The sequence below is a fragment of the Microcebus murinus genome, chromosome 11 (genome assembly GCF_040939455.1).
Source record: "Microcebus murinus isolate Inina chromosome 11, M.murinus_Inina_mat1.0, whole genome shotgun sequence".
NCBI classification, from domain to species: domain Eukaryota; kingdom Metazoa; phylum Chordata; class Mammalia; order Primates; family Cheirogaleidae; genus Microcebus; species Microcebus murinus.
Genome location: NC_134114.1, coordinates 55,240,000 through 55,298,661, shown reverse-complemented (window position 1 = coordinate 55,298,661; position 58,662 = coordinate 55,240,000). Strand labels below are relative to the sequence as shown.

At 38.7% G+C, this 58,662-nt stretch overlaps 2 protein-coding genes, 2 non-coding genes and 1 pseudogene across 4 annotated transcripts; 3 read left to right on the top strand and 2 right to left on the bottom strand.

The window, feature by feature from the left end:
- The first annotated feature begins 1,065 nt into the window (after positions 1-1,065).
- ZBED3 (zinc finger BED-type containing 3) lies at positions 1,066-14,975 on the top strand. Its single transcript, XM_020290097.2, has 3 exons — positions 1,066-1,632; positions 8,871-9,006; positions 9,709-14,975. The coding sequence occupies exon 3, from the start codon at positions 9,745-9,747 to the stop codon at positions 10,372-10,374; it is 630 nt and encodes a 209-aa protein (XP_020145686.2). The 5' UTR covers positions 1,066-1,632; positions 8,871-9,006; positions 9,709-9,744; the 3' UTR covers positions 10,375-14,975.
- Positions 6,725-6,862, top strand: LOC142874234 (small nucleolar RNA SNORA47). The gene has a single exon (XR_012922044.1). It is a non-coding gene; the product is annotated as a small nucleolar RNA SNORA47 (small nucleolar RNA).
- Positions 13,867-13,970, top strand: LOC142874167 (U6 spliceosomal RNA). The gene has a single exon (XR_012921989.1). It is a non-coding gene; the product is annotated as a U6 spliceosomal RNA (small nuclear RNA).
- A 7,530-nt stretch (positions 14,976-22,505) lies between the features above and the next one.
- AGGF1 (angiogenic factor with G-patch and FHA domains 1) lies at positions 22,506-54,530 on the bottom strand. Its single transcript, XM_012738339.3, has 14 exons — positions 53,945-54,530; positions 52,042-52,144; positions 50,530-50,729; positions 49,199-49,363; positions 46,395-46,583; positions 42,059-42,389; positions 40,591-40,702; positions 40,130-40,181; positions 37,498-37,599; positions 36,643-36,808; positions 34,798-34,880; positions 29,488-29,615; positions 27,059-27,158; positions 22,506-24,822 (listed from the first exon to the last, which is right to left on the bottom strand). Exons 1-14 carry the CDS (start codon positions 54,164-54,166, stop codon positions 24,622-24,624), a joined length of 2,154 nt encoding a protein of 717 aa, XP_012593793.2. The 5' UTR covers positions 54,167-54,530; the 3' UTR covers positions 22,506-24,621.
- On the bottom strand, positions 29,626-32,598 carry LOC142873771 (major facilitator superfamily domain-containing protein 8 pseudogene; annotated as a pseudogene).
- Positions 54,531-58,662: the final 4,132 nt, after the last annotated feature.

The following is a 58,662-nucleotide window of genomic DNA, read 5'->3' as shown; positions in this document are numbered from 1 at the left end:
ATTTGCGCAATATAAGCCCTACCCCGAAAATAAGACCTAGTAATGGGCGTGGCTACACAGTGTATCTGCACAACCGGTGCATTTCGTTGCAGAGTGGTAAAGAAGACTAGCAGCCCTTCTCATCTGCCCCATCATGACAACTACTATCTCAGAGGTGACCAGAAAGGTGCGGGCAGCCCCACCAACAAGGTCAGCTTGCCCTGTCAGGTCCTGGCCATCCTGTGCGTGCTGCAAGCTGAGGCTTTGAGGGGAAAGTCTCCTGAGTGAAGTGAGGAGCAGGACGCTCTGCTTTAGGTATTGTGTGTCCCCACGGGGAAGAAGGAAAGCTGTGGCTGCCATTGTACTCAGCACTGTGGGCTTCTCTCAGCCCCCAAAACACCAGGGGGTAGGGGAAAAGCTTCAGCAAGCAGCCTCCTACTGAGCCTAGAGAGAGCATTTCTGCTCCACTGTGCAGACTGGACCCAGTGCTCACTGGATCTCTGATAAATAAGCCAGTCCTGCTCATTTAATGAGAGCTCTATTGCTAGACATGAGCGATTGGGGACAATGGTTCTAAAGGAAATAGAGTCGCAAGAAATTCAGGATGGAATTCGGCGTTTGGAGAGTTATGATGATGTTCCAGAAGACGACGACTTAACTATATTTGAATAAATGTAGATTGTTGTACCGTACTTAAAAAAAAATAACATATCCCCTGAAAATAAGCCCTAGTGTGTCTTCTTGAGGAAAAATAAACATAAGACCCTGTCTTATTTTCAGGGAAACACATTAGCTGTGGCACAAGACCTGACTGCTACATTTCCAGGAACTTGGCAAGCCACCTGTTAAGCGTTTGTAGCTTGAAAGCGGCAGTGGTGGGAGTATTTACACCACAGAAACAGCAAACACTACAAATGAGGACTTGCCCCTCCTCCCTCAAAGTTGGTTTACCAGCACACCAGAGAGCCTGTCCCAGAAAAGGTGATCTTTCCGTCTAGAGCCTGGAATAATGAAAGCTGGAGGAATAGTGCCAAAGCTACCTGCAGCTGACGTAATTGGCTCGAGAAACGGACCTTTGTTATTGCAAACCGCTGAGATGTTGAAGTTGTTTGTTACCTGGGCATCATCTAGCCAAAGCTGATACGCCACGCTGGTGACACCAGCGAGCGCTCCCTTTATCTGTCCAGACCTTGGCTGCGGGGATTTCTCCTAGCTTGTGACGTCACACGCCTGGAGCCCGAAAGGATCCACACCGCGCTCAGAGACTCCGGACGGGGAATCCAGGTCTTGGAAGGGTAACGCAAGCTTACGGAACAATAGTTACATTTTAAACAACACTAAACTGGTGCGTCATTGGAAACCCCTGCTAAACACAAGCCTGTCACTCGCGGACCTGGACGGTTTAAGAGCGACTGCCCCACCGCTTTCGCGTGAAGGCCACAAGCGTCGGTCCCCCTTTGCACCCCCAGATGCGTGAATTGAGCGCTGTGTCTTTAAGGGGGACGCGCGGAGGTTTCCCTCCGGGACAAAATGGAGCCGGGAGGGGCGGCCGCGATCCCGGGTTCCCGGCCCGCCGCGGCCCCAGCTGCGCTCGGCGGGGCCTGGGTGAGTGCGGGCCGCGACTCTCGCGCGGCCGGGACCGTGGGACCGCAGGTAAGCCGGAGACCGCCAGCGGGCTGCTCGCGGGTGCGTGTGCGCCGGGCGCGGGGCGTGCCCCTCGCGGCGGTCGCGATTACGTTAATAAAAGGGGCGCCTGGACCCGCTTCTGCGCCAAGGCCCTGCCTACGCGCTCTCAGCACCTCGTTTTTGCGCCCTCCCTCCAACCTCCCTTCAACAAGTTCCTCGGGGTGTCGGAAACCGTCGCCGCTCGCCTGCTCTCCCTTTGTTAAAGTTGCCTCCTTGCAGTCCGACTTTTAACCGTGCAGCTGCTGGGCGTCCCGTAGTGGGCTCTTTCTCTAATCGGGGATTTCTTAATGCTTCCCGTTTGCGGGGAAGAAACCGAATGCTAGTCAGAGGTGCAAACCAGATTCCTCACCTCACCCCACCCCTCAGGGTACTCGAACAAAAGAATGTTCTGGTCCCTTTGGAGCACACTGGCGCAGCTTGCTGTAATTTCTCACACTGACCCAATGCCCGAAGGTCACCAAGCGAAGTTATTTTGTTCTCCTTGAAAGCAAAAAATAAGTACTTGCCACTGGTTGGACTTCTAATTAGCCAACACTACAAAGATAAGGTGTTTAATAGGAACTGTTGTAGAAAAGCTTAATACATTGACATAATTAGGGTAATTATTTCCTGCTCTTATTATGAATTATTATTACACGTTTTTGGGGCCAAGAATAGCTTGAGGCAACCGACAACACAAAGTATACAACAATGTATAAAAAGACCAAGAGCCAAACCCAGGTAATTCTCAACTTGAAAGTCTTTTGAGTTATAAAAGCCTTCAGAGTAGGGCAGCTTTAAATCCCTTTAACTCATATTAAGTTAGACGTTTTTACAGGATAAAATGGATCACCACCTTTCTTTTTAGGACCATATGTATTAAGTGAAGTAATGCAGGCTTGAAGGTTCATTTGAGGGCAGAATACTTTACAATTTTCATTTTTAAAATGTGTTAATAGTGTGCTTCTCTGCCTTTTAGTTAATGGTAGAAATAACTAACAGTTTGGCTTATGACATTGAGGGAACATCTCTGATTTACCAAATAATTCTGTGTGGGTCCAGTACATTTTTTATGGTCCACGTATAACCTTTTTCTAAGATTTTTCACACTTATCCATTTATTCCCCAACTCAGGTATTCACATTTTATAGTTTGGAGGCATTGTTACTTGCCTTTTAATTTCATCTAAACCTTCAGCCTGGTGATTCCATACTAATTTTTCTAATTCTCTGTATCTGTTTATAAATAGATTAATGTGTGGCAGTAAATTAATACTTGAACAGAGATGAACAGACAACAGAAGAATGAATTGTGGTTTCCTTGACACTTCAGTTGTTTTAATTATTATGTTCCATTTTGATTAAAGTCATTGGTGGATGAAGTAAATAAAAATGTTTTTAGTGTTCCCACACACATCTGTGTGAATTTCACATTAGTGTGAATTTCTCATCTAAGATCCAGGTCCAACCAACAACATATTTGAAGTTATATTAATAACTCTGCCTGGTTAATCCAGCTATAGTGAGTGGCCTTGAGTATGGAAGGACCAGTAGAGCTGTAATTCATTTATTTCCTCCTGAGAACATTGTCTGGTTCTTTGGTCTTTAGCCTGCCTAATATTTTTAAGTGTATAAGAATAAAATAATAAAATTAACTTTTGTGGGTAGTTTATAGGATTAATCTCAATGTTACAGTCATACCTTGTGTATATACCTATATTTATGCAAATTATTATTCAGATTTTGATGTCTTTATTCCCTATATTGGTACTCAGAAAGATCATACTGCAGAATCTGGGTTTTAATCTGATAGGTTATTAGAAGAAAAGAACTTCTTCAGAAATGCACAGAAATGGTGAGATAATTAATGTGAATGTATTATCTTCCACAGTCTTAAAGTTCTTATCACTCCTTCTAAATAATGGATACTCAAATATATTAATAACTTGACCATAGGAGAGTTCAGTAGTATTATATTAACAATACTACTCTTTCCCCTTTCTTGAAATATCTAAAATATAAATTCGTTTTTTCCCTAAAATTTGTTAAATTCATTTCAATTAATTGTTAAATTCATTTCAATTAATGCTAGCGGTGTTTTTATTTAGTTTCAATGTGCCGTTCTAATAAACTTGAGGAGACTAAAAAAATGAAAAAAAATAATTGAAAAATTATATTAAAAAAAAAGTTTCAAGAAATCTTATTTTAAAATAGGAGCTTGGAAACCTAGTTATAAAACTGAAGAACTGGAACTTTATTTATTAGAGTCAGGTATTGAACTGGGCACAGTGGCTCAAACCTGTAGTCATAGCTACTCAGGAGGTTGAGGCCGGAGGATCACTTAAGCCTAGGAGTTTGAGGCTGCAGTGAACTATGATGGGACCACTGCACTCCAGCCTGGTGACATAGTAAGACCCTGTCTGGTTAAAAAAAAAAAAAAAATAGAGTCAAGTACTAAATTGATCATGGTGGCTCAGGCCTGTAATCCCAGCACCTTGGGAGGCCAAGGTGGAAGGATCGCTTGAGGCCAGGAGTTGGAGATCAGCCTGGGCAACATAGCAATATTCCATCTCTGCAAAAACTTTTTAGAAATTAGCCCAGTGTGGTGACACACACCTGTAGTCTGAGCTACTGGGGAGGCTGAGGTGGGAGGATCGCTTAAGCTCAGGGGTTCGAGGTTACAGTGAGCTGTGATCTTGCCACTGCACTGCAGCCTAGGCAACAGAGGGAGACACTGTCTCTTAAAAAAAAAAAAAAAAGGTAGAGTCAGATACTAATGGCAGTGGATTTTGGAGTGGAACCCTGTGGGGTTTTGGAAGGGAACGTTTGCTGAGTGGCATGAACTTTTGTGTTGGGGCCCCAAGGCCTCAACACCAAGGAGCTGTCCGCTGCCCATCCCTTACCTTCCCCAGTGTGGAGATCATGGGATGGAATTCACCCTAATGAGTGAACTCTGATCTGACTTTCACCACAGGTATTGGAATTACTGCTGGAAGCATCAGTTTCCCCACCAGGCAGTGAGCTCACTGAAGGCAGAGACTGTGTGGTGCCACTCTTGGCATGCTCAGCAACAAGCATGTGCCTGAGCAGGTGCACGATGAGCATTTGAATGAAAGAGTTAGCTGGAGTGAATGAATGTAAGAAAAATGATCACATTCATTGGCACCTTTCTGGAAGTTTAGGAAAATGTTTAAGGAAAAAGTTAAGGGAGTTCTTATTTTTTACTTTCTTCTTGTTAGCTAACCATACAATTAACGATGTGCATTTTTATTGCACACTTGGTAAAGAAGAAATGCATATCACAGGGATTCAGCTAACGAAACCTCCCCATTATCTTCTTTTACCTGTGTGGTAAGCAACCTATTTTGTATGAATATCAATTGAGGAAGTGAAAATAAATTTGAGGGGTTAGGGTCTTGAATCTGTTATTCTTTTTAATTTGCATTTTGTATTCAAAAATCCCCAAGGGGATCCTTCCAACTTAGACAACCTACTCTACTGAATAATAGAATGTCAAAGAGAAAAATAACACTGCCTTTTAGCACTAAAATCTTAACGTGAGTGTGTCTAAGTAGTAAATACTCATAGTTTCTTATTTGTTCATGCCTTGGCTTTATATAGCACTACAGAGTCCAAAACTGAGATCATTTGCATTATCTAAGTGCAGCCACCTGTTTATAGAGGCAAATATTCTTATCATTTCCCTTGACAGATGGGGAGATTTGAGACTCTGGTGATCAAGGGCTAAGAAATAGAGTTGAATTCATATCATTTAATGCAGTATCCCAAGTGTTTACCATGTGCCAGGGAGATGAACATGATGAGCTCCTCTCCCATCACATCTTCCATCTCCTGTGGATACAAAATCTCCTGCCTGTACAGGGCACAGCAAACCACCTGCCCCTGAGCAACCTCACACACTGGGTTTCCTTCAGAGCCAGATGGCAGCTTCTATGCATGTATATCTCTGAGCAGTCCAGCAGTGGGCTTCCCATGGGAGTGTTCCCTCCAGCTCCATAGTTAATTCTGGGCTGGCCCTGCCTGAGGAGCGAAGAGTTATTTTATAAAATTATTTTTTATGTATGTATAGATCCTGCAATATACACACTTTACCTAAATACATGCACATGACCACATGCATGCTTTTAGTACTTTTCTTTTGCGTTTACCTTTTCCTCTTCCTTCTTTCACATCAGCTACCATTGCCTCAAGCCATAGTATCTCCTTCTTTTTGTTCATCTGTATCAATTTCTATATATCTCCTATACAAATCGGTATAATATTTAATAATAGTGGGATCATCTTAAACACTCTCCCACATCTTGCTTTCTCCCTGAACAGTTTCTCCAGAAATCCCTCTGGGACAGCAGACAGCTTCATTCCTTCCTTTTTAATGACTACACAATATTTCATGGTGTGGACACATATTCAGCCATTCACCTGCTGGCAGGCATTCCCTTGTTTCCAGTTTTTGCCATTCTAAATGATGCTGTGATAAGTATCCTATGCATATGACATTTGTATTAGTGCTTTTAGCTCTACAGAAGAAATCCCCAGGAGTGGAATCTCAGATTACTCCTATTTTTAATTAATACAGAAATTACCAGATTTCTTTCCTTAAAGCTATCCCATCTTTACTAGTAATGCATGAAATGTGCCCTTCTCTCTGCTTTCCTTCTTGCTTTGGCTGTTAGACCTCTTCATTTTTGTTAGTATGATGGATGTAAAATGATATTTTGTTACTTTAATAGCATTTCCCTGAATATAAGTGATGTCTTGCATCTTTTCACAAATTTCCTGGTCATTTGAGTTTGTTCTTAGATCATTTGCCTACTCATATTTCTTGTCAGTTTTTAAGAGCTCCGTGTGTTATGGTTGTGGCTGAAGAGTCTGAAGAGACTGGCCTCAGACTCTTGCATCTTGCAAGCAAGATGATTGAATCTTCCCCTTTGCACAGGAGGGGCAGTGCAAATGAGCTCAGGGCTTGTTCAGCAGAGCTAGGCAGGTATTATGACCTGTGGCCATGCTTTAGATACTGACTCTGAACAGAAGACTGTATTGAGCCAGAATATAGCTGAGTGTGGAGGACTGAGAAGGTGAGGCAGTTCTGTACTGTGCTGCCTTCCACTGGTTAAGACCTCCAAAAGTGAAGAGCTGCCCAGGCAGAGGATGCCCCTCTGCCACCCTCAGAGGGGCAACGCTGTGCTGGCCGACATTTCTTTTGCTGCTTGTCCCTGGCTCAGGTGAGGCTTTGCACCAAGGGAAAAAGATTAAGACATCAAAATCAGTGCTTCTCATCCTTGTGCCCACCCTTACTCATAACAGATGGCATTCACCTGTGTGACATTCCTCTGGGTGTTGCAGATTTTAAAGAAACCCAGAGACAACTTTCAGGGAGGTAAAAAGTTGGACAGTGATGGGTCACCTCCAGCACTGTTAGGGGCACATCAGTAATAATGACTCTCAGACTTTGGCACAGGTAAGAGAATCTGCAGGTTATTTGGAATTTTCAACCCCAGCTCAACAAAGCATATCAGAATGCAAAGCAATAGTCTTTGATATTATAGGAAAAGTTTAAGTCTCTTTTGATTCAGAAAATCAATCATAAGAATTCATTATAGTAGTCACTCCACTTTTGTGTATGTCCAGTAATAAAAAGGGAACTCTGAGAAGATCACATTCACTGTAGAAGGAAATGGAATTCTAAAAACAGAAAAAAGTATAGGAAAAATTTTAGGTAAAGTTGGATTGAAAACATTTCTGGCTGGGTATGGTGGCTCACACCTGTAATCCTAACACTCTGGGAAGCCGAGGCTGGAGGATTGCTTGAGGTCAGGAGTTTGAGACCAGCCTGAGCAAAAGTGAGACTCCATCTCTACCAAAAATAGAAAAAAATTAGCTCGTCATGGTGGCATATACCTGTAGTCCCAGCTACTCAGGAGGCTGAGGCAGAAGGATTACTTGAGCCCAGGAGTTTGAGGTTGCTGTGAGCTGAGATGACACCACTATACTCTAGCCAGGACTACAGAGTGAGACTGTGTCTGAAAAAAACAAAAATGTTTTCTAAGACTAAAATCTCATTCTGTTTACTAACTATAATGTTACATAACCAAAATATTTACTAATCATAAAAATGTTCCTCTTGAAGGTGGTTTGTAACTCCTCATCTCACCTATCTCTACTTTTGGGACTTTAGCAACTTGATAAATCTCTTAAGGGGAAATGTAGCTTTTAATTTGTAAAGACTTTTTAAACTAATTAATCATAGTGAATACCCATTCTGATACATGCCTATGTGTCAGAAGACATGTAAATAGACCTTTTTTATTAGAAGAGGCAAGGTACTTGTCTTTTTGGGTGATTCTGGTAGATTTGTTATTTTTTAAAATGAAAAATATGTTAAATGTCATCCCTGATCCTGAGTGGACTTGCTTGGTGTCAAAAAGATTAGGTTTAGAAAATTACAGTACAGTTATAACAAGACTATTAACAATTGAATTAAATGCTTACACCAAATGCTAGTGTTGTTATAGCAGCTTATTTTTACTGTTCTCATCATTGTCTTGAGTCATTCCTAGTTGTTTTCAACAAGACAGATTCTGGAACTTTATCATTTTCACTTTTGCAGGTTCAAAACCTGACAGTACACACAGACATTGGCTATCTCACTGTGCCTGGTCTTGATTTTTGTCCCTGAGATAAGTTCTCAGAAGAGCTCAAGGAGTCTGTCTTGTGTTCTCTTCTTGTTTTTCACTTTGAAAGCAAATTTGTCTAGAATCACACATTGGGTCTTTTGTGAACTTATTTCCTGAAGAATAAACTTCACCTTTTGTTACACTCCTTGTTTTGGGATAGATTATTGCAGTAGTGAGTTGTTTTCCTAATAGAAAAGACTGCAATGATAGTCATCCTATTATGGTTTGGGTGCCTTTAACAAAAGATATTATGTTAGGGAAAAAAACACCATTTGTTTTATTTATTTTTCTTCCTTAGTTAAAAGTATCGAGCAAGCTTCGTATCTTGCAAATATGTAGAGGGGGATATTGAGTTCAGATGAGCAATAAAGCTAATTTTATTTGTTTTATGCCTCAGGTATCTATAAAGGGGCCAGGAAAAAACCAGAACACCAGAGAGACTTGGCACTAGTAGTATTTATAGTATCTATCTTTAAGGCTGTTTGAATGAATTTCTTTTACTCTGCTGCCTGTCCTCTGAATTTTCTCCTAGCTTCGTGGATGATCCGTCAGACCTCAGGAGTCATGCTGCATGGTTTCTGCTCCTGGCACTTGGGTTGGTTGGAAACCCTGAGGCAATGACAGGGACCCCCAAGGTCCTTGGGACATGCCCAACATCTAATTTAAAGGTAAAAGTTTAGTATGCTGCTTTGTCTATTGCTGTTTCCTAAATGTGCATATTTCTAAAACATTTTAATGGCTTTCAGTACAGCCAATTTTCTCATAAGTAGATTATTTTTATATTGATTAAAAACAGAGATATTTTATCTTTAATAAAGTATAGTCATTGAAAGCTTTTTAAAAGGCTGTTTACCACAGGCCCTTCTGCTCCTAAAGTTTTTAAGAAACAAAGTTTGCATTCTCAAAGCTTTATTTCTGCTCGTTTTGAAAGTGTGCTCTGCAACACTCAGAGAAGACTACAGAGCGAGCCTCGCTCCTACTCTGAAGGGAAGACAGTAACTTTTTTTTTTACAAGAAAGCAAAGGAGGCTAGTTAAAACGATTATATAGATACAGCACTTATTTAGCTAGTTCTTTTTGTTCCAGAAGCTTGGGGTCCCACTAATAGTATGAATACTTGTTAGCCTGGGAGCCACCTGATTTTGAAGAGAATTCCTAGTGTAGGAAGGGTTAGACATTTTTTACTTTTTTTTCCCTGAGGAATCAATACTGAATAATAAGAAGGAAACCAAGACATCTACCCAAACTAACTGTAGGATTTTTATCGGTAATAAAATCGAGGGAGGCATGGTTTCTTCCTAGGCTCACTCCCCGGGAGGAGTGTGGAGGAACTGTGATCATCATCTCGCCCTTCTCCCCGCGGGTACGCAGGCGCTGCAGCATGCGGAGTGAAGAGCTGGCGGGACCATGGAGGAGAGCCGCGGGCCGAGTCCGGGGCTGGCGCCGGCGCCTCCCGGCCGCCTGGGGGCGCCGTACTCCGAGGCCTGGGGGTACTTCCATCTGGCGCCCGCGCGCCCGGGACACGCGTCGGGCCACTGGGCCACGTGCCGCCTGTGCGGGCAGCAGGTGGGCCGCGGCCCGGGCTTCCACGCGGGGACCTCGGCGCTGTGGCGGCACCTGAGGAGCGCGCACCGGCGGGAGCTGGAGGGGAGCGCTGCCCGCTGCTCGCCGCCCGCCGCGCCCTGCCCGCCGCCCTGCCCCGCCGAGGGCGACTGGGCGCGCCTGCTGGAGCAGATGGGCGCGCTGGCCGTGCGCGGCAGCCGGCGCGAGCGGGAGCTGGAGCGGCGCGAGGCGGCCGTGGAGCAGGGCGAGCGCGCCCTGGAGCGGCGGCGGCGGGCGCTGCGGGAGGAGGAGCGCGCCGTGGCCCAGGCGCGCCGCGAGCTGCAGGCCGAGCGCGAGGCCCTACAGGCGCGGCTGCGGGAGCTGAGCCTCCGAGAGGGCGCAATGGGCTGGCCCGCTGCCTCGCCGCCCGCGCCCCTCAAAGAGGAGCCCGAGGGCGACAGGGACGGCTGCGTCATCACGAAGGTCCTCCTGTAGGGGTTTGGCTATTCCGCCACCCCACGCCTGAGCTCCGAGTGTGGGCCGCGAGGCCCAGGCACCTCTCAGCCTCCCCTGGCTGGCGCAGTATCCAGGCCCGCGGCCCTCTGCTGACTCGGAAGCTCCAAATGCGGGCCCGCCCGCCACCGACGCTGACCTTCAGTGCGAGATGCACTTTGGAAGCCAGAGCAGAGTCAAAAACCCCGTCCTCAGGGGGATTTTTGGTACCTGGGTGGCCTTTCGTGGGCAGGTGTGCAAGGGATGTGGTGGCACACGGGGGAAACCTGAGTGCTCCAGCAGTCCCATGACCGCAGATCACCCCGTGCCAAGGCCACTTAGGGCTGGGAACCTGAGCCTGGCGATTTTGAAAGGACAGAAGCTTCTTTCTACACCTAAGGCTTATCACCCCATGTGCCTATACACCAGGCGGCCCAAGGTGGAGGGTGCATGGCAGTGAGGATAAAGCTGTTTACCCAAAGGAGTCTCACTCATTTCCTAATGCATAATCTGCCCAGCACCACGTTCCGAAAAGGGGACCTTTAGTTTCTGTAACTGCTTTTTACCCCTCATCGCTAGAGCTTCGTGGGCAGTCCTGGAGAGCCCCGCGTTTTACTCCCCTCCTCCCACACTGCCCAGCCAATAGCCGGAGCCCGTCTTAGGCAGCCGTCTTACCTTCAGGTCAGACCCAGTGGCAGGTGTGGTACCTTTCTCCTCTTTCAGTCGTTCCATCTGCTTGCTTGCCAGCAAGACATCATCGCCTCATCCCCTAGTCACTGGGAAGGGTGGTTCCTTCCCCACCACGTCTTCACAGTGCTCACTTCTGGGCCAAAGGAGAAAGCATCCCTCCCACCTAAGGCCACATCTTCCTGTCATGTCTAAATCCATTCCTCTTCCTCATTTACTGGGTCTTTGCTGCGTTAGTATTCTCGCTCTGTCTCATTCCCTCCCTTTCCCCAGGCTCTTCTCCCTGAGCAATGCCCAAGTCTCCCTTGTACTGAAAAGAAAGATTCAGCCCAAAAAGGTCAGGTAGTCTTTGCTGCCTACACTTCCCAGTTTTGACTCCTTCACTCCTGGTCAGCTTTCCATGCTACATCGGAAACCTTTGAAGCCACCACAATCTCCTAATGACCAAATATGATGATTTTTTTTTCAGCCTTCATTTTGCTTGATCTTTCCTTTGAAATTCCTTTCTTGGGAAGTGGACCGTGCTTTTACTTCAAAGAATTCTGTTTCCTGATGTATACTAGTTCCCAGCTTTTCCTCCGTCCTCTTTGTTTCTCATTTTTTAAAATATCGATAAATTCCAAGTATCCAGAAAAAGTTGAAAGGCTAGTACAATGAATACCCAGATACATATCCTCTACCCAGATTGAACAACTTAAGGTTTTGCGATATTTACTTTTCCTTCACCCCCATGCATAGGTGTATATAATGACATTTCACCCTTAAGTATTTTAGCATATATTTCCTAAGAACAAAGACATTGTTCTACATGATTATAGTATGATTATCAGACCTGGGAATATAATCAAAAGCCTTTAATATAGCATCCTTAATCAAAATTCACTAATTGTCTCAAGAACATCATTTTGTCTTTTTTTTTTTAAACCAAGCCCAATCAAGGTTCATAAAGTACTTTTGGTTATGACTCTTCAGTCTCTTTTAGTCTAGAACAACCCCTTTATATTTTTCCCCCCATGATACTTACTTTTTGAAGTATCCAGGCCAGCTGTCTTATCAAATGTCCTATATTCTGGATTCGTCCGATTGTTTCTTTGGGCCAATTTCTACACTCTTGTCTCATCTCCCTGTAGAGCTATGGTAATTTTTTCTGTGCCAGGGAATCCTGAATATCTCTAGCCTTGAGTGTTCTCCCTGGTTCTGGATCTTCATGTCCAAACCCCTGCTGCATGTCTCCACCCCTATTTTCAAATATCCTGCCTCTGAAATGGAAGGGACAACTCTATTCAACCCTGCATCCTACCTCTCACCTGGTAATGTTCACTGGGCTCTCACAATATATTAGGTACATACCACACACTTTGCAGGTATTCTCTCACTTTACTCTCACAGCAGGTCCGTGGTAATACTGTTCCTGCTTTGCAGCTAAGGAAACTAAGCTAGAGAGGGATTAAGTAGCCTGTGTGAAATCACAGCTGGGGACTAGTAGAGGTAGGATCCAGATGCAGTCAGTCTACCCCTGATGACCTAGCTACCGTGCTGCTTCCGGAGAACTCTGCTTTCCTTATTACGGAGGCACCTCAGCTGTTTCCTTCTTAACTCCAGCTGAGCAATTCCAGCTAGTGGAATTAACTGCAATTAGTAACATTAGCATTTACTGTGTTCACTATATGTCAGAGCTGTGCTAAATGCTTTATAAGAATAATTACCTGCCACACAGCACAACCTCGTGACTTAGGTGCTGTGTCCACTTTGTAGATGAGACAGGTTCAGGGAGTTAAGAAATATCTTCAGAGACACAGCTGCACAGAGGCAGAGTGGGATTTGAACTCCAGTCTCTCTAAATCCTAGGCACCTGCTCTACTAAGCCTGTTGCTACAAAATACTGTACCTGCCTGCCTTCTGATGCCACCTACCAAGCTCAAGCCCCATTTATTATTTATCTGGGATTCATCTTCCCATCCTTATATCCCCTACTTGACACACAGCTTGTCTAAAGACAAGGAATTGTCCTGAGCCAGCTCTGATTACTTGTATCATTTTTCCTGCTCAAAAACCCCCAAGGTCACCTATCACCTATTTACTATAGTGCAAGCTTTGACTTTGTGGCCCAAAATTCAAGTTCCTCCCCCTCCCCAGCGCCAGTCTTGATGGCCTCTGCCCTACATACACTGTATGCCCCAGCCATATTGGACTCTTCTTCCTGACATGGTCTGGTGTTAGCATTTATGTGCCTCTTAAAAAAGCCCCTTTAATCTCCTTGAGTACAAAAATCCTACCCATTTTCTAAGAGCATGAAGCTTTCCTTGATTTCTCATTTCAAGGCATTTCCTTACTTCTCCGGACTCCTAGCGTTTTGTATCTCAAAACCCTCGAAGCAGGCCATCTAGCATATGGCTGTGTGGGTTTCTGTCTTATTTCCTGGCCAGACCCCGAGCCCTGGGAGGGTAACTGATTCATCCTTCCTGCCACAGTGCCTTGCATACAATAGGTGCTCAATAAATATTTGATGCAATGAACCCATTCAATGTGTTTAAGATTTTTACAAGTTTTTTCTGTAATTATATAATTCATTAATCTTTAATTCTCTGAGTGAAATTCATAACAAAAGCCTACAGAGAAATAACGAATAATTTTTTTTAACTGTTTCATCAATAAAGATTTAATAAGGTTCATTTTGGAGCTGTTCAGCCATTGTAGCATATAAAACTTTTTTTTTTAAATACAAGTAACACAAATGTATTGCCCCAATCTAGGAAGAAGAGCAGGAAAAAAAGCCAGCACTATGTAGCACACTATATGTGCTACATAGTGCTGGCTTTTGTAGCACATATAAAATTGGAACGACACAGAGATTATTAGCATGGCCCCAGCGCAAGGATAACACGCAAATTTGTGAAGCGTTTCATATTATTTTATCAAAAAGACGCTTGCCCTAGAGAGTTTATTGCAGCACAAGTCACAATCACAATGATGTGGAATCGTCCCAAGTGCCCATCAATTCATGAGTGAATTAAGAAAATAAAACGTGATTTATGTACACCATGGAGTACTACTCAGCCATAAAAAATGAATTAATACCTTTTGCAACAATCTGGATGTAGCTAGAGACCATCCTCCTAAGTGAAACATTGCAAGAATGGAAAAACAAACATCACACGTACTCACTATTAAATTGGAACTTAGCAACCAGCACTCATGTGCGCAGACGGAAGTAAAACTCAAACACAAATCACGCAGGTGGGAGCGGGGTAGAGGGGATGGGTGAAATCATACCTAACGAGTGCAGTGTATACTATCTGTGTGATGGGAACACTAATAACTTTGACTTAAGCAGTACAGAAGCAATCCATGTAACCAAAACATTTGTGCCCCGTAATAGTCTGGAATAAATAAAAAATTTAAAAAGAAAAAATAAATTCATAAAAACATTTTATTGTATTTTCTTTTGTCTTTTGCAGTTTTCATATTACTGTAATAATAAGTGATGTCTTCAGAGACATAACCTGTGAAGAAGCAGAGTGAGATTTGAATTCCACTCTTATTAAGTATTGACATTTAAAGTCTTTATGTGGATTTGTAAGTTGGGCTAAAAGATCTGAATTTGGACTTTTTAGAAGGAAGAAAAGACTACTATGAATGTTACTATTCTACTTCACCAATTGCTAGAACCATTAAAATAAAGCAAAGACTTAAGAGTCTTACTTAACCACTCTCAAGAAGGATGGCTTATGGGAGCCTGAGGCCAGTGCAGGGGACAGGAGGGGACAATTAGCCTGAGTGCTGACTGAGTGCCGGTCGTGGGAGTTAGGGGAAGAGGTTTCACCTTCTGCTTTATACACTTCTGCACTGTTGTAATTTTTTATACTAAACATGAATTATTTTTATAATAAAAAATAAAATTATCTTCCTTTTGCAAACGATCCTCTGTCAGCATTCAGCTTCTTTAGTTAAATAAAGTAAAACCTCCAACATAAGCATGGATATAATCCCCACTTCCAGAAAAGCCTAGAAAGAAATGTAGCCATTGTCCAATCCAAGGCCATTATTTGACAGATGAGGAGTCTTAAAGTGACTTGTCCACTCTCAGGAGACAGTGGCTGTGGCGAGCCACCCGACGCCAGCCTTCTCAACAGATATACTGCCTTTTTGGCCTTGAGGGCTCCTGCTTGCTCACCTGGCAACGCACAAAGACCATCAGCATCCTCATGTCAGCTAAGAGGCATGATTTGAGAGTGCAGAAGTGGGTTCAGGCGATTGAATTGGCCTCTCACAGAGAGCTGCCACTGCTAATTGGTGAGCATGACACACCTTGCCTATTATCAGCAGGGTTTCCCTGATTTAAGGGACTGGGCTTGCTGACAGCCACCCCATGCTGCCTTTGAGAGCCGTGCATGCAATGGTGAGGTGGATGGCTGGAACTGGGATGCAGACTGTAACCCTGCAACTCAACTCCTTAATGACTGCTATGATATAAAGTGACTGCCCACTTCCTGAGGTTGAAATTTGGCAGGAAGGGAGTGGTTAAAGCAGGGTAATGACAACCACACTTGAAATGCCCAGGGCCCTTCAAGCACCTAAGCTGTCATTTTGGAGGCTGGAGAGGAGTGTGGTATGGTGTGGGCTGAGTTTCCACTTTAAATAGTTTTCCGTGTCCTTAACCTCTCAGAAAGGATTCATAAACTGAGTCTTCTGTTTTGCTGCCATGGACTCATTCATGAAGTCTATATCTAAAGATTTGACCTTCTTACCTTTCAACAATCTGAATCTGCTTCTTTGCCTGTAAAAATGGATAAGGTGATCATTAAGACCCCTTTTGGCTCCAATATGCTATGATTACATGAAATATAGTAAAACATCAATCAACATTTTAGTTGCTAACCTTGGATTTTCTTGTTTACTGCAGATTTAGAAGAAAATGTTGAATGTCACATACATGTACTTACTATGAAAAATAATGGCAGTATATCGAATAAGAAACTCGATATACCACTTAATACAACAGTATTAAGGTCCTAATTCTATCAGATTCACTATCTAGAACTGCAAATGTGTGCAGCAGTAAGCAGCACACCCCTGTACGATATTTCTTTCTGCCCTCATAAACACCCAGCAGGCAGGGTATGTACAAATCCATGTTTTACAAATGAGGCCCCAGACTTCAAAAAGGTTGAGTGCCCTGCAGAAGGCCGCACAGCTGGTGAGTAGCAGACTGGAGCTAGAGCCCAATCCATGGATCCCTTCACATCTGTGGCCAAACGGCTGTGCTTCCTTGAAGGCCTCTCTCCCAGCCACCTCTTCAGCATCCCTCAGGCCTCTGGATCTTGGCCCGAGTGCTCTGCTAACACTTGGGTTGATGATGGCTACTTCCCACCACAAGCTCTGGTGTTGGGGACAGGCCAGCCAGCTTTCCCAGTAGCGAAGTTGGCTTTAAGAGTTTCCTGCTGCTGCTATACCAGATTGCCACTTCCTGCTGCTGCTATACCAGATTGCCACTTCCTGCTGCTGCTATACCAGATTGCCACAAACTTAGTAACGTAAAACAACACAAATGTATCTTATAGTTTGGCAGTCAGGAGTCCGAAAGGGATCTCAAAAGTGTTGGCAGCTGTGTTCCTGCCTGGGGGGCTCCAGGAGAGAATCTGGTTCTGCCTTTTCCAGCTTCTAGGGACTGTCCACGCTCCTTGGCTTGTGTCCCCCTTGCAAGGGGCCAGGCGTGTCTTTCTCACATTTCATTACTCTGCCTCCCTCTTCCACACTGAAAGGTCCCTCTCTTTAGATTAAGGTTACCTAGTTAGCAACCTAATTCTATCTACAGCTTTAATTCCCCCCTCCCCAACCCCACCATGTAACACTGACAGGTTCTGGGTTTTGGCAGGTCTGGGGGGTATGAGAAAGGGACCTGCTTGATGGGAGAACCCTCTTCCCCAGAAATGAACACCTCAGTAGGGGTTCACCTGTCTCTGCCCAGTGCAAGGAGTGCTCACAGACTTTTCTGGGACAGATTCCTGGAAGATGGGTGGGTGTCAGAGATGCCTGTGAAGGAAAATCAGAGGCCTCCACAGATCTGAGAATGTGTGTGCTAAGATCTGTTTGACTAGGAAGGCTGCATGGTGGTGTGTGAGGAGTTAGCTTACCAAGCCTTTGGAGTCAGATATGAATTAAAGTTCCCAACCACTTATGTTGTCACCTTGGCAACCACCCTAACCTTCCTGAAACCCAGTTTATTCATCTGTAAAATGGGGATAATACATGCCTTACAAGCAGCAGTCCTTTTTGGCACCAAAGACCAGTTTCATGCAAGACAATTTTCCCACAGTGGGGTGGGTTGGAGGAGCTCAGGCAGTCAGTCATGCACGTGATGGGGAGCGGCTGTAAATATGCTCGCTCAACCGCCACTCACCACCTGCCGTGCAGCCCCGCCCCCCATTCCTAAGTTTCATGGAAGACAATTTTTACAGGGGCGTTGGGGATACGGCAGAGTTCTGCAGCCAGGTCCCTAACATGCCATGGACCTGGGGGGTTGGGGCCAAGCCTTACAGGGTTGCCGTAAGGAGGAAGATATTTAGGGAAATTCGGACATATAGTTTGAACTCAGTAACTATGACTTGTTTCTCTTATCTGAATGGGAGCTGAAAACCGATCCTCAGAAAGCGCAGGTTCCTTGGGAGAATTCCTGAGAGCAGCTACATGTAAGCCAGAAAGATTTGCCAAGTCACTCTCCTTCACTATAGAACTATTTTTCTATCAAAACATAAATTTCACACTTTATTTGCCAAATGAGCTGTTTGAGTCAAGAATCAATATGACTTGTGACTACACAGTCATCTGATGACTCTCACAGTGAATATATAAAAACCTATCCATGTAAGTGGTTTTTTTCATCAAAGCAGTCACCTTGTACGTCTACAGTTATTCCAAAAATGCTTAAAACAGTGCTGGAAGTCCTCTGTGGCCATTGATATCTCTAGCACATTCTTTAAAATGTCTTTAAGTTGGCAAATATTCATCTTTCCAGGATAAATTTGGTTTTTAAAAAGAGCTGCCAATTACTCAGAGGCCAGACTGGTGAATATGGTAGATGATTAACCAGATTAACATTTCCAGTTAATAAGGTGAGCTTATAATAAAACAATGATAATTATTTTAATGTGACTCATAAATTGGTCTTGATAGTGTTGTATATTAAGGTTAAGTAAAGGCAGTATGGTCATGGTAGAGATTAAAGCCCATTTTAGTTGGTTTATGATGTGAATGAATTCAGGTAGCACTGGGAGTCATTATATATTTAAAAAGTACTAAATGTTTCTTTTTATGAAAATCCTAATTATGACATTCTCTGAAATCTGATTTCATAGTATTAAAATGAGGCTTTAAGGAAAAACATTAAATGATAATGAAAGCTTTATTCTTTCAGTATATATTCTCATGGGCTTTTGGTCAAGATAAGTAATGATCAGATGAATGAGTTGGCAACCTTCCTGCCCTCTGAAGTCTACTAGTAATTGGAAGCTAAGTAAAACCTTGTCAAATGTTTAAATACATTTAATAATATTCCACCAGCTTCTCCCTAACTAGCTTCTGTGTCTTGGGCAATGAAATACCACGGTATTTTAACAATGATGAAGAATTTCCAAAAAGCCATTCTGACTCGGACGGCAGAGACATTGTTTACCTTCCTTCATGTTAACTTTCCCAACTCTGCCTGCTCTTCATCCTCCAGGGACTTTTTGATTTGCATTTTCTCCATCAACTCCCGTTTCCAATGACCTGGTTCATGTTGCTTTTTTTCCCCCTGTACAGTCATGCACCACATAACAATGTTTCAGTCTATGACAGACTGGATATACAACAGTGGTCCCATGAGATTATTTCATATTTGGACTGTACCTTTTCTATGTTTAGACACAGACTTACCATTGTGTTACACTGTGAATTGCCTGTTCAGTGCAAACATGCTGAATTGCCTATTCAGTACAAACATGCTGTACAGGTTTGTAGCCTAGGAGCTACAGGTATACCATATAGCCTAGGTGTGTTGTAGGTTACATGGTCTACTCCATCTAGGTTTGTATGAGTACACTGATGTTTGCACAACAAAATTGCCTAACGATGCATTTCTTAGAACACATCCCAATTGTTAAGCAAAGCATGACTACTTCAATAATCTACCGCTCAGATTTAGATCTGTAAAACCCAAATGTCTGAGCAGGTACTCACTGTCACCCTCAGGTAATTAGAGGAGATACATAATTAAATAAGAGGCTGCAATCTCAGGTCTGTTATCTATATATCCAAAACTCTAAAAAATATGACTAAAACAATTTTGAAGGCAGTGTTCCCCTAAATAGGTCTGGTTTAGAGACATATCTGAAAAAAATTTTAAACTCCACATCTCTCCCTCACCTCACTATCCCAAGAATATTTAAAGTTCTGGAATGTACAGAAACTATTTTATCTTAATACTCTATTGGAAATATCAAGGTTTATATTTTATTACTTCATACTCTACCACATACTAAAATGAATGAAATACCTAAAATGAAATACCTAAAAATGAATGAAAGCTCCATGAAAGGAGGCAGAGAGTCCTGTTTTGTTCACTGCTGTATCTCTAGTGCCTAGAACACCTGGCCTGTACTAAGTGCTTCTTGGCTATTTGCTGAATTAATGTATGCTGTTGAAAGATTTTTATATACAAATATCTGAAATCTAGTTCTTAGAATTCTCCCTGTAGCTCTCTTGCTCCCACAGGGTATTGAGAGCCAAGGTTAGCCTGCTAGATCTCCCTATTGTTTTTCCAGATGGTTCCACATCCACTTCTCCTTTAAGGATGACAAGGGTCACATACAATACCTTCTATCCATTCTCACTACTTCTTACCAATCTCCTGCTCATTCCAATATTAAGAAATCCAGCTCCTGACTCAGTCTTCTTGCCCACACCTATCTCCTACTATCACACTGGGGAATGAAGATGACACGCCCACTTGCTAGCCTCATTGCTTATCCCCTCTGACTTCAGTGACACCATTTCCACTCCCAGGATTCTACTCCTATGACTGCACCATAGCATGAATAATGGTGCCAATAATCACTAATACTTTAAGACTTATTATGTGCCAGACACTGTTCTCAGTGCCACACACACCTTACCTCAATTTAATCTTCTCCATGAAGACACTTGGGTACAGAGGTTTTAAATAAATTTTTAAAGGTCACTCGGCTCAGAAGTGGTGGAATTTTAATTTGAACCCAGTCAGCCTGTGCTCTTAAACCATCCCACTGAGATGAAAAGAATCAAGATTGAAACCCCAGCCCTGCCACATCTATCACACTTTTTGACCTCGAGCAAAATAAAAACCTCTAGGACCTCAGTTTTCTAATTCATAAAATAGTGGCAATAATAAAGCATATATATTAAGAGCTTAGCAGTGTCTGACATACCACAAATGTGCATTCCATTCATTCCACCAGCAAATGCTTAAGGCCCTTCAGAGCTCCAACCCTGCACCAGGTGCTGAAGATACAGCAGTGAATAAGACAGGCAAGGTTCCTGCCTTTCAGTATCTGCACAGCACTTGTGGGTGCTCAATAAACTTTTGAACCAAACTCACAGGGAGGTCAAACCAAACCCTCAAAGAGGTCTCCAGCCTTCACTTTGCCTCTCTTCAATCAACCAGTTATTCTGCTCCAAAGTAATCTAATGAGGGCCCTTTACTGATTAAAATCCTTCAGTGGATTCCTCATTGCCTCAGAGATAAAATCCTTAATTTAATTTCTTAATTATGTAAATTTAACACAATAGGTGAGAATACCTAAAGGAAAGTGACTCAGTCCCCCCCTCCCTTTTTTGTGTAATGAAAGCTTTTCTTCATATGAAACCTATTTGGAAGCTTGAATTGCAAACCAGATCGGTGTAAACCAATTGTGGTTAACAGCATGAGAAATGGCGTCACCAGTTTGGCATCCTGACCCCTCCCCACTACCATCACGCACACACACCTGCAACACACACACACACCAGCAACACACACACACACAGCTGCAACTCCTAAGGCAATAATACTAAGGGTTTGTAAAAGTTTGAAAATCTAATTGTAGGACACAGCTGATTTATGGTTGCGAAATCAATTGCTTCACTATTTAACCAACTCCCTGGTCCCTACTGATAGATAATCTGGCATTACCTACCTGATCATTCAATATCCATTGTCTCCCTTCTGCTTTGTTCATGGCAACATGCTCAGCCCCAGGTGATGGTTCATAATTGCCTTAAGCCAACTGTGACCATCTTGTTGCCTACTTTTATAGCTTTCCTTCTTCACATGGGTAGCCATGCCACTTGTTTCTGGCTGATGACCTTAAGGGGAAGTCAACTGTGAAAGCTTCCCAGTAAGTTTTTGTTTTCCTAATAAGAGAACACTATGTGCTGCTCTTTCCCCTTTCTTCCTGTTTTAGACATGAATATGGTGTCTAGAGTTTCAAAAGTCATTTTGCAACTATGAGGCTATCAGTCAACACTAAGACTAGTGACGCAGAGAGGCAGAAGAGAAAGCCTGGCCCCTGAAACACAAAGACACATAGGTAAAAACTGCCTCATTTTTAAGAATCCTAATGTATTTCCACTTTAAAGTCTGAAAAAATAAAATGCAATGTTTTGAATTAAAGATTCAGGGCAGAGATATAAGTGATGCCCTACAAAAAGCAGCACACTTAGAACAAGATGTTGGGGAAAATACTTTCAACGGCTCCTGAGACCGTTTTTAGATGCTGGGTCCAGAAGTACTCTCTGGTCCCTTGCCAAGCACATCCCTCTGTCCTGCAACTTTACAGGACAGCCTTTGTACACAATCTCTGACACCTCCTGCTTTCCCTTGAGATTTCTATCTTCTTGTGCCTGCTCTTTGAATATATGACAAATTAATAAATAATCTTTTACATGAAAAGTCAGACGGCTTTTGATTTGGGTTAACAATAACTTTTCATAAGTTCATGACTAAAATAAAAGCACAAGAAGTAGGGGGTGGGTATATACATACATAATGAGTGAGATGTGCACCATCTGGGGGATGGTCATGCTGGAAACTTAGACTTGTGGGGGGAGGGGAGGAAAGGGCATTATTGAAACCTTAAAATCTGTACCCCCATAATATGCCAAAATAAAAAAAAAAAACGTAAAAAAACCACAAAAAACACAAGAAGTAAAAATTACTCCAAAGTTCCTCTCTTTGAGGATAAGAGCGCTTCCTCAAGCTCCTTAGTACTAGAAAACAATTTCTATTTTATTCTGATGTTGATGGTTTCTTCTGTTCTTCTCAGCTTCTCTCGTTCTGGCAAAAGTATGAGATATTAGATCTCTTAAAATTCAGCAACTTGTAGCTCCACTTATATATGTAAAAACTACTAAATTAGTAAATTTTTACTGTGTGAATAAAATAATATTTAAAATATGAGACACAAAACAATTTTATGCAGAATCCAAATTGTACATAATTCATTTATGCTTCTAAACAAGTAGAAGCTCACATCTGTATTACTTTTACAGTTTACAAAGTGCTTTTTATATACATTTTCTCATTTGCTATTCAAGACAAACATATGTGATATTCTTATTTTACAGATGGAAATAAACCCAGACGTTATTCAGCACTTTAACCACTATAATATTGTGTAGCCCTGAGACTTTAGATCTGCAAAAGGGTTTAATAATGAAAACACCACATATATTTCAATTTTTATCACCATTTTCAAGTTTCCTATTTTCTTAACAAAAGAAAACTATGAAAAAAGTTTTTCTCCATACAATAGTGGAAAATATTATAGTCAGTCTATATGAACCCAATGAGTAAGGTTCACCAGAAGCAAAATCTATTTGGGGGGTTCTATATTGTTACCTATACAAAGGGCAGCAGCACCAGAACCACATTAGACCAATACTTCTTCTATTTTAGAGAAAATAATGCAGGGCACTCCTGCTGCCTCGAAGACTAATGTTCATATGTGTGTTACACTGGGTAGGTGGCCAGGAAGGATACAGAAAAAATACTTCATCTAAATTTGGAGTTATAGAGCCTGATTATCCCAGTGTAAACCTCATAGGGACTTGACAATTTGTTCATATCTCTTTAGTCACAATTTCTTTCTTTTCCCTTTTCCCTTTCTCCTGAAGCACCTTATACCATTTAGACTGGAAATTCTAATAGGTAGCCTTTCTTTCTGAATTATCTTCACTACTGTATAATTTTTATTTTCAGAATTTTCCTTTCCTTATTTCTAAATCTCAAAGACATTTCCTTATAGGAGACGTGGGAGCTATAGCTTATATTCACTGCCAGAAAAGGGTGAGTTCCAGTGTTAATATCCCAGCAAACAGCTGGGAGAAAAGCTGAGCAGAAAGGAAAAGAACAGTGACATCTGGCAGAGCAGTGACACCTGCACCCAGAAAGCTGCACTACAGTTCAGTACTTGTGGCTCTCCTGTTACTGCTCTGCTGACTTAAAGAGGAAAATTCTGGCTGGCTGCAAATTCAAAGCATATTAGTATGTTTAAATCATTGGTTCAATAAATCACTTTTTAATGTTATAATGTTTTTATTGCATTTGGGGACATGTCTAATAAGTATCCTGAGCCTGAGGCCTTGGCTAAGGTATTCCTTTCACACTAGAAATCAGATTTCTCTGGCACAACTCCATTGCCCGCAATGGTATTTATCAAAACTACAAATGCCAGCATGTTGAATGTTTCAATACTGTACTTACTCAGTTGTTCATACCTAAATATCTCCATTAGCTATGAAACAAACCAAAGGTAAATGCTGAATATATAGTACAATCAACAGATTCTTCACAGAAGAAGCAATAAAAGACTAATTTACTACAACATGTCACCTGTTCATTAGTTCTTTGATAATATTACCTAGGCTATTTCAAGGATAATATAATTTATGCACAACCCATGTTTTGCCAACATTCTTTATCTAGCTTCTAAAGGGCTTAAACAAGGATGCATATAGTCAGAATTGTTTTTATAAACTTTTGATGTTTCTTTCTTTTGCTGTGCACTTTACAATAATGAATACATGGAGACGAGAACAAATATACAATTAAGTCAGTGATGGGTATATGACTTTCGCTTACATGGCTAGTTGCTTATATGGATGTTGTAAATGACAAGATAAAATAACAAAGTTTGATAAACTCTTCCAGAGGACAAATATACAAATAAGTCATTAGTGGTTATATGAATTTTACTTATATGGCTAGTTGCTTATATGCATGTTGTAAATCACAATATAAAATAACAAAATTTGATAAACTTTTCCATGTCCTGTGAACTTTAGTCCACTTACTGCATAATTTGATTCAGTCACTATTTATTAGTTTTAAAAAATGGTTTTTAAAAGCTACAAACCACACTTTATTACACATTTCTGAATCATGAGAGGGTAAACTGTGACACAGTTCCTTTGTGCCACTGAATCTTTTAGGGAGAAAAGTTCTGCAATAAAAGAAGAGTTTCCAAACTCTTTTTAGAAAAAGATTAAATATTGTCCTATGATTAACCATCATTCTACAGTCCCTTTTACCCAAGGCATAGTCCCTGGTGTATCTTTTTGAGGTTTAGTTTCTGGGAATTTTTCAGCAAACCTCTCTCGTGCTTTGTCCCAGTTTTTTTTGCTCTTGTTTTGGATAAGATGAACTTCTTCAATTGAGGATGGTTTGCCTGTCCCCAAGCCTGCATGCGTTCGCCGAAGCTGAAGCTGGATCTGTCACCAAAAGTTAGGCAGAGGACTTATTTTAGAGTCTAAACACATTGAAATCTGCTGTGTCCAACTTGGTACTCTAACTATAATTTTTTAATTTATTACAGATTGATGCAAAAGAAAAACCTGTTAAATGCATCAAATACATAGAAGCATATACACCATCAAAAATGGAACTTAAATTCATTTTTCTACATTGTCTTGCCTGTTAATAACAAGCAACTCTACAGAATATAGGGCACTCCTTAAACAGCAATCACCAAATTTCATTTATATGCTGAACAGTATGTCATCCCACTCTAACTAGAAATAAAGGCAATGGACACATTTAAACCTACTGTCCTCCCCTCTCCTAAGTAAGTGAACAAGTAGGCTAAACATTAAGAGTTTTAATGAGAATTTGATTATTTTCCTAACAGGAGGGGAGGCCTTCCCAATATTTTAAGAACATTAAAAGCTAACAGTTTCTGAATGCTTAATGTAAGGTACCATGCTTAGGGGCTTTATCTTCAAGACATACCTGAAAAACTGTTTTTATAATTCCCATTTTTACATAAGAAAACTGAAGTCCCAACCTGCCCAAAGCCACACAGCCAGTAGACGGTAAGAGCACATATTCTAACCCAGGTCAGACTACAAAACTTTTGTTCTTTCCATTGTACCTCAATGAAAATACTATTATATACACACGCTGATCGATCTATTATTTCTTTTTTTTTTTTTTTTTTTTTTTTGACACAGAGTCTCGCTTTGTTGCCCAGGCTAGAGTGAGTGCCATGGCGTCAGCCTAGCTCACAGCAACCTCAAACTCCTGGGCTCGAGTGATCCTTCTGCCTCAGCCTCCCGGGTAGCTGGGACTACAGGCATGTGCCACCATGCCCGGCTAATTTTTTATATATATATATCAGTTGGCCAATTAATTTCTTTCTATTTATAGTAGAGACGGGGTCTCGCTCTTGCTCAGGCTGGTTTTGAACTCCTGACCTTGAGCAATCCGCCCGCCTCGGCCTCCCAAGAGCTAGGATTACAGGCGTGAGCCACAGCGCCCGGCCGATCTATTATTTCTTTAGGTACCAAGTAGTTATTATAAAAGTTCTGTAGTCAGGTTACTTTTTTTTTTTTTTTGAGACAGAGTCTCGCTTTGTTGTCCAGGCTAGAGTGAGTGCCGTGGCGTCAGCCTAGCTCACAGCTACCTCAAACTCCTGGGCTCGAGCAATCCTACTGCCTCAGCCTCCTGAGTAGCTGGGACTACAGGCATGCGCCACCATGCCCGGCTAATTTTTTATATACATATCAGTTGGCCAATTAATTTCTTTCTATTTTATAGTAGAGACGGGGTCTCACTCAGGCTGGTTTTGAACTCCTGACCTTGAGCAATCCGCCCGCCTCGGCCTCCCAGAGAGCTAGGATTACAGGCGTGAGCCACCGCGCCCGGCCAGGTTACTTTTTAAAGTTTTTATGAGATATAACCAAAACCTCCTATGAACTAAGAGACTACAGAATTAAAACTGTTTTGTTTTCCAAACATGATTCTCTATATGCATGTTCATGCTCTAATTCTTGAACCTAATAGATTCTCCAGCTAATATAGAATCTGCCTATTTGTAAAATAACACTGTGATTGTTCCTGCAATGTTCAGTACCAGGTAAAGAAGTAATTAAAAACAACTAAAAGGCCAGGCCCAGTGGCTCCTGGCTATAATCCTAGCACTTTGGGAGGCTGAGGGAGGAGGACTACTTGAGGCCAGGAGTTTGTGACCAGCCTGAGCAAGAGATCCAGTCTCTGCAAAAGTAGAAAAATTGGCCAGGCATGGTGGTGTGTGCCTGTAGTCCCAGCTACACAGACTGAAGCAAGAGGATGGCTTGAGTCCTGGAATTTGAGGTTGCAGTGAGCTATAATGATACCACTGCACTACAGCCCAGAAAACAGAGAGATAAACTCTATCTCAAAAATAAAGGAAAAACAAAAACCTAACTAAAAGACAGAAGAACTTTTGACTCAGGAAACATCACTTACTATCCCAGCTTTGATGTAGGAAAAAACTCTAAACAAGGCTTTCTAAAAACATAAAATATAAAATAAAGCACACATATATATTTGGTAATTGTGAACGCCACAAAGGCAGTAATCATGTCTGTTTTGCTTGCTACTCTATTCCTAACACATAAGGCCATGCCTGGCACATTATGTTACACAGTTAATGTTTGCTGTAAGAATGAAAGAAAATACAAGTCTTACCGGAGTTTTCATTCCTCCACCATCCTTTCCCAGTCCCTCTCCTTTTTTCCAACCCATCTTCTCCAACATCTTCCGACCTTTGTTGCTATCAGTAATTTCACTTTGAGGAAAATTAAGAGGATAGTTAAATTCTAAAAGATGTTTTAGGCCACATTTATAATTAATTCATAAATTAAAAATTGGTACAACTACTTTAGAAAGCTGGCCTTACCTAATAAAGTTGAAGGCACTCAAATTCTACTCCTACATATACTATTCTTAACTGAAGAACATGTACATATGTATCAAAAGACATATGTAAGAATGTTCTTCCAGCAAATCTAATAGCAACAAATCAGAAACAATCCAGATGTCTGTCCACCAATAGTTAAAATGGATAAACTATAGTATAGTCATATAACAGATAATTACACAGCAATAAAAATAAACTATACCTAATAAAATGTAAGACAAAAAGAATACAGATACAAAATAAACACTGAGTGGTTCCATTTATTTAAAATTTTTAAATAAGTAAAATTAATCTACTGCTGTCAGGCTGGTAATTACCCCTGGGGATGACAATGGGACAGTGATTAGGAAGGGCCACATGGAGGGTAGGCTTCTGGGGTTACTGAAATCTTCTATTTCTTGTCTAATAAATGTATATTCTACAATGTATCAATCTTATGATGTATCATTAAACTATATACATTTTTAGGTTTTTTTTTTTTTTTTGAGACAGAGTCTCGCTTTCTTGCCTAGGCTAGAGTGAGTGCCGTGGCGTCAGCCTAGCTCACAGCAACCTCAAACTCCTGGGCTTAAGCAATCCTACTGCCTCAGCCTCCCGAGTTGCTGGGACTACAGGCATGAGCCACCATGCCCGGCTAATTTTTTATATATATATATTAGTTAGCCAATTAATTTCTTTCTATTTTTATAGTAGAGACGGGGTCTCGCTCAGGCTGGTTTTGAACTCCTGACCTTGAGCAATCCGCCCGCCTCAGCCTCCCAGAGTGCTAGGATTACAAGCGTGAGCCACCGCGCCCGGCCGGTTTTTTTTTTTTTTGAGACAGACTCTCACTCTGTTGCCCAGGCGAGAATGCCGTGGCATCAGCCTAGCTCACAGCAACCTCAAACTCCTGGGCTCAAGCAATCCTTCTGTCTCAGTCTCCCAAGTAGCTGGGACTACAGACATGCACCACCATGCTCAGCTTTTTAAAAATATATATATATTTTAAGTTGGCCAATTAATTTCTTTCTATTTTTAGTAGAGATGGGGTCTTGCTCTTGCTCAGGCTGGTCTCAAACTCCTGACCTTGAGAGATCCGCCAGCCTCCGCCTCCCAGAGTGCTAAGATTATAGGCGTGAGCCACTACGCCTGGCCTACTTCTTTTAGTTTTAATTTTCATCCTATATCATGCTTTAATAGCTATATACTTATGATATATGTACTTTCTGTACATATGCTATACATTAATTAAAAGGATAAAGTGAAATAAAACCTTTTACTAACTGCATTTTGTCCTGATTTTGTACTTTGCAAATTTAAGGATGTTTTAATTTTATGTTTTATCAGATCATCTTTTCTGTTCTACAGAATGTGCTAAATTAGCTCTTCAATAACAATAAACCAAACATTGTCAAACCAATGTGTTTCATTTTTTATTTCTACCTTATTTAACTCTAATGTGTGTTGCTTAGTGTATCTAACTTGTAATATTATATTGATGGAGCTGACTCCATTAATTGTAAGATGCACTGTAATTTTATGTACCATTAAGAAAACACTGCCACCATTTATAATTGTAAAACTTATCACAATATCTTAGAATCAATGAAACAGGTTATTTAATCAAAATTTTATAATTAGTTACCAGTTCTACATGTAAGACTTAAATTTTAACTGAACCCAAAATTTATATTCCGAGAAAGAAAAGAAAGTTAGTTGGTATATGATTAAATGCAGAAATATTATCATATTGTAGGCCTCAAAATCACATTTTCATCTATATCAAAACTCCTTTACCAAGAGAAAATAACTGAGTCAAAGTAAGTAAGAAAAACAATATTTCAGGGTCAATAAGAACAATACGTATATTTGAGTGTTAAATTATAAAAAATACCAGTTCATACCAATTTCTTCCGAGCCCAGGCTTTTAGATATCTAGTATATAAAAGTATACTCACTCAACTCGGTGGTTAGAATGTTAGCTATGTACACATGAATGTTTAAGTATATGTGCTCAGTATATTCTCAGCAATTTTCTTGGGAAATATGGAATTCTAGTATTAAAGGAAAGTGTAAGTAAATTTAGTGTTTTCATCTTATTCTGAAACCATTCCTTTAAAGGCTACTAATTAGAATATATAGCCCTGTAAGTCAGATCACCCTATGAATGTGATTATGGAACAAAGAAAGTTTCAAGCAATTATAATTCAATACTTACGAATGAACAGATGCAGGAGCATCATCTCTTTGGAAGGTTCCTTCACTTCCAATCTGCTCCCTACGTTTTCCAGCTCTATCTTTGTATTTTGGATTCTTCAATGCCTTTTCATCTTCATAGTCTATATTCTTAACAAACACAAAATACTCATTGAAGAAAGCTGATAAATAAAAATGCAATGTCTATACATTTGCCTTACTTAGCAAATGTGGTTCAATGTGGCTTTTATAAACAATGAAATAAAGCTATAATAGAAACATGATTGTGATATTAGATATGCTATTTATATTCTATCCCCTTTAAAATTTTTATATTATTTCAAGTTATACCACAACATAAATATAAATGGTAAAAAGATAATATGGTGAAAATATAGTATATTTTGACTTAATGCTATGTTCATATGACATGGTCATATGAATTACCCCAGAATTCAACGAAAAATATAGAACCCTTGAAGTTAAGAAAATAAATCATTTCCCCCTTTCTCTAAAGAATTGAAAATTCCAAAGGACCTAAAATAGTTTGATACTGTGTCTTGGAAGGGAAAAATACAAAAAGACTTGTTAAAATGCAAAAAAGGCAAATATCCTTTTACTCTGGCAATAATAGCTTTTACCACTCCATTTATATGACTCATCAGTCAGTTGATCAATAATGACTGAGTAAAGAGTATGTCAAGTTCCATGCTAGGGGATGGAACATAAAGCAATTTATAATCCCAGAGGGAAGACACACATAATGTTTAGTCTGCTACACTATGACTGGTTCAACAATAAAGGTATATACAGGTGTGACAGTGACACAAAGAAGAGGCAGTCAGCCCAGCTTGGGGCTCCAGAGAAGGCTTCCCTTCCCTTTTGTTATTACCTGTTGATCTTTATATAAAAAGAATAATATTCATCCAAACACATGCTAGGGAATGGAGAGCAACTCAAGGGAAGTACTACAGAGTTTTTACTTAATTTTGCTTTTAAACAGAAGAAAAATATAAAATTAACTACCCTAGTGAGTTTTTCCCCCAGAAGATGATAAAATTGAGTTAAAATTTGAGAAAATTTTCATCTCTCTTTATATGTCTTCTATTTTCCTCCTCAATTGGCCTACCTTGACTGTTTTTCTGTTGTGATTTCTCTTAGTAAAATACGAGCAGTAAAAAATACATTATTTTTGGCAGCAACTTCTTTTTCCACATCTTTATGAAAGAGTATATACCTTTATAGAGTATATACCTATGTACTTAAGAGTATATACCTATGAAACTACTACTACTAGCATGATAATAAACATATCCATCTCACCCCAAAATGTCCCTGTCCCTCTTTGTAATCTAGCCCTCCAGACCTTCCTTATATATCATTCCTCCTCCATGTCCAAGTAACCACTGATCATCTTTCTGCCACAATATGTTAGTTTTTTGTTTGTTTGTTTTTAGGTAAAAAAAATTTCTTTAATTTTATTCTGTTATAGCTAATTCATACAGAATTTTCCTTCTGGTTCCATTACATAGATATTCCCTCATTATTTTAACGACACCTCTGCATCTGTATTAGGAGTAGAACTTCACATTTATAGACCATTATCCATTCACTCATTAGTTCATGCAACCCCAAAAAGGTGTTATAAGAATATTTCATTTTTGAGGTAAGGAAATTATAATCCAGAATTTTTTATATAACCTACTATTCACAATAACATGTGGAATTCCCTCTATTATTCAACATATGTTCTTGTTATTCAATATATGCAATATTCACAGCCTGACTTTTGGAGACTGGCTGGCTCATGGCAATTGTCTAACAGAACCTTAGACTTGAAAGTGCCACACAGCAAATATTAATACTTTCCATCACAGTCTTAGCTAGTTTACTCTTGAATCCTCCCATATCTTATGGAAAAAGCAGTAAGTCTTTTGTAAACCACTCCCAGGAGTGCGATGGTGAACACCACCATTCCACACACAAGGCTGAATGCCCACCGTGGTCCCCAGTGAGCATACACTTGGCTGATGAACATGGGCCAGAGAATCCGTGCTCCACTTCCAGAAGCTGTTAACCAGCCCCTGTACACACCCTGAGGTTTTGGTCCTAGAATTTTTTAATATAATGTATAGGACATAAGGATGCAAACTGGATAGCCTATTCCAATTAGCACAGCTGATGTGAGGAACTGGGCCAGATGAATCACTGGGGTATAGAGGCATCACACTTATTCAACTGGGTAACCAGTTGGTCTTTCATTGTGATCTTCTCTTGGAGAATTCCAAAGACCAATAATAATTTCCCCAAATGTAGTATTAGGGATTGAATTATTATGTAAATCTTCCCACTGTATTTTGGGAAATTGATTTCCCCAAGGTAACAAGATAAAGAAGCCAACCCAGACAACGATGAGTCCTCCCAGTAGAATGGCATGCTCACCAATCTTTTTGGAAAGTAATTTAACCCGCAAGAGGATAACAACTGCATCAATTCCAAGAGCAGCAAGTTTTATTTCCTATAAGTTTATATAAATGGTATGAGACAGTTCTCCCCTTTCTTACTTGTAGTTCTCAAAAATAACTGTAGCATATGCTGGAATGCAATATCCTCAGATAAGGAGGGACTAGCTGGAACAGCCAGGGCTCTGTTGTAGTCCTCACCTAGAAACAGGATGTCCTTCAACATCTTAGTCCGGTGAGTTACGTGGCCCCCAGGTATGTAACCTAAGGTAAGCTGTTTTCCAGGGTCCTTCATCTGCTGTGCCAATGGGCACACAGTCAAGATTCCATCTGTCCAGAAGGCAGCCAGACTAGTTCACAATGAATCCTAGGCTTCTGTTGTCCATTGCTGCCTATCTGTAAGTAATAAATCTGCTTCATGTTGCATATGAATGTGTTCTATCTCACAGAACTCAGACAAGTTGGAAACCAGTGCACAGTGAACTTGCTCCACAAGTGGAAGCATAGTATATATACTCGTTTTGTCTGGCTTCTTTCACTCAACATAATTATTTTGATATTCATCCACGTTGTACCTTACTAATTGTACCAACATAATTATTTTGAGATTCATCCACGTTGTACCTTATTAATAGTTCCTGCTTTTTAATTGCTAAATGGTATTTCACCATATGGATATATTATTGTTTGCTTATCCATATATGATGGACATTTAAGTTCTTCCCCGTTTTTAGCTATTGCAAAAAAACCCCAAAAAACAGCTATGAACATTTGCTTACTAGTCCTTGTATGAACATATATTTGCATTTCTCCTGTATAAAATCTTGAAATGAAACGGCTGAATCATATGATAGGTGTACATTTAACTTTTTAAGATACTACGAAACTGTTTTCCAAAGCAACTGTACCATTTTACATACCCACCAGCAATGTGCATTCCAGTTCCTCTGCATCCCTTCTAACACTTGTTATAGTCAGTTTTTAAATTTTTAGCCATTCTAATAATACTGGTATCTCACTCTGGTATCTAACTGTGATTTTAATTTACATTTCTCTAAAGACTGGTGATAGGAAACAACTTTTCATGTGTTTATTTGCCATCTGTCGATCTTCTGTGGTGGAATGTCTATTCAAATCTTCTGCCCAGTTTTTAATTGAGTTCTTTTCTTATTATTGAGTTTTGAGGGTTTTATGTATTCTGGATATGTCTTTTATCAGATATATAATTTACAAATATTTTTCCCAGTCTGAGGCTTGTCTTTTCATCCTCTTAAAAGTGTCTTTGGGGCCGGGCGCGGTGGCTCACGCCTGTAATCCTAGCACTCTGGGAGGCCGAGGCGGGCGGATTGCTCAAGGTCAGGAGTTCAAAACCAGCCTGAGCGAGACCCCGTCTCTACCATAAAAATAGAAAGAAATTAATTGGCCAACTAATATATGTAATATAAAAATCAGCCGGGCATGGTGGCTCGTGCCTGTAGTCCCAGCTACTCGGGAGGCTGAGGCAGGAGGATTGCTTGAGCCCAGGAGTTTGAGGTTGCTGTGAGCTAGGCTGACGCCATGCCACTCACTCTGGCCTAGGCAAGAAAGCGAGACTCTGTCTCAAAAAAAAAAAAAAAAAAAAGTGTCTTTGGAAGAGCAAAAGTTTTTAATTTTGTGGAAGTGCAAAGCTTTTGATATTTTAGAAATCTCTGCTATTTTTAAAGATATTTTAGAAATCTCTGCCATTTTTTAAAAAAGGTTCCTAGGAATTTTATAGTTTTAGGTTTTACATTTATAGCTATGATCCATTTTCAGTTCATTTTTGTATATAATACAAAATGCTGTTTTACATATGGATATCCAATTATTCAAGAACCATTTGCTAGAAAAGATCACCTTTTCTCCATCAAACTGCCTTCACATCTTTGTTGAAAACCAGTTGTTGTCCATATATGTGTATATATGGCTCTATTTCTGGACTCATTATTTTGTTCCATTCATTTGTTTATCTTTTTTTTTTTTTTTTTTTTTGAGAGAGAGTCTCACTCTACTGCCTAGGCAGAGTGTCATGGCATCGGCCTAACTCAAAGCAACCTCAAACTCCTCAAGCAATCCTCCTGCCTCAGCCTCCTGAGTAGCTGGGACTACAGGCATGTGCCACTATGCCCAGCTAATTTTTTATATATATTTTTAGTTGGCCAATTAATTTCTATTTTTAGTAGAGATGGGGTCTTGCTCTTGCTCAGGCTGGTTTCGAACTCCTGACCATGAGTGATCCTCCCGCCTCAGCCTCCCAGAGTGCTAGGATTACAGGCGTAAGCCACTGCGCCCAGCCTCATTTGTTTATCTTTATGCCAATATGATACTTGTCTTAATCCTGCAGTTTATAATAGGTCTTGAAATCAGAAGTGTTAGTCCTCTAACTATGTTCTTCAATGGCATCTTTTTTTCCCCCGAGATACAGTCTTTCTATGTTGCCCTGGCTAGAATGCAGTGGCTATTCATAGGCAAAACCATAGCTCATTGCAGCCTCTATCCCGGCTTCAAGTGATCTTCCCACCTCAGCCTTTCAAAGAGTTAAGTGTTAGGAAGTGATCTTCCCAACACATACCACTGTATCCAGCTACTTGAATGGCATCTTAGTGCAATTTTTTTGAAAACCAGAAATTGCTATTCAAATGTTGGCTATTATTATCCATTTTTTTACTGCAACCTCAGCAGTTTCTTAGGTTATCAATATCAGAACAATAAACAATAGAAACTACACAAATTTCAAAATCATACTAAGTCACTTTATTTATATATAAAATATACTCAGCATATCTAAAGGCATTTTTAACTCAAACTCAGATATACAGCTTAATACTTGAAACAATATTTAACATCCTTACCTGTAGACCATATTTTACTCTTATTTTTTTTAATTCTTTTCTTCTTTCCAACTCTTTTTCCTCCTTAGTTAATGTTGGACCAACTAAAAGGAAAAAAGTTTGGTTAAAAAAAAATCCATTAGATCTGACTTGTAGAGAATACTAATGATATTTAATTAATAAAATACTAATAGTAACCCATTCAGATTAACCAGAGTTGAAATAAACATTAATATAAAGCAGGGGTCCCCAACCTTTTTGGCACGAGGGGCTAGTTTCATGGAAGACAATTTTTCCACAGATGGGAGAGGTAAGTGGGGACGGATATGGTTTCGGACAAATTCTCACAAGGAGCGTGTAACCTAGATCCCTCAAATGGGTAGTTTACAGTAGGGTTCACGCTCCTGTGAGAATGCCACTGCTGATCTGACAGATGGTAGAGCTCAGGCAGTGAGGAGAACAATGGGGAGCAGCTGTAAATCCAGATGAAGCTTCTCTGGCTTGCTCACTCACCTCCTGCTGTGCAGCCCAGTTCCTAATAGGCCATGGGCTAGTACTAGTCTGCGGCCCAGGGGTTTCAAGACTCAGATATAAGGATCCTGGGTTATGATGATGTTCTTTCAATATTTTGGTAAATAAACATACTTAGAAAGTAATATAGGAAGATTACAGTATAGATACCAAAATGAACAATGAACACCTCAATTTTTCATTATGATTATTATAACAGAATCTCAAATGCAGAAATATTAAGTAAATTTTCCAAAGGAATATAGGCATGTGCAAAATAAAAATTGCAGAATCCAAAATTCATGTTATTGTATAATGTGACATGTTCGTTTTTAAATTAGTATCAGAAAATAAAAAGTAAATAATGAAAATGCACACTGGGCATCTGAGGGAAAAATTAATGTGAAAAAAAGATTACCTCTTACTAGTTTAAAGTATCTAAGTGTTAGGAGCTTTAGATGGGTGGGTTTAAAGCATAACAGCAATATCCTACAGTGTTGTTATAAAAAATAATGGTACATACACACAATATACCAACACGAACAATCAATAGGACAGAAAACATTAACCAATAACCCTTAATGCCTTGGCCTATCATTTTCTATGTTAATATTATATGCTAGGGTTTAACTGTGGATGACTGTTTTCATACCAGTAAACAGAAGTTAAAAGGAAATCAATCTTTATTATAATTATGTCACAATTACTTTTAAAATTATTTATTTTAATTGTCAAAAACAGCATATATGTAAAATACAAATTATATATATGTAAATTGTATATATGTAAAAAATGTATAGATGGTATATAACATGATATTTTGATATATGTATACATTGTGAACTGGCTAAATCAAGGTAATTAACATATGCATTATCTCACATATTTGTCATTTTTTTTGTGGTGAGAACACTTAAAATCTACTCTCTTGGCAATTTTCAAGTATAATTATTCTTGAAGGACATTTAGCTACCACTGCAGTCTGCTTCAAAAGCTTCTAAAACAGAGCTAATCAGTCTCTTTTCTGGTCAGAAAGCAACCTAATGCCACAACATCACCTAGCTAAATTACTACATAGAAAAATCAACTACAATCATAATTTATAAGACTAGGTCTGAAATTTCAATATAAGTTATTTCTTAAGTCTCACTTGATAATATTTACTGAAATATAAATACATCTCCATCCATTATTATATCAATTATATCCAAGGCTGATGGCTTTGTATAAATATATCTCAATATGGTATCACATCAATTAGATAAGAAGCCAACAGCTGACTGATACTTTTTTAAAACACTCACAGAATTAAAGCAAAAAGTTATCATACCAATATGTAACACATAATTCACATACCAAAAGATTCATCTTTCTTATCAAGGCGAAGGTGAGCTCTGACCTGCCCTGGTTCACAGCCATCACAGGTATCACTGCCAGGGTGAATGTGAAAGGATAATACGGTTTCTCCAATTTTCACTTCATCTCCATGCTCAAGTACATAAGGGTCACATTTAGTTTTGGGCTAGAAATGAAAAAGTTTACAAAACAGAAATCAAAAATAGTTGGTTATTTTATGTCTACTGTAAGTAATGTCTCATAATTTCTAAAACATATTTGAAATGGTTCTCAATGAGACAGAAACACATATATACACACATGTACCCATTTCCTCAACTTGAGAGATGACGCATAAAAAAGTTCTATTAATGGAGAAGATAGCTGAACCAAGCAACTTATAAGACTAAGGCCTCTGTCCTTACCTCCTCTTTTCCCTCTCTCCCCTCCTTCCCATATATTTTCTTATTATATGCCATACCCTTTGCTATGTGCTGGGGATAATAAGCATTAACTGGACAGACATAGCCCCTGCTTTCAAGGAGTTTCCAGTTTAGCAACAATTCCATTAAGACAATTTTTTAAAAAAGAAGGAGGACCTCTAAAGTTGATATAAGAACATTTATTCTGAATGGCTTTACGATGCATTCATATCTAAAAATAAGACATAGATATATAACTAGAAGTCAAAACTTAATAGCCAAGTATCCTGATTATATACTTTTTTAGATGTTTCTGGGAATTCTTTTCCAAATAACACATTTGGGCTTGACTCTAACCTGAACCAAATAATACCTATAACTATAGCCTTCAGGAATAAAAATTTCATTTCAGTTTTAAAAATAATGTGCAGGTAATTAATACATATACACTCACCTGAAGAATCTGTTTTCCATTAACAATTGTGCCATTTTGACTGCCTTGATCCACAAGGACATAACTTTGTAAATCATGGTCAAAATAAATTTCTGCGTGAAACTTAGAAAACAAAAATCAAGCAATTATAAAGTACTATACTTTTTAAAAATCTATGGATAACAATTTCTCTATGATATGATGTGAACTTTAGCCTCTGATAACTTAACTTTTAATATTTTTAATACTTTTTTTGAATACAAATTATTACATGCTTCTGGTAGTAATAGTAAGGCTATAGAAGAAAAAATTATCTCTAATTCTACCTTTAATTACCATTACTAATTTAGTATATATCCTACCTCTTCTATTTTTTTAATATAAAGATTATACTACATTACACAATTTGAAATTTTTTACCTAATATCAGTATTTGTCCATAACATTAAAAAGTCTTTATATAAAACATGATTTGAAACACTCAAGGCTACATTCTCTGAGAAATTTTCCAGATCTTCAATACTTAGGACTAATCATTATTCCCTCCTTATTCCATAGCACTTTGTTCATATATTTCTCTTATTTTGTTTTTTTGATTTAACATTAAGGCATGAGGTTCACCTAGTTGCTGAATGGTAATCCATGGTATGGATATACCATAATCTATCTATTCTTCTCATAATGGACATCCTAGTTTTTTCCAAGATTTTACTGTTTGAAAACATGTTGCTATGAACCTTCTTGTACATGCAATCTTTTTATGTACAAAATTCAAGTGTTGCTCTGGGGTATACACTTAGGAATGGAATCACTAAATCACAGCATGCAAATGTTAAATTTTACTAGTTACTGACATATTGTTTTTCAAAGTGGTTGTACCAGCAGTCTATGAGAATTCTTGTTGCTCTAATATATCCTTAACCAAATGTGATATTGTCAAAATTTTTAATTTTTGCTAGCCTAAGAGGTGTGACATAAAGTCTTATGGTTGTGATTTTAATTTGCATTTCCCTGATTGCTACTGAAAACTTATATTTTATTAGCCATTTGGGTTTTCATCTTTTGTAAAGTTTGTTTGCATCCTTTGTATATTTTTTCCAGCTGAATTTAGAATAATAAAAGGATTAAAAGTTTCAAATCTTTCGATATTACCAAACTCTATTACAAAAAGCTGTTCTAAATTATGCTCCCAACAGAAGTAATATTTAAGAAATATGAGGTATAAAAACTAACACTTTGGCTTCATTTGTTTTTCTCAGATTAGAAAGATTGAATGGCTTTTAATAGAATAACCGTATTTCCTTCATTGTGAATATCCTATTTATATCCTTTGCTCACTTACCTATTGAGGTCATAGTGGGGTTTGAAATATTAAATTTGCAAAAGCTTTTAAAATGCAGAGGATATATATTTTGTCCTATTTGTTGTGACTGTCCTACTCTCTCTTTTATTATTTAACATATAAAGAGCATCAAACTTAGTCAAAATTATTTTGTCCTTTGTGATTTTTATCATGTCTTTAAACTCAGAAAGTCTTCTATACAGTGGTTAAATATTTGTTTTTTCCCCCTAATATTAATATGAGGTGATTTTTAAAACATTTTTTATGTGTGACAACAATATGTTTGATAGAGCAAATTTCACCACTACTCCACTAGTGGATGGATGTTAGTTTAAAAGAAAGAAAAAACAAAAATGCCACCAGAAAACCACCTATATTTTAGATAGGAAGGACTTCTTTGTTATGTAAGTTACAAGACTGGGTTTTCTTTGAAAGCAGGAGAATCAGGGCTCATAGTAAAAGTAAAAAAGCAAGATAATTTGGATAGCGTCAATATAATAAGGATTTTCCTCCCTCTGAATCAGTCCCAAAAAATGAAAGAAACTAGACTTTCAAATCAATAATGGGAAACAAATAACCAAAAATCACTTAAAATCTACTTTAATTCCATATTATAGTCCACTTAATAGAAACAAAATAGGAATTATAAAGGCCAAAAAAGAAAAAAAAAGGAAAGAGGAGGAAGAAAAACACAGCAAACAGACTAAAGAAAAAGATAAATATTTACTATAAAGAGTCTCAGTAGCTAAACCTTTTGTTTTGGGTTTTTTTTTAACTTAGTAATTAAGTTGCAATTCTATTTCTACTGTTTATTTTGAAAACTCAACTGTTCTTTTTTCTGAAACCATGAGAGGCTCAATTAGGAAAAGCTGTAAACAAGATCCTTGGGTGGTACAAGACAGACCATTCTTGGGTTGTAAAATACTCTGGGCTCAAAGTAACCACCTACTAAAGAAGCTTGAGCCCAGTTATGATTCATTTTTGAACTGCCATAAAATGTAGAATATTTATTTCACTATATAAATATTTATTAAATAGGTACTACTTAAATACTAAGATTAATCTACATTTTCTACTCCTGTTAAAAAAAATAAACTGTTTAAAAAAATAAACATAATTTAGTTTATTCAAAGTATGACAAAGAATTATTTTCTCCAACATGGTAATAAGGAAAATCTGCACTGCCTTCATTACCATTATTACACTGAATGTTAGCCTTCCTATGAAATGGAGAAACCATAAGCTCTCTCCTGTAATGATGGTTTTACAAATTACATCTGGGAGACTATATTTCAAAAATGAAGAGCTTACCTTACTGACGCCAACTTCAGGGATTCGGAGAGTATGCTCCATATCTTTTTCTCTGCAAAGTAAAGCATCTTTAATAATTTTTGAAGTATATTATATACTTGATCTTAGCCAAAGGCCAAGAAACAAAGAAGCATATTATATAAATGCAGCACTTACAGAGTGACATGGAAAGAATTTTTAAAAATAGACAATGTTAAAATGCAAGTCTATTGCAGCAAGTCTCCTGGTTATAGATTATCCAGTTTCCTTACTGCTACTCTAGATTTCCTGAGCTTTCACACAATTATTATTTGTTTACATGTGTTTTTTTCCTTCATACTGTGCTTTCTTTGGGTAGAGATCTTGTCTTAGACCTCTTTGTATCCAGAGCTCACAGAACAATGTTTGACATACAATACATACTCATTAAAGCCTTTTTGAAATAAATGAAAGAATGATAGAATAATATTAACCATTTTTACCTTCCAATTGTAGCAGGGTTTACAGCAGTAATGATAAAAAGTGATCCTGTCTGCAACACTGGTGATCTAATAACAATTACTCTAATACATGGGGGCCAAATTTTTTCTTCATCTGCCAAGGAAAAAAGTGGGTCAACATTAATTTAAATGCTATGAAAAAAAATTTCATAGGGATACCTAGGAGGTACCCATAAAACAAAATATAATGGTTGAAAATCTTAATCCTGACTAAACCAAGCTTCTCAAAGTTCTGCTGCTATATATCATATAGCAATGAGTAAGGTGTAACATTATTATTAAAGTAACCAACATAAAGGTATGCAGCATATTTAGCATCTATCACAGTTATAAAATAATAAACTCTCTCCTTTTTAAGTTCTTGGAATTTGAAAATATCCCAAACAAATTTTCAAATTATTTTAAGTTAGAAAAATTGGGTCCACTGTTTTTTAAAAAAAGAGAAATTCCACTGAGAACAAAAGAACAAAATAAATTTATATACTATACAGTTGTCCCTTGGTATTTGTGAGGAATTGATTCCAGGACCCACCTACAGATACCAAAATCCACAGATGCTCAAGTGCCTTGTATAAAATGGTGCATATTTGCATATAACCTATGTACATCCTCCCATATACTTTAAATCATCTCTACATTATTTATAATACCTAATACAATGTAAATGTTATGTAAATAGTTGTATTATTAAAAGAATAACAAGAAAAAAAGTCTGTACATGTTCAGTACAGACACAATTATCCATTTGTTTTCCTAAATATTTCCCATTTGAGGTTGGTTGAATCCATGGATGTGGAACCCACAGATATAGAAGGTCAGCTGTAATATAAAATCTTGTGTTTTAAAAATGTGTCTTTACATCTTCAAATTAAAAAAAATTAGATTTACCATAACCTATGTAAATTTATGAACTACACTTTTTATAGGCAACTTGCTTTTTCCCACTCAGTTACAAAAATAGACTACAAATATCTAGCCCACTAAAACAGACTTAATATACACTTTAGGATTAGAATGTAGGTAGCTTGGTTTTATGTTCTACTGATCCAGGGATGGGGAACCTTAGCCTTGGGGCCATATATGGCCTTCTGGATCCTTGAGTGCAGCCTTCTGACTGAATCCAAATTTTACAGAACAAATCCTTTTACTAAAGGGATTTGTCTATGGAGTTTGGATTCGGTCAAGGGGCCGCACTTGGGGATCTGGAGGACCACATGCGGTCTTGAAGCCACAGTGAAACTTTCTGAAGGTCCAATCATTAATATTAGCCATTTATTCATAATCTATTCTCTAAAAATACCCAAGTGGTTGCCCACATAATTTTCAATAATGTCATTAAAATAATCCATTTACTTTTTGGTAGATATACCGTATGAGCCACTAACAATTTCAATTGTTTTGCTCTTTTATAATTACCAGACTTAAGTTAAAACAATGATTATTTACTCACCTTCATCCTCAGTATCGTCTGCAGTCACATGGTCTTCACTAGTAACGTCTTCGTCGTAACTATCTTCAGTCTGAGAGTCTGTAATTTCACCTTCCTCTGGCTCACTATCAGTCTCTGTGATTTCCTCATCTTTAAGTGAAGTTGAATTAGAGATGCTTTCATTAAGAGGAGATTCTGCAGTGTTTCCACTAACTGGAATAGTGAATTCTGGGGGACTATTTTTGTAATGATTGTCTATTTTGGCCTTCTTTTTCACCTTTGCAAAATTCTCTCCCTCATTGCAGCTTATATGTTCAACACTGGAGACTTTTGGATCTTCTGAATTCAAATCCTAGAGAAGGGTAGGTGATATAGGTGGGAACAGGGTAGAATCATCTTAAACACAGTGTAATATCACATCAAGTCTCAATGAGTTAGTAAAGATATATGTACAGTAAAACAACAATAGTTATAATCTGTATCCACTCTTCTTCTCGTGTTCCTTTTATTGGTTAATGATAGTATCATACACTTATCAACCAAATTAAAAACCTTATAGTTATCTTTGACACCCCCTTAACCACCATATGAAATTAATTATTAACTGGTAGAGAATTCATCTACAATTTATCCCAAATCTGTCACCTTATCTTTTCTCAAATGTCCTAACATTCCCAGTCCAGCCCCTCATCAAGTATTGCCTGAAACATGTGATAACCTAGACCAATGTTGTCTGATAAAAATATAATGTAAGCCATATTTGTGCTCTGAAATTTTCTAGTAGCCATGTTTAAAAATAAAATTATTTATGAGTGGATTATATCCATTTTTGTACTAAGTCTTCAAAATCCAGAGTATATTTACACTTCTAGCACATCTCAATTTCTACTAGCTATACTTCAAATGCTCATTAGGCACACATGTAGCCAGTGGCTAGCTTACTGGATAATGCAGGCCTAGAATAGACTCTAAATTTTCCTTTTAACTTTTAACCAATTATCAAAGTCAACACATAAAATACAGAATTGATTTCACTTACAACATGAATTTAAAGACTGAAATGTAGCAAAATTATACTTTTGCTAAAATTGAGTACTTTATTGACTTGATAATTCATAAAAGTATAAAGTACAAATTAGTTATATCTCTTTTATCCCCAAATTTCAACATACAGAGCATAAAGCCTTTTATTTAAATTTGTTATACATATATAGCCAGCATGCCCTGTGGTAAATGAACAAATCTACTTTTCAATACAAATAAAAATTATATGTTTTTATCAGGTACAATGAGGTTTTTGTTTGTTTGTTTTTTCGAGACAGAGTCTCGCTTGTTGCCCAGGCTATAGTGAGTGCCGTGGCGTCAGCCTAGCTCACAGTAACCTTAAACTCCTGGGCTCAAGTAATCCTTCTGCCTCAGCCTCCCGAATAGCTGGGACTACAGACATGCGCCACCATGCCCAGCTAATTTATATATATATATTAGTTGGCCAATTAATTTCTTTCTATTTATAGTAGAGACGGGGTCTCGCTCTTGCTCAGGCTGGTTTCGAACTCCTGACCTCAAGCAATCCGCCCACTTCGGCCTCCCAGAGTGCTAGGATTACAGGTGTGAGCCACCGTGCCCGGCCTTACAATGAGGTTTTGAAATATGTATACATTGTGGAATGGCTAAATCAAGCTAATTAACATGCACAGTATCTCACATACCATTTTTTGTGGTGAGAGCACTTAAAATTTACACAGCAACTTTCAAGAATACAATATATTGTTATTAACTACAGGCACTATGTTGTACAATAGACAAATCTATTATTTTAGCCTTACAAGAAGCAAAGAGTTATTTTCCTCTTTTTTCTTTGGTTTGTAATACACTCTCAATTTTCTTTCTACCATAGAGCAACATGATGAAGTGAATTCATATGTTCTTCTGTTATTTTATAAAATACGAGAGCATCTCATACACATATTTTTAATAGCAACATAAATTCAGTTTGGAGACTGGCTAAACATTCAGTGTGATAAAATATTACACTTGAAGCAATACAAACTCACCAAGGACAAAAACAAGGGCAAGAAGCTGGAAAACTATGAGGAGCTTTATAAGCCTCATAAATTATAGCAAAAAATTTTCCTACCTATATATACTTTAAAAAAAGCAGCAGCTTCCAATCTTGTATATTTTATTATTACTACTAATTACTTATTGACAACATATGCAGGTGGAAAATAAGTGAAACTGCCAGAAGTGCTACATTTTATAAGCTATTTGCCAATACACCATGTTAGGTATTAATAGATAATAAAGGGTGCTTACACATGGGCACTGAGGCATATATGTATATTTCAAGTTATTTACTCAAATCTCCTCACTCTACTGTTTTCCTTCCACATACCCTCTACTTCCAAAAAGTATGGCTCAAGAGTATCTTAATAAATAAAGAAAATGACCAAGATACTCTAACTGGTCTCTCATAGTATCATAGTTACCTTTGAGAATCCTCAGGGAATTCTAAAAATTTCATCAGGATTTTTCTTACATTCCTGTCCTGGAGTTCACGTATTTTCAAAGAAGGATGGTAAAGATAAGCAGTTATGGGAGATAGGCTAGACCGAAATATTACAGAATGCTTTGTCAGAAACAGCCATTTGAGGATCCCTAAACACTCTTCTCACTGCCAGGGACAGGTGCTTTCACAACCTAGCTTTTCAAACAGTTCAACTACTAGAAATAGGCACAAGCCATTAAAATAGAGGTCTTAAAAAGCAAACAGAAAAATAATTTTGGGGGCCAGACACAGTGGCTCACGCCTGTAATCCTAGCACTCTGGGATGCTGAGGCAGGAGGATCGCTCAAGGTCAGGAGTTCAAAATCAGCCTGTGCAAGAACGAGACCCCGTCTTTACTAAAAACAGAAAGAAATTAATTGGACAACTAAAAGTATATATATCAAAAATTAGCTGGGCATGGTGGCACATGCCTGTAGTCCCAGCTACGGGAGGCTGAGGCAGTAGGATCGCTTGAGTCCAGGAGTTTGCGGTTGCTGTGAGCTAGGCTGATGCCACGGCACTCTAGCCTGGGCAATAGAGTGAGACTCTGCCTCAAAAAAAGAAAAGAAAAATAATTTTTTGTAGTTTAGTCATATATTCTTCTACTGCTAGGTACTGTCAGTGAAAAACAAAGTAATACTTGAAACAAATCGAATAATAGAAAATAAATCCAACAGAATCCTCATTCTACATGTAAACTTTAGAATTTAGTATTAAGTAATTTTTCTCTGCTTAGGAAGAGAAAAACATAAGATAAAATTTCCAGAGTAAAGTATCAAATAGTTGCCACAATTCACAAAATACCAATACAACAAATAAGCCTACTTTCCTGACTATAAACCACCAACTTTATCTGTTTAGGGAATAGCAAGAATATTGGTAACATTTTTTATATTTTCTTTCTTTCAATTTAACATTGTATCACAATGTATAGCATAAACATTTTTAAAATTCCCTTTATAAAGTACCATTTGAGTGCTTAGTACTTTTTCAATTAAATGTACCACCATTTTCTTAACCAATATCTTACAGGCTATTTAAACTTTTAATCATAATAAATATGTACCTCACTCCATATTTGCCAGCAATGTGTTTTTTTTTGAATGTTTGCTAATTTAGTAGGCAAGAAATTGCTCAACATGACTAAGAAGGTTGAACCTGCCTACCTATAAACTGTATTTTTTTTTTTTTTTTTGAGACAGAGTCTCACTTTGTTACCCAGGCTAGAGTGAGTGCCGTGGCTTCAGCCTAGCTCACAGCAACCTCAAACTCCTGGCTCAAGCGATTCTGCTGCCTCAGCCTCCCGAGTAGCTGGGACTACAGGCATGCACCACCATGCCCGGCTAATTTTTTCTATATATATTAGTTGGCCAATTAATTTCTTTCTGTTTATAGTAGAGACAGGGTCTCGCTCTTGCTCAGGCTGGTTTCGAACTCCTGACCTTGAGCAATCCGCCCGCCTCGGCCTCCCAGAGAGCTAGGATTACAGGCCTGTATTTTTTATTGTGAATTGTGCATATCAACTTATCAATTGAGGGTCTGAATACTGTTCTTCCAAATTAAACACAAGATATTTTATCTGCCCTAAATCTATCTCCTTCAAATTTTAAGAAATGCCTTCTATTTCCAGTGACTGAGAATTTGTGAAAGAGTCCATGTTTGCTCCATCTGAAATCTCCTTGGGGTTGGATTCTGACATCTTATCTCAAAGATATGTTTAAAATATCGAGTGATTGAATGATTTTCAATTTCCTTAAAAATTTTGGTTTATCATCATTATATAAATTTTTAAAATTATGAAGACATTACCTTTTCCTCATTTGTTATAGAAGAATCTGGATCCTTTCTTTTCTTCTTCAATTTTTTATCTTTACTTTGTTTTGTGCTAGAAGTTTGATATGGTTGCAAATCTACTCGAGAATGAAATTGATATCGACCACTTTCCACATCACAGTAGTAGTAAATTCCAGTGGAAGGATCATAATATAGTTGATTTTCCTTTCAAAGTCAAGAAAACAGTTAAGTTCTACTCATGTAAGATGAAATAAAATAGATATGCCAAATGTATTCAAATATAGTAAATGTTTCTTTTAATAACAATAGTATTTTCAGAAGATAATAAATTAAACATAATAAAAAATGTATGTAATTTTCCAAAATACTTTACCACTCAGTATCTGCTCTAATTTTCCTAGTGTTAAAATGAATAAATCTAAATATTAAATGGAATCATCAGAAATTACCAATACTTGGCCATCTTTTACTCATAATGGCAATTTCACATGATTCAACTAAACACATCAACAAAAAATGATGACAAAAAATCTTTTTTTGAAAGATGAAAACTAAAACTTGCATGAAAACTAAGACATGCATAAGGAAAAGCTAAACATACGAAAGCAATTACAGACTCATTATTCTTTATGATTGTGTAATAATGGTTTGGCAGTATAAACCCCCAAACCCTCCTCTTAATGTCATAAAACAAAGATTGGCCTTTTAAAGTTCATTAATTAAATCACTGAAGAAAAATCTGAAAATAAAGTTAAGCTCATAAATACTACAATATAACAGTCTATAGAAAGAAATCAATAGACGATTGTCTTCATAAATTGATTAATTCTACAGTAAAGTTAAGTATCTTATAAGTAAAGCAGCCATGCAAAATGAATTTTGGCAAATTATGGATTAAAAACTAGAAAGATAAAATTATGTAATCACCTGCATTTATATAGATACTGGCCAGTACTCCATAACCAAGATTTAACTGAACAGTCTATATTTTATTTACATCATAAATCCATGCAGACCAGACCTGGAAACATCTTATGATGTACTGAGATTGAGCAACTAAAACTTCCTGAAAAAGAATAATTTATTTTTCTAATTGTTGGTACTACTGCAATTTATCATCTTTATCCCATGCATTTTGCAGATCTCTTAGAAAAATATTTAGAATTCTCACCATTTTTCCCTTAACTAAGAAACTGAATGGAAGATTTCTTCTAATCTTTATTTCTAACTCAAACCGTTTTAATCTGTTATGTCTGTCAGTATAAAACATACACTTTCAAAACACAAGAAAAAATAATTAACATAAAATGAAAACTAGCACAATAAAAACAGAACACAATGAAGTCCCTAATTTACTCAGATACATAACCAGCCAAATATAACTGTTTACAGAACTGATGTCAGAAGAAAGGATACAGAAAGGAGATAGAAAAATGACAAAAGCTAATGTCTACTTGGAAACGCTGTTTTCCTAGAAACCCAGTAAGTAATAGCTACTCCCTTTGGATAAGAATTTAAATATTAATTCTGAATATCAATCAGCACTGTCAATTAGCATACTCCTGTGAAAGAAAACCCCTTCTTTACAAAGGACTTAAAAAATTACAATGGCTACCATGTGCAGATTGACAAGCTAATGATATCTCTCATTTAGTATTATCATTATGTTCCCTATGTTAGTTAACAATAGCTTCAGTAACTGGAAGGGTAAACATCTACTCCACTTTTGAGCACCACATTCTGTAATTCCCCAGGGGACTTCAAGGATCTAGATTATATTCTTAGAGCCTTGACATTGAGGTGGAAGGGTGAGTTCCATCATTTTCATCAAATCTTGAACAAAATCCAAATAAGAATTAGACTTCAATATCCATAAAACTGTATTATAGATCAAGACTTTATTTTCTGGTTATGTCATAGTCAATTGTCCATAGTATTTCTGATCACCTTAATTCTCTGGTTCTCACTGTTAACAGACTGATTTTTTTAAAAGTGAAATGCTTAAAAGACAGAACAAAAATCATCGAATAATAAACACGAGAATTCAAGAAAAAAAAAAGTCTCCCTCTGTGGCCTAAATGGACTCATAAAAATATTTGAGACAATTTTCTAAAATCTCTCCTCAAGCCTAGAATTAACAATCTTACTTCCCTAGAAATTCTATGAAAAAAAATATTAGTTTAGGTCCTTAAACATTAACTACATTTTATAAAAATGTAATTATCTACTTTTATTAATAAAAGGTCTAACATTTTTGTATGTTATTTCACATATAAAAGGTTATTTAGGCCACTCTAAAACATTAACCACTTCAGTACGGCACTCACCAGCCACAAAACCTTGCCCATAGCCGGCACTCATAGTCCGCACGATAGTTTGTGCTGTGCATTGACAACAAATCCGTTTTGCTCTTGTGTGACGAGGAAAGCTTTAAAGCACTGAAAACTTGTTTTACTTTACAGGCAGCTTTACTTGTAATGTAAATCAGAATAGGTAACATATACATATATGTTTTCATTACGTTATTTTTAAATGTTCATAATTTTATTTTGATAAATGAAAAATTAGAAAAGTCATATCACAGTTGTCGGCTAAAGTCAACACTCGGCTGTGCACATTCAACTGTGGCTGATGCTCGAACCGAAGTGGTTAAACTATAATAATCCCAATTAATAACCGAGCTATGTAGCATCATAAGCTATTTTATAATTCTTCTGTCAAATAGCTTTTTGCTTTTCTTATCTCAGCTTAGGGTTTAATGTTTGGTATCAGGCACTAAGCATGTAACCATACAGTATTAAAAGGTCTGAGATACTTACAGAATCATAATAGAAACCGGTGCTGTGGTCAAAATACAGTCCAGTATTTTCATCATAACTAAATCCAGTCTGTGATACAGCAGCTTCTGCTGCAGCTCTCAAACTTTCAGCTAATGATGAACCTTCTAGAGATGTATCTTCTGTTGCTAATGTTGACACTGGCTCCTACAAAAGATACAGTCATATCAAGTAAGACAAAAACTTCCGTATATCAATTTAAAAGTTAGTAGAATTTGAAACAATAGACTTAGAACCATATTTAATGACTTCAGTTTCTACAATGGAAAGGGGTGGCAATCAATTACAATTTTAACTACTTTTAAAAATATTTACTAGTGTGTCAGTTAATTCAACTTTGACTCAGCTTTGAAGACACTAAAGTGAGTGACAATTATTTTACAATAAATGACACCATAGAAAAGCAATTCACAAAATATAGACCTTGAAATATTCTACATGACAAATTACATAGATTCTTCAATAATTACCTGTTCAATGGGGAAAAAATTCAGAAAGAGAGATAGAGGTGAAAGCTACAGATTAAATGAGATATATCACACACAGCGGAGATCCTGATTTAAACAAACTATAAAAACAAATTTATAAAACATTCAGGGAAGGCCGGGCGCGGTGGCTCACGCCTGTAATCCTAGCACTTTGGGAGGCCGAGGCGGGCGGATTGCTCAAGGTCAGGAGTTCGAAACCAGCCTGAGCGAGACCCCGTCTCTACCAAAAATAGAAATAAATTAATTGACCAACTAAAAATATATATACAAAAAATTAGCCGGGCATGGTGGCGCATGCCTGTAGTCCCAGCTACTCGGGAGGCTGAGGCAGGAGGATCGCTGAGCCCCGGAGATTGAGGTTGCTGTGAGCCAGGCTGACGCCACGGCACTCACTCTAGCCTGGGCAACAAAGTGAGACTCTGTCTCAAAAAAAAAAAAAAAAAAAAAAAAAAACATTCAGGGAAACTTGAAAAGTGACAGGATATTCAACATAAAGGAAGCATTAAAATTTCTAGGTGTGAACATGGTACTTGTGGTAGTTGTCCAAAATTCTCTGCTTGAGTGAAAATATGCTGACAGATTTTGTTTTAGTGTATGTATATCATAAAATTTTAGAATATAATGTAGCAGGAACACAATCACACATATAAATAAGTTGCTAATTTTTGTTTTTCAAAAACTATAATAGTCTTTGCATAATTATACATAAGAATGTTTATAATCCGTATATATGCTGTAATGAACCAGAGAAGTCTACTTTCTACATAACAACAAAGAAGGACAAGTTCTTGAGCATCAATAGTTTCATATCTAGCATTTTATTACCTGGGAATTTGAGGCAAAATGGTCTTGTCTATATTGAACATTTTCTGTTCCATCAGTACCAATGTACGTATTGTTTTCTATTTGCAACTGGTCTTTAGAATTAAAAGTAGGAGCTTCAGTATCTTGATCTTGCTGATCTGAAAGTTCGGTCACTTTATTTGGAAGACTAACATCATTATAGTATGCCTGATAATAATAATCTATAGCAAAAACAAATTAAGTGATATCATATCAGAATAGTGTATATAAAAAGGACTTAACTTCAAAACACTCGCACTGAACACAAACAGCATATATTGCAAATAAGTCACAATTTGTACAATTGAACACATTTTAAAAGATTAAAACTCATGGTGCAGATACTTCTACAAAAGTATATATCTTTGATCCTAACGTCTCCTTCAATACCCTAGCTGTCAAGCTAAAAAAAAAAAAGGTAAGTAGATTTGGATTTTCCACAGCAAGATTAAAAAGAAAATAGGTAGACAGGTTGTGTTCTGTCAAAAGAAAAAAGCAACTCTTACCAACTTCTAACCACATATCTTAATGTTGCTTATTAACAACAAAATAAAGGCAAAGTATAGGGGTTGATTTCTTGCCAAATTTCTCTCCTGATGCTGACTTTTTTTTTTTTTAGAGACAGGGTCTTGCTTTGCCACCCATGCTGGAATTCAGTGGTATGATCATATCTCACTGCAGCCTCAAATTCCTAGGGGCTCAATGGATTCTCCTGCTTCACCCTCCCAAGTAGCTAGGACTACAGACACAACACAACCAGGCCCAGCTGATATTTTTTTAACTTTTTATAGAGACAAGCTCTATCTGCATTGCCTAGGCTGGTCTCTAACTCCTAGGCTCAAGTGATCTTCCTGCCCTGGCCTCCCAAAGTGCTGGGATTATAGGCATGAGCCACTGTATCCAGCCCTGATGTTGACTTTAAAATATATATATATATATATCTCATACAGATGTGTGAGGTTAGTACTATTGCTATGTTTAGCAATTTAGCTAAATTATGTCCTAAATAAATCAAGGCAATACTTAATGGGAAACATTACTTCCTCTTGTGACCCACATATATTAATACTAAAACTTGCTATCTATCTGTTATTTTGCCTTACAATATAATGACACTGATGAAGCCATGGTAGACTGGCACTATACATAATGCTAAGTGGAATGCATCAACAAAATACATGCCCCTGGTCACAAGGAAGGCCAGATATGAACATAGATGGTTTACTGCACAGCAAAAATTACTCAGTGAGTATGCCACACTGAAAACACATTAGCAACATAATAGAAATTACAGCAATGACAATACATTTCTACTTTTTCCACCAAAAGAGCAAATTGATTATCTGAAAACACCAAATCATACAGAGAGGTCAATGTTATGATGGTTCTCATATTTATCTAGATCTTAGTCTATTTTATATCTAAAGAAAACTCTAAGTTAACATGATAAGAATGTAACAGTATTAGAATATCCTCACAATAAGAGTTGAATACCTGAGGTTGACCAAGGAGTATGGTTCTCTGTTTGTACTTCTACATCAGACTTTTTATTATCTTCACTTCTCCCGCAATGGAGTATTTTACTGAGTTCTTCCACCTGAAAGAAAACAGGAAAAAAAAATTGAAAGTGAGTAAAAAGAAATCATGTAACAATCTCATACTATATACTCCATTCTCCTGCTATTACAAGTAATCATTTTTCTCAGTAAAAGTTTTAGAGAAATGCCAAGAGCAACTCATTGCCTAGCTTTCTGTTTATGTTTTCTGTATCATTAAAGAAATATTTAGAAGCTTGCGTTTTAGTTTGTTTCATGCAAGCAGCAGACATTGTCTCACACTGAAGTCTGTCTCACTGAAGCATATTGACTGAACCTGCCTCTCGTTTGCTTACAGGCATTTCCACAGTTGCCCTGGCCTAGGCAGCATCCTTTCAAGGGCATCTAGGTGCATGAGGTACATGGAGGGTGGATGCACCTCTCTGGCAGTTACCTTCTCTCTTCCCTTCTAGTAAGTATAAGACTACTATTTAAAGAAAAATGTACATTGAAGATTTTAAGTGGCATAAACATATTTAAGTGAATAGTTAATTCCAGGTGGATGGTATTGAGTGATATTATATAATTTAGTAGGAATAGGAATTTGTAGTTTTTAAATTTTCTAATTTTTCAGGGAGAACTGCTGACCTTTTAAAATATTAGCATAAAAACATTCCTTTCTTTCAGAAGTAAAGGATCCTGTTCACAAAGTCCCATTACTTAGTCAACCTGATTTAACAAATTAACAGTAATAACCAAAATGGCTCTTCAAAGAATAGCAAACAATGCTTTCTTTAAGATCTCTAACACAAGCAGTACTTTAACAATTTAGAATTATAAAAGAGTTTTTAGAAAACTTTCATATTTTGCTTTCCTCCCCCCCAAAATTTTATCACATTTATATCCTCCTAGCACAGTTCTTATACATTGTAGGTGTTCAAAAAAGAACTGTTGAGAAATAAAAACTTTCTATAATATCATAATGTCAAGAATTTTGTATGAACATACAAAGTCATTGCAACTCAGCAGTTATTTTCATAGCTTATTAACAAAGCATAATAGCCCAATGACGTTTTAGTATTCAGCACATATATGTGGTTTCAGGAAATGTACCAATAAATCATGAAGGCCTAGACAACAGTTAAGTTGTAATTACTAACTATGTGGAAATAACTTGTCAAAGGAAAGTGCAACTGCCCAATAGATCAAGCTGTAAAAAAATATTAAGCTCTTTGTGTTTTCTTTTAATGTGACAGTTTAAGTATTTGTCCTTACTGTGTATCATGAAAATGAAATAAGCTACTTAATGTCTCTACACAGATGGTTATATCTTCCTTGCTTCTACAAGAAAACCCAAGCACAAATGCAACCTTACACATGTAAACATTCAACAGTTTGTAAAATTGTGAAACAGCTTGCTCATGTCTATTTAACCTTCACAACTGTGTGCTAGTATCATCCTCATTTTATGGGCAACTGAGGCTCAGTAGAAGTTTACACATAAGGTGAGCCGTGGAGATGGGATTCCAATACAAGCTCAGAATGTGACCTAGGATAAGATATTATAAATGCGCCTACTGCCAATGGGACCTTGGGACAAGTGAAAATGAAGTAAACGTAGCCAAAGTACTAAAGTTTAATTCACGCCACCTGTGGGGCACTTATTTAAATCAATAACCTGAACTCTTGGGTTGCTCCAAATGTACTTGGAATTATAACCGCACCGAGCTTTTATTTATTTACTTCAAGTACTTTATAAAGCAGTTCTGAGCCCTGCTTAGGGGCTCCTCCGACGCTATCAGAGGCTTCGAAGGCCTCGCCTCCGGCTGAATGGGGCGCGGAGCTGACGGCGGACCGCGCACCTGCGTGCGGAGCTCCTGGTTGTTGCTTTCGGCGCTCTGGTACAGCCGCTCCGTGTGATGCAGCAGCTTCTCGATCTCCCGCACCTGCCGCTTGCAGCTCCGCAGTTCACGTTCCAACTTCTCCACCTTCCGCCTCAGTTGGGCTAGCTCAGGCTCGGGGGAGGCGGGCGGCGACAGCGATAACGAAGGCGACGGCGGCGGAGACGGCGCCTCGGAAGCCATGAGGTCAGGCGCGAGGCGGCCCGCGGGCGCGGAGGGGCTGAGCTCAGGCCGAAACAGGCGCCGGTGGACCGAGAGGCCACGGGAGCGTGCGGGCAGCGAAAGGCGGCCTCACACCCGGCCGGCCGCGGTGGCCCCTGGCCATGACGCCCTCAAACTCGTCGCCTGTAGCCGACCGGAGCTTCGGGCAACGACCGAGAAGACGCGAGGCGGCCCTGCCCGGTCTGCGCGACCTTGAAATCGGAAAACTTTACTGGCAACTACCTTCCCCAGCGACCCAGACAGCGAGGGGAGCGTTGGAGAAGTAGGCGGGCCAGAAACGCTCGGGCAGTTCCCGGGCTGAGCCGGAAACAATGGCTCCAGCGGTGGGCGGGGCCGAGCCGGAACAGGAAGCGACGGGAAGCGGAATGTGCCTGATAGTGCACATGCGCACGTCCTGTCTGCGGGGAGGCGAGATAGTACGTGAGGGCGTGGGGAGCTAGTGGAAAAGTGGATACCGACGACCTGGAGTAATGCGGTGCTTGCGGCCTCTGGTCTCAGGCATTTGCACTTGCCACTCTCTTTGAAAAACCCTTTTGTATAGATGCATTTTCTAGCTCCTTGTTTTACAGCTGAGAACACTGAGTTTCCCACAAATGATATGCCAAGGATTAATAAAGATAATGATAAACCAGTATGGGAACGTACTGTTTTGATGCTCTGCTTTTTAACCATTCTGCAGATTCCTCAGTTTAGAGACCCCCTCCCTCCAACTCGGCCAAGAAAAAGAGAGCAAGTACATTAGGTATGAGTAGCAGGAAAAAAAAAAAAAAGGGAATCCCTAGTAGTAAAATAAGAGACGATATTCTGTGGAACAGAATAGAAGAATGCTCTGGTTTGATGGATTTATTTGGTCTTTCATTTGCGTGACCCTGTCATTGGTTCACCAGCCTTTAAATTGATGGGGGCTTCTTTGAACACAAATCCTTCCTTCCCCGGGGTAAATTAGAATTAGATCCTTAACTCAGTGCTGGTCCTGAGATTTGCCAAGGTCAAGCAACTGTCATCTTGGTTCTCTCACAGGGGTCAGCACGGTATCTGTCGCAGAGCAGGTATCCATAAATGTTTACTGAACATGGCTAAACATGAGAATCCTGTTTGGCGTCCTAGATCGGCGGCCACTTCCATTAACTATATTTTCTTATTTTCTGTATTCTTGATACTCTGGCATCTGGGGCCTCTGTCATTAGGGAGGGACTGCTCTTTCAAGGGTTAGCTAATTCCTAGAGAGAGCAAACAACTCACCCCAAGCGTGTCATATGCCAACTAACCAGTCCAGAGCCCATCAACTTTCTACCTCCTTCAGCAGGCTGTTACACTCCAAGTCAATATTCCCCTACCCTAATCGTTCCAGAGCTGGGTACCAAATTACTAGGGGCAATCCCTACACCACAGAGTCCACTGAAATTATGCAAACTAGTCAGTCCTCAGCCTGTTCATCTTACCTTTCCCGTTTCTTCCCACAGAAAACCAGCATAAAGGTTCTTGCCACATTTCCTCACACTCCTTCTACCTCCTTATGGACTTTGGTTATTTCCCCACATGGCCCTGTAGGCTTCGTGTGCCCTTGGACTCTGTGAGTAATAAACTGCCTTTTCAATGGCAAATCATCTCCTAATTTGTTGGCCTCACTATACCTGAATGATAATAAAACCTACATTTTAAAACAGTGTTCTATGTGCCTTTTGTCCTGTGCACTGCCTACTAGCTCTGTCTCAAACAGCTTTCCAGCCAGGACCCGTTCTCTCTAGGTCCTGCACATATTCTTCCTTAGGCCTTAAGAGCCCTTCTACAAAATACCTTATATGAAAAATTAAAAATTTTACCCTAGTGTCAATAGTGATCCTTGAGCCATCAAAGGAAATTTAGTGAGAAGACACAATATGTACTCCATAATGTAGAATAAAGATTGTTTTTGTCATTCTAATTTTCACTGATTACTTTTTTAAAGGAAGTGAAAAAAAAAACATTTTTTTCAGACTATTACAGGGATACAAATGCTTTGGTTACATAAATTGCCTTTGCACCGCCTGAGTCAGAGCTATGAGTGTGCCCATCCCCCAGACAAGGCGGACCACACCCATTAGGTATGAACTAGCCCATCCCCTCCTTCCCCACCAACCTGCAGCAGCACCCAGTAAATGTTACTTCCATATGTGCATATAAGTGTTGATTGATTAGTACCAATTTAATGGTGAGCACACGTGGTGCTTGTTTTTCCATTCTTGTGATACTTAGAAGAATAGGCTCCAGCTCCATCTAGGATATTACAAGAGGTAGTTCATCATTTTTTTATGGCTGAGTAGTACTCTATGGTATACATATACCACATGTTATTAATCCACTCATGTATTGATCAGCACTTGGGTTGTTTTCACATCTTTGCAATTGTAAATTGTCCTACTATAAACATTCGAGTGCAGATGTCTTTACAGAATTGCTTTTTCCCCCTTTGGGTAAATACCCAGTAGTGGGATTGCTGGATCAAATGGTAGTTTCATTTTTATTAATAGTTCTTTGGGGTATCTTCATATTACTTTCCATAGAGGTTGTATTAGTTTGCAATCCCACCAGCAGTGTATGAGTGTTCCTCTCTCTCCACATCCACACCAACATTTGTTATTTGGGGACTTTTTTTTTTTTTTTTGAGACAGACTCTGTTGCCCAGGATAGAGTGCTGTGGCATTAGCCTAGCTCACAGCAACTTCAAACTCCTGGGCTCAACCCATCCTCCTGCCTCAGCCTTCCAAGTACAGGGGACTATAGATGCTTGCCACAATGCCTGGCTAAGATTTTGTTTCTATTTTTAGTTGCCCTGCTAATTTTTTCTATTTTTAGAGAGACAGAGCTTCCCTCTTGCTCAGGCTGGTCTCAAACTCCTGACAAGCAATTCTCCAGCCTCGGCCTCCTAGAGTGCCAGGATTACAGGCATGAGCCACCATGCCCAGCCTATTTGGGGACTTTTTGATAAAAGTTATTTCCACTGGAGTTAAGTGATAGCTCATTGTGGTTTCTTTTTTTTTTTTTTTTGAGACAGAGTCTCGCTTTGTTGCCCAGGCTAGAGTGAGTACCGTGGCGTCAGCCTAGCTCACAGCAACCTCAAACTCCTGGGCTCGAGTGATCCTTCTGCCTCAGCCTCCCGGGTAGCTGGGACTACAGGCATGCGCCACCATGCCCGGCTAATTCTTTTTTATATATATATCAGTTGGCCAATTAATCTCTTTCTATTTATAGTAGAGACGGGGTCTCGCTCTTGCTCAGGCTGGTTTTGAACTCCTGACCTTGAGCAATCCGCCCGCCTCGGCCTCCCAAGAGCTAGGATTACAGGCGTGAGCCACAGCACCCGGCCTCTCATTGTGGTTTTGATTTGCATTTCCTTGATGATTACAGACATTGATCATGTGTTTTGGCCATTTGTCTTCTTTTGAAATTTTTCTGTTCATGTCCTTTGCCCATTTTTTAATGAGGTTGTTTGATTTTCTCTTGATGATTTTCCAAAAGCAATCACAGCAACAAAAATAATAAATAAATGGGACCTGATCAAATTAAAAAGCTTCTGCACAGCCAAGGAAACTATCATTAGAGTGAATAGACAACCTACAGAATGGAAGAAAATATTTGCATGCTATACATCCGATAAAGGGCTGATAACTAGAATATATAGAGAACTCAGAATAAAGGTTTAATGCCAAAAAATTCTGATTTCCCTTAATGCATTAATGACTCTATTGCTGAACTTACTGGAAAAATGTTTTTGTGAGAGATGGAGGTCTTGCTCTGTTGCCTAGACTGGAGTGCAGTGGTATGATCATAGCTCACTGCAGCTTTGAAATCCTGGGCTCAAGGGATCCTCCTGCCTAAGCCTTCAAAGTAGCTAGGACTACAAGCATATGCCACCATGCCCACCTGATTTTTAATAAATATTTTTTGAAAGATGGAGTCTCTCCATGTTGCCTAGGCTGGCCTCAAGCAATCCTCTCACCTCCCAAGTAGCTGGATTACAGGTGTAAGCCACTGTGCCCAGCAAAATGTTTTTTATAGATGTTATATTTTCCACTTTCTCCTCTTTTGAGGGGTAGAAACTTCCATAAACACCACCTGCAAGATACCTTTAAGACAGTATTTCAAGTTTTAGTAATTAGAGAATGAATAAGATTTTTAACTGCTACTTGACACAATGCTTTTCTTATTTGTCTTAGAGTTAATCTGTTCAAGTCCAGATTACCCTGACTTCATCATGCAACCAGTCTGTACCTTACCTCTGACCATTAGAAAACAGGGATATTTTGTTTTGTTTTGAGAAAATGCCTTAAGCATCAGGAATTGCTAGTGCCAGAGGTGGTCTATAGTGGCTTCTTAAACAGATTAGGTTGCTATTCTATTACAATAAAAAAGCCTCCTGAGCAAGAGCAAGACCCCGTCTTTACTAAAAATAGAAAGAAATTAGCTGGACAACTAAA

Coding starts and splice junctions, on each gene's coding strand:
- AGGF1 (XM_012738339.3), bottom strand. CDS start 54,166: ATGGCTTCCGAGGCGCCGTCTCCGCCGCCGTCGCCTTCGTTATCGCTG. Junction 36,809..37,497: donor ATGGAAAACAGATTCTTCAG/GTGAGTGTATAT, acceptor TTTCATTTCTAG/CCCAAAACTAAATGTGACCC. Junction 34,881..36,642: donor TAAGAAAGATGAATCTTTTG/GTATGTGAATTA, acceptor TTTTCCTTTTAG/TTGGTCCAACATTAACTAAG.
- ZBED3 (XM_020290097.2), top strand. CDS start 9,745: ATGGAGGAGAGCCGCGGGCCGAGTCCGGGGCTGGCGCCGGCGCCTCCC.